Source organism: Tenrec ecaudatus, unplaced genomic scaffold (genome assembly GCF_050624435.1).
Source record: "Tenrec ecaudatus isolate mTenEca1 unplaced genomic scaffold, mTenEca1.hap1 Scaffold_534, whole genome shotgun sequence".
Taxonomy (NCBI): domain Eukaryota; kingdom Metazoa; phylum Chordata; class Mammalia; order Afrosoricida; family Tenrecidae; genus Tenrec; species Tenrec ecaudatus.
The window spans coordinates 464,393-536,481 of record NW_027459449.1 but is presented as its reverse complement, the minus strand read 5'-3'; positions in this window follow the sequence as shown (position 1 = coordinate 536,481).

Sequence of the window (72,089 nt, the reverse complement as noted above, 5' to 3'; positions counted from 1 at the left end):
ATGCTATGTGCCTTGCAGTTCTTTCCTCTATTTCCTTTTACTTTGCTCTTGTTCATGTTCAGCCTTCATTAGGGTTTAAGTAATTCCTCTCGGTTACATTACCCATGATCAAGCCCTACCAGGCCTCTTACACGCTCCTCACCACTGATTTTGGATCACTTGTTGTTCTCTTGTCCCTTGGTTTGTTAACCACTTCTTTTCCCCAACCTTCCCCTCTCTCATGTCCCCCCGGAACTGTCAGTCCCATTGTTTCCTCCTCCAGATTGTTTATCCCACCTATTTTATCTAGATAGACCTGCAGAGATAATAATATACACAAAAACAAGACAGAACAAAACAAAGCAACAAAAGAAAACAAAACAACACCACCAAAAAACAAATGACACAAAAAAGAAAAGCCTGTCAATAGTTCAAGGTCTGTTTGTTGACATTTGCGAGTGTTTGCTGATTGAGCCTGATGGGGTGCCATGCTCTGAACCCAAAGTCTATTTTTGATAATGCCTCGGGACTTCCTTGCTCTGCTCCCCTTGCTGTTCTGTTGCATGCCCTTCATGTTTTGCCTCAGTGTGGTGGGGTCAGATCGGTCTAATTCCCACACTGTGTCTCCAGTGTTGTCCCCTATAGGGCTATGGGTCAGTGGGGGATGTCCTGTCTCATAGTGGGACCAGCCATATGGTCCTCTCTGTGCATTGGCTGTTCTTAGTGGGGATATTGTCCTTAAGGCTTGGTGGGCCAGGATGTGCTCCAGTCTCTCTTCCTCCCCCTTCATTTGCTTCGATTTGCTCTGATCAGACATGTCCCTCTCTCGGAGCTGTAGCTTCAATGCTATCCTCTGAAGTACTTTCTTCTGGGGGCAAGGGCTGCTGTCCATGTAGTTGGGATTGGGGCCAACCCCTCAGACCTCTCTACTGGTTCCTTGCTTCATGCCAGTATGTTGCATTCACATCTTGGAGCATGGGGTAGAAGTCTGGTCCTTCTTTCCCGGCGACGATATGAACAAGACCCTCACCTTGGATGGGTTAGTTCCCTGTTCCCCAGCTACCCATTTATTTCATTTTCATCCCCCACCCCCCAACCTTTTTAATTGTCTACCATATGTATCCCTGGATTTGGTCTGGCCCCTGCCATACTACCTGGACCTCACCCCAGGAATGTTTGTATACAGTAGCTTTTTCCTTATGTCTCATTTGCATTTTTTTTTAAGTTTACCTCAGCGGACTCATGTTGTATTTGTGTTTTGTGCTTGGCTTACTTTGTTTAGCATCATTTTCTCCAGTTTTTCCCATGTGGCAAGGTGCTTCATGCATTCATCACTGCTTTTTAGTGATGTGTAGTACTCCAGTGTATGTATGTACCATAGTTTTTATTTAAATCATTTTATTAGAGGCTCATACAACTCTTAGCACAATCCATACATACATCAATTATGTAAAGCACATCTGTACCATAGGTTTTTAATCCATTCATCTGTTGATGGAAATTTGGGTTGTTTCCAACTCCTTGCAATTGTAAACTGTGCTGCGATGAACACCGGTATTGCTCAGTTCTCATACAATGTTTTTTAATTCTGTTATCTCATTGTTTTGTTTCTCGGTTTCTTTGGGGTGTGAGGTTTTTAGTATCACACTTTCTTCCTTTTTTCAGAATTGATCCCCAAATCTCTTGTATGGTCACAAACATCATTCACCTGTATTCTCTTTCTGGTAATTTAAGGTCTTCACTTTCTGTGTATTCCAATGAAGTTGCGTAATCTTCAGTTGTTGACTTTTGTTTATCTTGATTTTTTTGTGGTTACTACTGCTGACTGTTGTTTGCATGGCATAGTGATCCAACTGTAGATGGTATGTAAGGTTCTGGATTGTGTGTGAGTAGGTGGAGGAGGGAGGGACAGGACTTGCTCTTTGGGTTAGTGGAGAAAGTTCAGATAGGGGCTGGAAATTGTATTCTGTTGAGATGAGGAAGAAATGATAGAGCTGACTGGGTAGAAGGAATAGGAGATAGGAATACATGAGTAGGATTTAGGTGACAGAAATAATCATAAGTGGTGTTCTGGTTATAGTGGTTTTCTGATAAATTAAAAAAGGGGATTTTAAGGGGTCTGCTAGTACTTGTTAGTTTATGTGAAAGTGTGTCTCACTGTTAAGATTCTGGCTGAGACTGGCTGAATTCCCAAGGAGGTTCTAACTGGTGGCAGTTTCTAACATTTTATATTTTCTTTTGGCTGAGGTTTTTCTCTGTTTTGCTTTGTCATTGTTTGTGCTTTGTGTGATTTTCTGTGTATGAAATCCAGGCTATGTAAATCTCTAGAGACAGTAACTGGAGTGATAGTTGGCTAGGGGCATGGCAGGGAGGATGCGGGAAGTGGGAAGCTAACAATGAGTGGAAGAAGGAAGAGTTCTGACATTGATGGTGCTGATGACTGCACAACTCTTACTCTTGTACTTCTGCCAAAGAAGCCTCATCTCAATCTAATTATTATCAATGACTAGACAAACCCAAACTTCAAGACACGGAACAAAACAATTGCATGTAATATTCAAAAGTGCCATGGTCTCCAAAATAAAGAATAGACCGAGAGAAAGAGACAAGAAGACATGATATAAATGCCACATGTGATTCTAAGAATTATCAGGATGGCTGGCAGCACCAAAATGGGGTGTCCCTGACGGCAGTAATGTATCCACACGAACTTTCTGATTTTTGACAAGGGAGGTAGTTAATGCATTCTGAAATCGTTGAGGAACAAAGTCCTCTATAATATTCGAAAATAGTTTTTAAAGAAAGAAAGAAAGAGAGAAAGAAAAGTTCATTAGCTTCACATCAGGTGGTAATACTAAACCTGACTGTTGATCATTTCCATTTCAAGGCAGGCCTGATATTTCTCTTTCTTTAAAATATCAATTTCTTTCCTGTTGAAAAAGCAAAATTAACAATATCATTGCCAATTAATGAGTTTTCTTCTTCTAGTAACAGTCCACCATGGCTTGGACAAAAAGGCCCACCCCTACCTCCCCTCATATTCTACGGCCCAGATCCCTCTACACTACTGCTACTGCTATGATTGATAATAGTGGTGATGGTTCAATCTTGATCCCAAGCTCCTAAAGCCAGAAGAATTTAGGAAAGTTTACCCTTAGGACTTCAAACCGATTCATTCCAGTTCCAACCCCTGTTGATAATTTGAATTTTTGACCTAAATATACTGAATCACAATCAATATTTTAGCAAAGTTCTCAGGCGATTCTTTAATTTTTAAAAAAGTTCTATTGATACATAATTCACATATATACAATTCAATAGTTCAATCATATCAAGATTGTATAATCATCACCACAATCAGTTTTGGAACATTTTCTTCATTCTTGTACTCGTCGTTATTAGCTTCCCATTTCCTTCTAACCAACTGTGTGAAACTCCCAAAGAACCATTAATCCAGTTAGGGTCTGTATAGATGCACCTATTCTGGACTTCATCTATAGGAAAACATACTTTAAAAACAACAGAAACAACTAACAATAACAAAGTAAAACAGACAAGAACCTTTAGAAAAGAAAGCAGAAAGTATTAAAAACTGGAACAAATTAAAAATGGAACTTAAGAGAGATCAAAAGACAAGGTGCCAAATTTTAAACTAACTGCATCTCCAATAATCCCCTTTCCAATGCATTTTACATGAGAACAAGGCTGGTCCCATCCTTGGTCTAGGGTCAGATGGGATTCGTCAGGTGACTCTTTTTGAGGCGAAAATGAAAATTTTCAGCAGGGAGGGTGAAACCAAAGCCAGGTGTCACCTTGGTTTGTGCTGGTAACTGCCAAGGTCAATGGTATAGCCTCCCACACCCCTTAACGATTCAGTCTTAGAAACCCTCTACAGACTCAATGAGAGTGGGTTTAGTTTTCGCTTGCAAGATTTTGCCAGATTGTACAAAAGGAGCATTCTCCGTGGCAATCCTTAGTCAAGCAAATTACCACGGATTTAGCAAAGTATGGAACTAGCCACCCAGCAACACAAACACAAACCATCTTACCCTCACTGCGATCTGCTGGGAATGGAGTCTGGTAGTAAACTTAGGAGAAAATGGTTTCAAGGGAAGACCTCCTGGATTTCAGAACTGTAATGATGCAAATCCCCGCTGGTCCCTTCCCCTGCCATCCATATTCTGACCGTCATGGCTACTCCATCAACTATGCTCCATGCTCGCAGCAGGTCAGAGTTGACTTTATCTTGAACTTCTTATTTGGAAGAAAAATCAAAAGGCAGACTGCCCTTGGATATGGCTACAGCAGTGAAAACTCACTGACCAGTGTTAGCACTCCACTCCCTGTCCCTTGTTCCTGCCTCAGTGTCCTAGGGCCCAGACCTACCCCTAATGCCGATATCTACATACAAATATAAACCGTGGTGAAAAGTCCACCTGAAATTATTACTGAGTCATGAACATAGATATTGTATTTGTCTAGGAAGGCCCTAGGATCATTTCACTGTACTAAACTATGTCCACCTGTCCTCACCATCAGGTGTGATGCGGAGTACTTTCATACAGGGAATAAGGTGGTATGCCACGATGGCAGAGGTAAGAAGGATGGGTGTAGCAGCTGCTCACTGTGGGGTGGGCAATGCTGCCACATACATACGTGTTCTACCTTTTACGTCTGAGACCAGGCATTCAGGTATGAGAGGGGCTGCCTGCATGTGGAGGTAGGCCAGGGCCCTTTACATATGTGTCATGTCATGGTCAGAGACCAATTAGGTTCATCCACTCTTGGCTTTCTGGAAAGTGAGGTTGATTTGAGAATACGCCCCACTTTCTATCTCAGTAACTTCTACACTCACTTTACTGAGAGGAAACCACTCATTCTGCTATGTGAAAACTGGGTCACAAGCTCAAAGGTCCTAAGTTGAACCTGGACAAGCCTTTACCTCTGTACATCATTTGTTCTTTCTGCAACTTTAAGTTCTTGCTGAATCCTTCCCAATTCATTTGTCAACGATGTGTTTTCTTCAGAAAGCCTCTGTAGCTCGGCTCTGCAAGCACAATTGACAATCAGAAGTAAGTTGGGAACCATGTGCCCATGGTTGGTATCAATGCGTAATACTGAATGTGAGACCTTGGGGCATTCCAAAAGCTATTCCCTGCTAGTGAATCCCGGCAGGGATCTAAGAAACAAGAATGACCAGAGCTTAAAATATATGCACACATTTTCCTCTTTAGTGAGACTGTCACCTGCTATACTCCAAGGTCATCACTGGAAGGAAAAACTGAGGAAGAAACACATATTGATTTATGGAGCGGCCTGATGCACAGTGAATACCTCAGCAGAGAAAGGCAGGTGTCACTATCTACTCCATGACCAAGGCTACCCTGGGCCACATTATTTCCTGACAAACAATTCTTAAAGAATCTCTGCCAAGACAACACAAGTGATTTATGACAGGCAAGTATTTTTACCAACAAAAAAATCCCTAATGAGCTTTGAACCCATACTTTCTGTCCTGAACACATGTCGATATTTATCCCCCCAACTACGTCTTTGTCTGGCATCTTGTTAGATTCTAATTTTCCCTATCTAAGTAATCAAGGTACTATATAACCTTGCCATGCTTATCTTATGCATTATGTTCTAGTATCAAGCACAAGTATGTCTCATCTGACTTCATTTGATCTCATGGGGCACTAAGGGAAAAATAGAGAAAAAGAAGTCATGGGAACTTTAAAAGCAGCAAAGGGTTTAGAGTAGGGCTGTCAAATAAATGGGACATGAAATTTGAAATGGTCACTCTGGCTCTAGTATGGGAAACAGACTGATTCTAGGTGTGTACACTGTGTTAGGTGGAGGTGGAATTCTACTTTTGGCTGCTTGGAGCGCAGATACACTGAAGATTGCTCATCCTATCTGCTGAACAATTAAGAGACTATGTGAAGCCAAGTATGTAACTGCCCTCACAGAAGTAATGGAGAACACACTCAGAGCAGAAGACAATGGATGACTAGGGGCTCCGAAAACGTAGACAATTGTGTGTGTCAAGAGATTCCACCAAGAGTCAAAAGAGCAGCCAAAGGCTGTGGAATTTCATATTGGACAATGACATACTGGACAAGAGACTCATCTCTAAAATTTACAGAAAATTGAGTATCTCAACAGAAAGAGATAGGCAATCTAATTTAAAAAATGGTCAAAGGATGTGAACAGATCCTTCACCAAAGAAGACATTCAGGGGGGCAAAAATATATGAAGAAATGCTCTTAATCATTAGCCATTAGAGAAATACACATCAAAATGAGATACGACCTCACCCCCCCAAATTAACTGGAAGGTTAAAAAAACAACAACAGATAACAACAAATGATGGTGAGGGTGTGGAAAGACTGGCACTTTCATACACTGCCGGAGGAACTGGGAAATGGTGCAGCCACTGTGGCAGGCAGTATGGTGCACCCTGAGAAAGTTGGGAAGAGAAATACCATGACACATCAATCCCTCTACTTGGTATGTGTCTTCGAGAAATAAAAACTATGACACAAATAAATAGATACAGACCCATGTTCATCATAGCATTATTCACAATAGCAAAAAACAGGAACAATCTAAATGCCCTGCAGTGGAAGAATGGATGAACAAACTTGGGTGCAATAAACACACAATGAAATGCTATGCAACGTCGAAGAATAACGATGCACCTGCAAAGCCCTCACAGAGGGATGGACACGGAGGACAGTACGCCGAGTGGAATTAGTCAAAAACAAAAAGGACAGATATCGTATGAGACCACCACTATAAAAATCAACAGTAAGTTTTCTTATGGAAATAAAAACATTCTTTGATGGTTGCAGAGGATGGAAAGGAGGGGGGGGAGGTGCGGCTAGAACACAGGCAAGTGATAGCCTGGGCGGAGGGGAATGCAACACACAGGAGAAACGATGGAGGCAGGCAGGCGAGTACACCGGTAATTTGCAAGAGTGAGAAACTACAGACGCAAACACTGTTAGATTCAAAGTCCTACAACAGTGGGGGATTGGGGAATCTACAAGTGAGTACTTGGACATACACACAGGCTGAACAGATAGGAGACTTTTACAAACACATATATATATATGTGTGTGTGTGTGTGTGTGTGTGTGTGTGTGTGTGTGTGTGTGTTTAAAAGAGAGTATTTGTATATTTACTTTTACTGCAAATATATCCATGAATGTGGTGGGGCGAACAGAGGACAAAATTATGACAACTTCTTAAATATAAGCAGATACTCTGAAGGAATAAGGTACTGGGCTTTGGGGGAGTGGTATCACAATAGTTGCAGGGGACAAAATGATCCATTAGCATATCATAGTTCACAAAGACAGTGCTCTACATTCTAATCTGGTAAGTAGCAGCGGTCTTAAAGGTCTCTGAGCAGCCGTCTAGGGTGCAAGGACTGATCTCTCCCTGTCCAGAGCAGTGCAGCGGGGTGGCAGTTAAACAGACACAGGGAAAACACTTAGTCGAAGGGACAGTGAGAACACCGGTCTCCACAATCCTGGGCCCAGAAGAACGGGGTGATACCTGGCACCACCACCACCAGCTCTGCATAAAATCACACTAGAGAGTCCTGGAAAGAGAAGAAGAACCTGTCAATCAAAATCCTAAAAGAAACCAGGCTTACTGGTCAGACAGCGTCTGGTAGGGCCCCTAAGACCGTGCTCCCTTGGGTCTGGACTTCAACTCACTACTGTGTTAGAAAAGTCAACCGTTAAAATGAGATGGGGAGCATTCACCCAAAGACAGAAGGCTAGGAAAGGAGGAGAAAAGGACATAGAAAACAGGGAAGTCGTGGACTAAGGGAGGGCACATTAAGGGGACTGGAATGAATGAATGGCATCAAAATATGTATGAATTGCAGAGTGTTAAAGTATGATCTGCTCTGTAAACCTTAATTCACAATAAAAACTTCATTAAAAAAAGAGTTGTAGTTGAGTTTTGCACAAGACACATTGTTTCTTATGTCAATAAAAAGGTAAACATTATTATATCTTAAAATCTAAAAAATTCCATTCCATACAAACATATTGCATTGACCCAGAACTTTCATAGCAGTAGAAAAATGCAGGCAAGAGAATGAAAAATAAAGTGCAAATGAAATAACTATAGCTCTAAGCAACAATATGGAAGAATCTCACAAACAACATATGGTAAGAAAGGACGGATGGTATGCTTCTTTTATATAAAGTGCAAAAACAGGCAAAATTAAGGAGTTAGAAGTCAGGATACTGGCTATGTGTGGGGAATCCAGGAGGGTTCTATTTCTTGTTTTGGGTGCTGGTAAAACGATCTGATCAATTTCTTATAAAATCATAGCAGTACACTTTTTTATTGCATATAACATTAGAATATTTTTAAAAATACACACCTAAATACACCAAAGATATGTGATCATGAATGTATCAGAGATAAAAAACATCCAGATCACTGCTGTGGTTGGCAGATTAATGACCTCCTAAAGACTGTTCTGGGAAGCCATGGTGGTGCAGTTGGTATTGTATTCATCTGCATTTCACTCTAGGTTGCTAACTGGAAAGCCAGCAGCTAAAAGACCCACCCACTCACTGCTCTAAAGGAGAACGATGGGGCTTTCTGCTTCTATCAAGATTTATAGCCTCACAAACCCTAGGGATCAGTTTTACTCTGCCCTTTGGGGTGGATATGAGTCAGAATTAACTCGATGGCAGTTGGTAAAACATTATTCATGTTCTAATTCCCGATTGTGAATATTATGTTACATGGCTAAGGGGAATTACAGTTGAAGATGAAATTAAGTCTGCTGATCAGCTGACTGTGAGATAATGAGATTATTCTGGACTATTCTAGTGGGCCTATTGTACAGACTAGGGTCCTTTTAAATGAAAGAGGCAGAAGAGGCACAGCCTTAGATTCAGCCAGCCATTGGACGCTTTGAAAAGTGGAAGAGGCCACGAGTCAAGAAATGTGAGTGGCTTCTAGAAGGTGGAAAAAGTAAGTACATGGGTTCTCCTTAGAACCCCTTGGAAGGGGCACAACCCTGATGACTCCTCGATTAGAGTACAATTTAGCACTCAGTTCTAGCTAACATGCAACTAAGCTGTCAAGAAATTAGCTAAATTTTAACCTATTTCTGACCTGTAGCGTCTAGAACTGTAAGATATTAAATCTGTGTTGTTTTAAGCCACTCAGGGACAGGGGTCCATCTATGGAAAATATTGGGAAAGGCCTTCCTATATCCCAGGCTTTTGAGATAGAGCATTTGCCAGCCAAAGTCCTCAAGCGAGAAGGCCAGTTCCACCTGTGGCCTTTCAAGCAGCCTGCCCAGCTGGTGGAATTAAGAACTCCCTCTCAGCTCAGCTTTCTCTAGAAGGCATTGGCTTCTGCGGCCAACATCCGAGTGTCCCAGTCAGTTCTTGGGGCTCTCACAGAATTCACGAAGCAGTAGATCTGCGCCAAGGACACTTTCAATAAATACACACAGTGGGACTAAAGGAAGGTGCTTGGAGCTGGCAGGCAGAGACCTTCAGAGACCCCAAAGGAATGAAATGGGGTTCAGGGCAGTCTTTCGTGGGCCCCGTGAGACAAGCACAGATTTCCTGCCGACAGAGATAGTGAAAACCTGAGTCTAAGCCACAGCAGTCCTCTTGGTGAAGTTCTGGGGGTTTCTGTATGGAAAATTTCTCTTTTCGCATTCACACAGCACCTAGCAACACCACGGCCCGAGTACAGGCCAGACTGGGCTTGTAAGCTTGGGCACACCTGGGCTACGTGGTATTCTCCTGGTGCCGAGTCTACCAGCCTGCTAGGAGGAAAGGGGGTTATGCAATCAAGTCATCAGGGACTGAGATGACTCAGTTCCACTTGTTTAAGAATGGATAGAGGGCAAACCTGTTATTCTCTCTCGAGTCTGCTTCTTTCTCCCTAGCCAGAAGCTTATCTTCCAGCTGTAGGAGCCTGGTTTTCATGTCATTCTTTTCTCTCTCCAGCACAGTTTCTACCTTCTGTTATCGGTACAGCAGCTTCTAATTTCTGCTGTCCTGTCCTAGTGGTCCCTACCCCATGCTCACCTTCCAAGACACAGAGGCTCCTAGAGGGGCAGCTTGTGTCCAGCCATGTCCAGTAAGGGCTGCTCTGTGGCTTTGGACTCCTGCTGCTCAGATGATCTTTGCTTCTGACCAGCAAGGCTGCTAGCCAAAGGTACGGGTTTCTCCAGGAACATGGGCCTTGCCCCTCTAGGGGATAGCATAGATCACCCATGTCTCTAAAGGAGCAGGAGCCACCTCTATATCATTCACCAAGATGGGATGGCCCTGATAGTGAGCTATGCAGAGGGTCCTCTGGGCTGTGGGGCTGCTCTCGGGACCGGGCTCTGGACAGGATCTGCAGTGAGATGCCTCCCTGGCATACGCAGGAACTCAGCCTCTCCACGTTCTGACCCTGCTGGTCCCGTCTCCTTTCTGACTTCTGTGGACCTCAGCAGGCCTGGAGGCAGTTGCCTTTCCCTCCTTCAAGAAGGCTTTCAGCCCCTCTGCCTCCAGGGAAAGCCCTTTTAATTGCTTCCTATATGTGGTTTCTAACTTGTCAAGTGCAAACACTTTGCAAATTTTAGCTTGCTCTTTACTCATCAGCCCTCCCTGCCACCCTCCACCCTCCACCCCCCACCCAACTTGCGTTGCTGCTTCTTGCACTGGGCTAGCATCTCCTTCTGCCTCTCTTCTCTATCCCTTGTCCAAGTCCAGCTGGGCTCCCATGTCTGTCACTAGCTGCAGTTGCCTCTGAAGCATCTTTTTCTTTTTACAGTCCCATTGCTGTAACAAGTGCACTGCTTCCATCCACAGGAGTTTCTGGCTCAGTTCAGCCTTTGCCCCCTTTCTACAGAAACTTTCACATGGACCTGGCTCAGAAACACGAATGTCACATGTATCACAGGGTTAGAAAGGCCTGCCCAAGCGCACGTTCTAAGTGCACAACTCCTCGCTACTCGTGCCAGCTGCGCTCAGAGAGTGCATGCACAGGACCTAGTTGATAATGCAGCAGACACGACTTGTCAAATGGGACTAAATTTACATTTAGACGGATTAAAATGGAATAAAATCAAAGCTCAGATTCTTGGTCACATCAGTCACTTTCAGTGACCCCATGTGGCCAGTGGCTCCTGTAATGGGCAGGCAAACACAAGATATGTCTATCACTACAGAAAGCTGTATTGGGCAGTACTGGCCTAAAGTTTAGTGAAAAAAAAAAAAGTACCTTTAGTCGAAATTACTCTAAAAAGTATTTGAAACATCTAGGAAAGAGGCCTTTAAAAGCCCCAGGAAAATAACACTGAGGTGGAGTGAGGCCCAGCTGAGAGCAGTCAGCCTGGGAGAACAAGAGTAACTCAGCTCATCAGAGTCATGCAATATGGCTCGACTCACAATCATGACATGGGGTGGGAATGGGGGTGGGAGCAGCCTTCCAGCCAGTGAAGGAAACTCCTGGGACCAGACATGTCCCTTTGCTGCTTCTTAGAGCCTGAGAGGGCTTGGGAATAGTGGCAATGGTCTATAAGGTGTTCTGGACAGTAGCCCGCCCTTTACCAGACAGTTCACAGGTTCAGATACTATGAAGCAAAATTCTCAGGAGGAAGCTCTGGATCATCCTAGCGGGCAGTATGTGTTATTGCAACGCCCAGGTCTGAGGCCACTGTGTGGTCATCTTTTGGGGAACAGAAAGGCAGGGTACAGAAGAGGGTACAATTCAGTAGTCCAGGATTTTCTTTACCGCCCATACTCAAGCTGCCTCAATTTCCTTGCACCATGACAGAAAGGTAGACTGGCTCTGGGATCATCAACCTCCCCAGGTCACAGGACACGGGAGATGGCTTGGTCCACTGTGGTCATCGTAGTGCCACTTCTAACCCGAGCCATGTTCCCAGCTAAGAATGCTTCCCAAGGAGGCTTTGCAGGTCTGGTCAGCAGGGCTCTAGCCCGCTTGGTGTCCAAGTTGGCGAGGGCCAAGATTCTCTGTGGGAGAGTGAGGTCATGATAAATAGGCATGGGCTGGCAGCAACCAGTTATCATTCCACTAAGTGAAACCTACTTGATACGCTCAGTTTTCCAAAGAAATCTTTCATTGCTTTTCTTTGTGATGATACAGCAACTCGCTGCCACGAAACCGATTCTAACTCCTATGCTCTGCAGGATGGAGCAAACTGCTGCCGAGGCTCTCAGATGGTCCCTCTTCTTGGAGGAGCAAGTCTGTTTTTCTCTCAAAGCAGTTGGGAGGTTGGAATCACCAATCTTGTAGTTAGCAGCCTGATGCTAACCCAAAGCCCCAGCAGGGCTCCTTTCGCTTAGATAACTGGCAGATAACTGGCCTCCCTATTGCAAAGGAGCTTTTAGCCTTTTTCTCCATTTGCCCACATGCTACCGCGTGCACTGGAAAATTAGAACATGACATTAAATAAGGAAGATGCTTTGCTACTTTGTTCCTTTGCTACAGAGAAGTCTGAGGCAGAAAATAAATATGAATGTGTTAAAAGTAGTCTACAAACTAAATTACTTCATAACTTAAGTTTTAATATATATATTTCTAATTTAAGTTAAAACAACTCATACAAAGCCCTATTTTTTCCTACCTTCCTCTCTGTGGCCAGAGAAAAACTACCCACTTAGCATGCACTGCAGTTGAGTCATTTCCTGAATTAAATATCTAATGTGGGTTTTTGGGAAGAACTTCAGACTGAAGGAGGACCCAGAAGAAAACAGGGCAGCAGACCTGATTTGTGGTAGTCCGTGCTGGTGTCTCAGGCGTAGCTTCTCGTCTGGCCACTGAGCTAAGGTGGCCAACTCCTTGGGGCAATGTGGGCCCCCACTCCTTATCTCCCACAGCTGCCCCTGCAGGCTGCAAAGGGCATCCTGAGACTGTGCATGGAGCGCCTCCAGGTCTGCTCTCTGGCTCTCTAGCATGCTGACTTCACTTTTGAACATAAGCTCCATTTCCCTTTTCTCCTTCTCAAAGTTTTTCTTCATTAGTTCAATTTCCTGCTTGTAGTTTACCTGGAAAGAGAAACATTAGCCCCTGACAATATGACATGGAAACAGCAAGGTTGTCGGGCATGCCAAGGAGCTGAGGCCTGCAGAAGTCAGGGATGAAAAGGCAGCGGTGACATCCCCAAGACTCAGTGCTCAAGATGTAGGCACAGCCTTGTCTGGACCAGTTGGATAACCTCCCGTGGGAGAAGATATTGTCTGGCCGTTGGCTGGCAAGCTCCGTTTAGGTAAGTAACTTGCACCCAGGAGCTCAGAGGTCCCGGTGGAAACAGGGTGGCTGGCTCTCTGAGTCCTGAAAGTAGAATGAACGCGGCACATGGCAACTGTGTGCGGACATTCTCTTAGTCACCATCTAAGGAGAGGCAGGAGCTAACTTCATCTGAGAAGACCTTGTGAGCCAGGGTAATCCTGGCTGAGAAACTATGCAGCATCCCAAGAGAGGCAAAGCCAAGGATAAGTTATGCTAAGAATGAGGTAGGTGGTGTGAATTCCCGCACAGCAGTTGGCAGGGCTGCACTCAGCATGCCAGCCCCCAGCGACTTTGGGCCAGGCACTGACAGTCATTTCTGCTTGTATTTCCCTCAAACTGTCTTCTTAGTGCCCGCTCACCAACCAGAGAAATCCAAGGCAGCTGCCTGGAGAAGGGTCAGCACTAAGCACGGCTCTCTGTGCACAAAAGGAAGCCCCAGGCTCCCCCTCGGGCACCCCTCACACCTACCTTCGTCTCCAGCTGGCTCTTGACGTCTTGGTAACGTTCTTTCACCTGCTCCATCATGAGTTCCGTTTCGAGGCTCACTGGAGTAGGAGCTGTAACGCATGTGAAAAAGCCTGCGAAGAAGAGGAAATCTCAGCTTAGCTCAGTGAGGACATTACAGGTTTCTTACAGCTTTCCTATTCCCAAGGGACAACAAAGCACAGATTCTACATGTGCTTTTTCAAGGGAAAGGCAGTGATGGTGGAGTCCTGCCGCACTGGCGTACAACAGCACGCATCACTGGTGATCTGCTATGTTGTATCCATGTAGAATAAAGGATCTCAAACTTATTTGGTCAGCTGTCCAATTTTCAGAAAAATAGTTACCCAGCAACCCTCTGGCAATTAACTTTTATACAATAGCCCATCCCTAATCCAGGATAGGGTGTAGGTTATTTGCTTTGGCAGCTCCCACGGATTATTCCAGTGCCCCCCAGGGGGCAGCATTGCCCACGTTAGGAAACACTCATTTAGAATCATTTCACACTTTCACCAGAACAGATTGCTCAGGAGGCTCCTGCAGCCCATCACACCCTTCAAGTTCCTACAAAGTGGCAGTGATATCGTGTGAAGGGACTTCAAAAAACCTCCAGAACACGGAAGAAAAAGATAATGGAATTGTCCATGAATGTAAGGCCCCCTTGTACTTCACTTCAAGTTTATTCCCTGGTGATGCCAGGATCATAGAGGAGGTGGGGAGATGGAAGAAGTGGGGTGACCTGGTGACACATGCCTCTGGGCAGTGTGATGCCTGGGAATGAGCCTCACTGTGTGTGAAGGTGGCCAGACACACCTCATGGCCTGTTTATTAGCTAAAGACTTCAAATTGGCCTCCTCCTCCTCCACATTATTATATCACACAAATAATGCTGGGTTTCAGGATATGTAGGAGCTCTGGTGGCATGGTGTTTATGCATTGGACTGTGATCTGAAATGTCAGCAGTTTGAAACCACCATCAAGAGTTACAGTCTCAGAAACCCACAGGGGCAGGTCTCCCATGTCCTATAGGGTCATTATGAGTTGGCATCAACTTGATGGCAGTAAGTCTGTGTGTTGCTCGATAAACTGGTCAGATGATTGCTGAAGCCAAAATGGGTGCATAAGCAAATGTGGTTGAAAAAAGCTGATGGTGCCTGGTTATTAATAGCATATGGGGTCTTAGATGCTTTGCAGTTAAATAAGTGCCCAACTAGCAGGTAAGAAACAGCCCACAAGGAAGCACACCAGCCTGTGTGATCATGAGGTGTTGAGGAGAAATGGTATCAGAAGTTCAAAAGATAAGCAACCAAATTGATGTGAAGGGGCATGGATGTAGTAGAGACCCAGAAATCACAGCCCCTCTGGTAATTGGACAGTCACGCTCAGAAGGGACACAGGAAGGGATGATAAATCCAGGGTGTGGTATAGCACTGATGAACTACATAATTATCCTCTAGTTCCTTAATATTCCCTCCCCTTATGATTATGGTTTTTATTTGTTTTGCCTCTTTAATCATATCAGATTTGATGTAGGTTCATCGTATATTTAATATCATTTGATACATGAAAGCTAAGATAGATAACCCTTCAGAAACAATAAATGGAGTAACGGTTCCCTGAGGGTACGGGAAGGGGGGAGGAGATAACAGGGAACTGAGAGCACTGATGACTGAATAACCCCACTCAATGGGATCGAACAACAGAATTGTATGTGAGTGGATATATTGGATGTGCAAGATATGGAAAAAAATAAAGTAAGGTTTCCTGGGGCGGGGTATGGTGGGCAAAGGAGGGAATAAATGGGGAGCAGATATCAAGGAGTTCAAGAAAAAGAAAATGTTTTGAAACGGATTGTGGTAGCAACTGTACAACACTGTTTGATGTGATTTAACTATGGAATGTTATACTTGTAAGATCTCCCAACAAAATGATTTTAAAATACAATAATAATAATAATAATAAATAAAGCAGTCAGGCACATTCCATACGTGTGGAATGAGGAATGGTGCTTGAGAGCACTGCAAGGACTCGCTTTCCGACCTGAATCACCACTCCGCACACCAGGCACACAAGGCACATCTTTGAACTACGTGTGTTGCTAGGGCTTGGAAGAGAGCTGGTCTGAGACTCAGAATTGCATTTATGCCATGACTCAGTCTTCATTTTGCAGTGTCAAGGATGGGATGTGGCAGTCATCCTCTACTCTCATTGTCACCCTGAAAATGGTGACAAACTTTGACATAAGGGACAAGACAAAAACCTGAATGAGAACCTCTGGAAAGAATTACTTTGCCTTGGAAACTGAGAACTGTCAACTTGCGCAGTCACCTGGGCTGACAGGAGGTCCGTGAGGCTGGACAGTCCACATCACTAGGCTTACTGCAACCCAGCTTCTTACTATTCTCTCAGCAGCAGACAAACATCGGAAGGGTCAACTGAGCCTTGGTGCTGCTTCTAAAATGGTTTCCATCAGAGGGATGGGAGGACAGTACATAAAAAGGCCACATTGTGAAACTGCTAGGTTTCAATAGCGATGGCATGAAGCCTAGGTCTGTGATCTGGTGCCGCAGTCCCCAGTCTCGAGCAGACCCAAGACTTCAGGGCCTTGTCTCCCAGGTTTTGGGTCAGTGGTTCGTGCTGAGGGCCATAAATTCTGTGTAGTTGAGGGGACACAGTGTCCATTTCCCTGGGGATGGCTGACCTGTCTGTTGTGTGGAAGAATACGTAGGATGCCTTAAATGGATGTCACAGCACCCTTGGCATCTCTGGATGTGGTGCAACTGGCTGTGTCAGGCTCCATCCCACATTTCCCAAATGAGTCTAATGGCCTTTGGCTGTTGACTCACAGGATTTCAAGACACCAATCTGCCATTTGCAGGTGAGCAGGTTATGTTGGGGTCCAAAGACGCTGTACCCACATTCAGAGAAAACTTAAGGTTCCCAGGTTGGCTCTTTTAGCTATAATTCATTTACATTTTATTAAACAAATAGCTTTAGAGCACTACAAAACTGGGAGGGAGGAGGATGCAAAATGCTCGACTGCCAAAGATCCACAGGTCAGTGTCCACAGATCTCCCTGGGGTGAGGGAGTGGCCTGTCAGTGTCCACAGATCTCCCTGGGGTGAGGGAGTGGCCAAAACTTAGCACACAAAACCACTGTGTATCAGAGCTTTGGCAGCAGGGCTGAGAGACTTGCCACGGTGTCTGCTGATGCACAGTTGGGGGCACTGATCCAAGAACCAACCCCTGGCTATACAGGACTATGACAAAACTCTAGGGCAGCTGTGTTACCTCCTTGTTCTTGTCTTTTGAAGGAGCTGAGATTAATCAAACACAGTCTACACTGTAGGTGGAATTTGTCATAAACCTCAGCACTAAGAGGATCCTGAAGCCAGAGATATCTACTTTTAAGCAGATATGCACGCCTATGCACACAGGTCCCAACTGCTTCCATTGCTTGACCTGTGTCCTGCGCAGGCGCCGCTGGCACAGGTCTATTCTGACGAATTCTGACACTCAAGGGGACAAATCTCAAGCTCTCTCTGAACATCAGGGAGTCATTAATATGTTTTAGATATAATTTATCTCTTTTATTAAAAGAGTTTTCACATCAACCAGCTTACAGCTCAGAGGACAATCTGTATAGAGACTGGTCTGTGACCTGGGCAAAGGAAATATAGCTCCTTTATTTACTGTCACATACCCTCACTCTCTCTGTCTCTAACCTATGCTGAAACCTCACCACCAAGTCCCTTCATCTTAATCACAACTCTGGAGGTGGCTTTGGAACATCTACGAGTGATGGACATGCCTCTCATGAGGTCATTGTGAGATCACATAACTGCTGCCATTTCATTACAGTTGATAAAGCCCCCATCCCCTTCCATAAATTCCCAGCTACAAGGAACTCAGCCGGGTGGTGCCAGTGTGTCTGGGGCAGGTGTTTGTGCCTCAATATACCCTATGATGCTTGGAAGTGGCCCATGACACAAACTACGGGTAGGTCTGAGAGATAGCCCAGTTTGCTGGAACAAGGACTCCACCCTTTCCCCAAGAAGATCCTCTACCTTCGGAGCAATCTGCTGGGGGCAGGCATCCATCTGGCCGGAAACTAGATGGGCTACTCTGTGTCTTGTGCATCCATGTCTGTAGGCCTTCCAGCGCAGCCTGCAACTCATCATTGCGGTCCTGCAGGTCCTATAAGCAGAGTAGAGATGGCCCTGCAATCCCCATGCTACACAGCAAGGCCCAAGGAGCAATGCAGCACCGCAGGGTCTGCAGGATGCCCAGTGGAAAGGAAATTCAATTCCTGACAGCAAACATGTAACATTCAAACTATAAGTTTCCAACTATGCAGTGAGTTAAACATGACAGGGATAATTCAGCTTTCTTAAATCCTACATCGCCTTCTATCACTAGAATCATAGCAGGGGCTAAATTTTTTTTTAAAGTGAAGTGAATGTGGAGGAGAAATGCAGATCACCAACATCTGACTCAACAGGAATGTGTGCAAGTCCACCACAGTGATGGGGTGTGGGCAAGAAAAGCAACTCACTGGTGTCCTTTCTCCAGAGGGTTCTGCAGCTTTGACTGTCAAGGCGTTGCCATCATCTTAAAACAAAATGCCACCCAGCAGAGCAGAAGGGCCACATGGATGGCTGAGGCCCAATGAGGCACATAGAGTGGGGGCTGCAGGACAGACAGGCAATGCTGGGAGGCTGCCCTGAATCTGCACCTGGCTGCAGTGGTCTGTCTGCACAGGAGTTGAGGAAATGCACTGTAAAAAGCACACTTGGTTGCCAGGGTTTAGAGGCGAATCTCCCAAGACACAGCTCTCACTTGTAGATTTAAGGGTAAGAAGGCAAGAAGCGCCTGTCTGTGGGACTATCGTGGTGTGAAGTCTCTTGGCATGGCTCTTCTGTCTAGGTCTTTGTGATTCCCATTGATGATTAGGTGGGACTTTGCAAAAAGGCATGTCTAACACAAAACAGAGTGGACTGGTTCATTTTCGTTGCCACTTCCCTGGCCATAGGGATGTGTTATCTTAGAACAGGAACAGAGAGGAATCCCATGAACTTAAGGGATAAAGAACTACCAGTGGAGAACAAATGAGATCTCTGTCTAAAGACAAGAGGAACCAGAGGCTGTGAAACAGAAATTACTGGACAGACTGAAAGAACAAGACAAAGTCAGAGGCTGAGGCAAGGAGACACGAGACAGAATTGAAGAGCAACACAGAGACTAAGGACTAGAGAAAGACTTGATTGAGGCGAGATGATACTGTGGACCAATGACTGTATCCTTAGTGTTTTCTGATCTTGGCTTGTAGTAACCCATTAAGTTCTCTAAAAAGCTCCCTTAATTGTGAGTATTGCCTGTGAGCTCTGTGCGACCAGTGCAATGGATTATAGAACACAGCACAAAAGTAGAATGCTGTGGAAGAAACAGTTACTATCAGAAAAGGGTAAAGAATGATGGAGGGTGGAGCCATGCCTGATCTCTATTTTGTGGCAATCAGCCTTGATTGATGGAGCTACGTAGGATTCTTCTCCTTGATGTAGCCAGAGGTCAGCTATGCACTCCATGCGGTTTACTCAGGGACCCTAGATCCCTTCGTGAAGGAATGTGAGGTGTGTGGTCACTTTCCCTTTTGTGCACCTGGGGATGGGGGACTTGGGACTCTTCAGACCTAATGAATACGGCAGCAGTGCTCCCAGGGACTATAGGAGTATGATTCTACCTGGTTTCTCCTTTAGGAAACGTACTCTGGAGGGACACTAGACATTGAACTGTGAAGAAGCCCAAACTGGCCCATCAGGCAGCCACATGGTAAGCGAGCTTTCAGACATTTCTGGTCTAGCCAGTAAGGTGTGTAGCTGAGGCCCCGGCATCATAGGGCAGAGAAGAAACATGTTTGTTATGCTATGTCTGAGTTCCTTCCCACAAAATATAAAATCTATGAGCATATTTAATTGCTATTTTAGGCCATTAAGTGTTGGCGATAATTTCTTATGGAGCCATAGTAACTGGAATAACATGTATGAGTGAGCCACAAATAACTCATGGAAATAGGATTAAAAGGTAAAGGAATTTTCCATGAATTTTTGAAGCCCTTTTCCTGTAATTTACAAAGGTAAATTACAGTCTCTTGAGGGGAAAAGTATATTAATTTTAAGTGGGAGAGAAAAAAAAGTTCTCACAAAAATCTGTTAAGAAATGGATGGTAGAGACTTCCAGGAAGATGGCGACTGAGTAACACATAGCAGAGGAACTCCACAGAAATCTGTGCAGGAGAGTCACTAAGAGGGAAATTCCACACCGCCAGGTCGCAGAAGGAGCATCAGAAAGATAAGTAGGCAGAGATCCAATAGGTTTTAAGGAGCTGGGTCTTTTGGCTTACCACAATGGAGGCCAGCTAGGGTTTGACCTTAGCCTAAGGTGACCAGACGTACCGCTTTTTAAACATTTTTTCTCGTGTCTATGGTGTTTTTAAAAAGTCCCAATTTTTGGAAAGAATGGACAACAAGTGAGGGTATGTACGGTTTTCGGCTGCCATGTGGCAATTTCACCAGGATATGAGTTTTATCAATGGTGTCCCGCTATACCAATGTTAAAATCTGGTCACCTTACCTTGGCCCGGCCACTGTCTTGGCTGGAGCCAGGATCATTTGTAGCCAACACAGGGGCTTTATCTCAACACAGCCACAGTTTGACACCATCTCAGGGCAGGGATTAAACCCCTGCAGCCCCATGGTCAAGGATCAGGTTCATTTATATTGATGCTTCAGTTTCCCTCTCTTCTCTCTATTCCCCCCTATCCCCCTGTCTCAGTGGGCTGTTTTTTTCCTTCTCTTTTTCTCTTCCCCTTTCTCTCACACAGCACTGCCAACATCCTGACCACTACCCTTAGCCTAGGGCATTAATGCCTGCACTCAACCCTGCTGGGCGAGCTCCTCCCTCTGCAGCATAACCGGAAGCTGGGAAAGCCCACCCACACTCCAACAGGGGATATCCTGCCCAACTTCTTCCCTGGAAAAGCCCACCTGCCGGTCCTCTGTAGTGCTTAAGACATGGCTGGAGAAATTCGGCACCCCTTCTTTGGGGGAAATCCTGCCTGTGTGCCTTGGGGAGCTCCTATCCATCCTCTGTGGTCCCACGTTACTGAGGGAGCTTCCTCCCGCCTGCTGTAGTGCCTCACAGACTAAGAAAGCTTATCAAACACTCACCAGCTTTCCACGGAGCAGTGGGAACCTCTGCCTAACCTATGCAGTGATCTACCTGATCAGGGAAATTCCGCCCACCATTCACGGTGCTCTATACCAAAGCAGGCAACCAACCAGATTTCTGTGACACTCCTGTTGCAGCGGGCACCTTTGCATGCCACCTGTGGCAACCCAAGCCGTCATGGGCCACACCATCATGGATTCTTGTGAGATCACCCAGTAAAGCACCATCCTCGTGGATCCACAACAACCCAACCAGCATCTCCGGAGAGGCCCATCCAACTTGTTGACTAGGGAAAGAGTGAAGCCACAGGAGGATAAAGTGGTTGGCTAATTCCATAGTGAAATTAGCTGTAGCAGTTCGAAGAAGCTTTCCTACGAGTCTCCCAGAGAGAGCCAGTGCTCTTTGACTCCCTGAAAAATGGCACCTGGCTCCTCTAAAACAAACAGCAATCAGGCCCAATGACCTCAACAAAAAAACATGAGAAACAAACTTCAATGGCAGAGATGTCCTGAACCGAACGACATGCATAGAAGAAGCAGATATTTATCTGCCACATAAAGAATTTTTCAGAATACTTCTTGCTGTAATACAGGATATGAGAAAAACAATACAGAAAAAAGATGAAATGAAAGAGGAGATTAAGTCCATACACCAAAGGGAAATACAAGAGATCAGGGAAGAGATAACAAAACTAGTAGCAGACACGCAGACCTCGAGAATCGACTGGAGGAGGCAGATAATTGCACCAGTGACCTAGAGGACAGCCAAGGAGACTTTAAATGCGAACAAAAATCTAATAAGATCATTAGTGAAGCTGAAGAGAACCTAAAAGCTAGGTCTGATGCTATGAAATGGAACAACATTAGAATTATTGGATTACCAGAGGAAGACACCACAAAGAAGTCAACTGCAACAGAGAGGAAATTCTTGGAGGAAAACTTCCCGAGCTTAATGAATGAAAACCTGGCAACCATTCAGGAAGCTGAAAGAACACCAGTCAGATTGAAACCCAAGAAGAAATCAAGGCACATCATACTTACTATCCAACTTTGAGGAAAAGGAGAAAATCATGAGAAGAGCTAGGGAAAAACAAGCAATCACATAGTTTCCCAAATAAGAATATGCTCAGACCTATCATGTTTCCCCAAAAGTCAGACATCCCCCCAAAATAAGACCTACTTACAGTTTTGCCTCGGGCTGAAATATAAGGCATCTCCCAAAAATAAGACCTCCCCAAAAATCAGCACCCCCGAAGCTACCGTAACTCTGGACTCTGGATCATAGTGGTGGGCACCACCACGCAGCTCACTATTGGCTGCAGCGCAGTCAGAGCAGACAGGTAGTACGAGGTCTCTTTTAATAAAACAATAAACAATAAACGTGTACCACATTCTTATCCATGGAAAAATAAGATATCCCCTGAAAATAAGACCTAGTGCATCTTTGGGAGCAAAAATTAATATAAGACACTGTCTTATTTTCGGGGAAACAGGGTATCAGAGAACACTATGAAGAAGAGGAGAGAGTTGTTGAGTAACATTGCAAAAATTGAAGGAAAATAATGCAAACCCAAGAATACTCTACACAGCCAAATTACTGATCAAGATAGATGAAGAAGTAATTGTCTTGTTAGAGAAGGAAAAACTCAAAGAATACATTAGAAGAAACCCAGCCTGGATCCTTGTCGATCCAGTATAGGCAGAAGAACAACACTCACCAAGCATAAGTAAGAGACTGCCACAGAGAACAACCTCACCCAGAGGGAAACAAAGAGAAAACAGCCCCCAAGATAGCATTGGATTAAGGGTGAAAAGAAGTCAAGAATGAAACACACACACACACACACACACACACACACACACACACTACATTAAAAAGAAAGGGAGGTGGGAAAACACCCAACACAAAAGGTGTAAGATGACATCACAGAGTCCACGGATGGAAATAATACCCCTGAATATCTATGAACTAAACTCAGGCATTAAAAGACTGAGGCTAGCAGACTAGTTTAGACTAGTTTAGAAATACAACTAATCAATCTGCTGCCAACAGGAGACACATGTCAAGACTACAAACAAAACTAGGCTGAGAATCAAATGCTGGAGAAAAACATACCAAAGAAACAGCAATTAAAAAAAAACCAAGGGTTGCAATCGTAATCTTGGATAAAACTGACCTCAAAGTGCAAACCATAAAAAGAGATGAGGAACACTATATAATGCTCAAGGGAGCAGTAGGCAAAGAACCACTAAGCATTGTAAACATATTCCCCAAATGACAGACCTGCTGAATACGTCAAACAAATGCTTCAAAATATGAAAAAGGAAATCACAGCCTCAACAATTATAGTAGGTGACTTCAATACACCACTCTCTGAGAAAGAAATATCACAGGGAAAGAAACTCAACAAGGAGGCCAGAGATCTAAACACTACAATTAGTCAATTTGACCTGATATATATTTACAGAGCTTTTCATGAAAATACAAAATATTTCACATTCTTTTCAAGCCCACATAGCACATATTCGAAGATAGACCACATGCTGGGGCATAAGTCAAATCTGCATAAATTTAAGCACATTGATATCATATAGACTTCTCTCACTGACCACTGTGCCATAAGGCTGGAAATCAGCAAAAGGAAGATGAATAAAACAAGGCAAACAATTGGAGGATGAATAACTCTCTACTGAAAAAGGAGTGTGTACTGGCTCAGATCATAGATGAAATTAGGAAATTTCTAGAAACCAATGAGAATGAGAATAAGACGTACCAAAACTTATGGGACACAGCAAAGGCAGTTATCAGAGGAAGTTTCATAGCAATACATGCACACCTGAGAAAGGAAGAAAGCCATATGATTGATATGCTGGCACAAAATTTACAGCAACTAGGGCTGAGTCAACAGCACAATCGTGCTAATAGCAAAAGAAAAGAAATAATAAAAATCAGGGCTGAGATTTAGGAGAGGGAAAATAAGAAAACTATGGAAAAAATTAATGCTGCTAAAAGTTGGTTCTTTGAAAAGATAAACAGAATCAACATATCGTGGGTAAACCTAACCAAAGAAAGACGGGAACAAATTTCAATAGCAAGAATGAGGGATGAAAGAGGGGGCATTACAACAGACTCTAATGAATTCAAAATGATAATTAAAGAGTATTACGAAGGACTGTACTCCAATGAATTCAACAACTTGGAAGACATGGTCAAATTTTGAAAAACAATCCCTCCCTCGAATTTCCCAGAGGAACATCAAGAATGTCAATAGACCCATAGCAATAGAAGAAATAGACAAGGATATCAAGGGATTACCAACCCCAAATTCCCTGGACCAGATGGCTTCACAGGACAATTCTACCAAGCATTTAGGGAAGAAATGACACCAATCCTACACAAAATCTTCCAGAACATAGAAAAGACGGCAACCTCTTGAAGCAAGTATAAATATGATACCCAAACAGGGCAGGAATCCTACAAGAATTGAGAACTACAGACCAATATTCTTAATGAACACAGATGCAAAAATTGTTAACAAAATACTTGCCAATAGAATACAAATGTATATAAAACGAATACCATATATACTTGAATATAAGCCGACCTGAGTATAAGCCTAGGTACCTAGTTATTACCTGGGAAACTAGAAAAACTGATGACTTGAGTATAAGCCTAGGGTGGGAAATGCAGGATGTGAATTAACACAGAGACCAGAGGGGAGAGACGGAGCGCAGCCACGGACACATCCTGACCAGTTCAGCTGCCAGCGTAAGTGAATCACTATGGGTGCTTCTGCAAATTGGAGCCTTCCACGTCATAGGATGGCTCTGATTGGTTAGATGTGAGTAACAAACATTCAAAGCCCTGCAGTATCAGTGGGGCTTTGAATGAACAGCGGAGGAACGACAATCACCTGTGAGATATTACACCTCGTATAAGTTAAACCCCAGTTTTTCAGCACATTTTTTGTGCTGAAAAATTCAGCTTATACACGAGTATATATGGTAATTCACCATGACCAAGCAAGATTCATACCAGGGATAGTTCAACATACGAAAGACCATTAGTATCATGTGCCACATTGACATGAAAAACTCTAAGAACCACATGATAATATTGATAGATGTGGAAAAAGCATTCGACAACATCCAACACCAATTCCTTTTTAAGACACGTCAGGAGATAGGAATGGAAGGACAATTCCTCAAGACAATACAAGCTATATATGAAGAACCAACAGCCAACATGGTAGTCAATGCAGAAAAGAGGAACACAATTCCACAGAAAAAGGGTCCAGACAAGGATGCCCCTCGTCCCCACTCTTATTTAACATCGTACTGGAGGTTTTAGCTCGCAGCATAAGGCAAAGGAGAGACATCAAAGGTATTCGTCTGGGGAAGGAAGAGGTAAAACTATCGTTATATGTAGATGACATGATTTTATAAATGGAAAATCCCAAAAGATCCAAAAGGGGCAGAGTGGCAGGATACAAGATCAACAAACAGAAGTCCACTGGACTGCTATACATATCAGCTAAAATAACAGAAGAGGAGGTCAAAAAGGTGGTACCCATCACAATAGCCAAGCACAAATTAAAATATCTAGGGAAATAGCAGACTAAAAGAACAAAAGATTTATATGAGGAAAACTATGGAACACTATTGCAAGAAACCAAGAGTGATTCAACAAATGGGAGAATATCCCATTTTTGTCGATCAGAAGACTCAATATAGTAAAGATGTCAGTTCTCTCCTAGGCACTATATAACTTTAATGCAATCCTGAGAGAATTACCCTCATCTTTCTTGAAAGAAATGGAAAAACTGATTACCAAATTCATATGGAGAGGGAAGAAGCCCAGAATTAGCAGAGACTCCCTAAGAAGGACACAGTGGGAGGGCTTGCTTTACCTGACTTTAGCACATATTATAATGCCATCATGGTCAAAACTGGGAGGTATTGGTATAATGACAGATACTTAGACTACTGGAAAAGAACTGAAAACCCAGAAATAAAATCATCAGCATACAGACAACTCACTTTTGATAAAGCCCCCAAAATATCAAAAGCAGGTACCCTCTTTAACAAGCGGTGTTGGAAAAAATGGATATCTACCTGCAGAAAAATGAAGCATGACCCTTATCTGACTCCATGCACAAGAATAAACTCAAGGTAAATCACAGACCTTGAGGTAAAACTCCAAACTATTAGGTCCATCAATAAGGGAACTGGGACCAATCTGAGAATTTTGGCACTGGGAATACATGGGATAGCAGAAACAGGGAAGGACACAAATGCACATGAGTCACAAATTGACATGTGGGATACACTGAAGATAAAACATCTGTGTACATCAAAATAATTCACCAAGAGAGTAATAAGAGAGCCCACGGACTGGGAAAACATCTTTAGCCTGACACATCAGACAAAGGCCTTATTACTAAAATCTACAATACTCTGCTAGTTTCCAAAGAGAAAAAAAAACTAATTGCCCACCGAGGAGGTGGGCAAAGGACCTGAACAGCAGTTCCACAAGGGTACAAATCCGAATGCAAGGAGTTGGAAACAACCCAAATTTCCACCAACAAATGATTGGATTAAAAAACAGTGGTATATACATACAATGGAGTACTACACATCACTAAAAAGCAGTGATGACAAATACTAAGAGGACGCCTGGCCCTCCCACCAGAAGAACTTATTTCAAAAGACGGCATTGAATCTGCAGCTCCAGGAGAGGGACATATCTGATGGGAGCACATGGGTGATGATGAAGGGGGAGGAGGAGAAAGTGGAGCACATCCTGGCCCATCAGGTCTTGAGGACGATTATCCCGATTAGAGCAGCCAGTCCACAGAGAGGACCACATGGCCAGCCCCACTATGAGACATGACGCCCCTCACTGACCCATAGCTCTACCGGGGACAACACTGGAGACACAGTGTGGGAACTACGCCTGATCTGATCCCGCCACACCGAGGCAAAACACTAAGGGGGTGCAACAGAATAGCAAGGGAATGGAACGGTGAGGTCCTCAGGGAATGATGAAGGTGGACTTTGGGGCTAGGGTGTGGTACCCCAATTGATTGAACTGGAAAACACTCCTAAAGGCCAACACACAATCCTTGAACTAACTACAAACTTTTCTTTCTTGTGTTTTTTTTTGTCATTGATTTATTGTTGTTGGTTGGTTGTATATTGTTCCTTGGTATTTTTATGTCTTGTTTTTGTGCATGTTATTATCTCCGCTGGTCTTTCTAAATAAGATAGGCTGGATGAACAATCTGGAGGATAAAACAACAGGACCGACAGTTCAGGAGGGACATAGGAGAGGTGGGGGAAAAGGTAGTGGTGTTAACAAACCCAGGGACAAGGGAACAAGTGATCTAAATCAGTGGTGAGGAGGGGCTGGGAGGCCTGGTAGGGCATGATGAAGGGTAATGTAACAAAGAGGATTTGCTGAAACCCTGGTCGGGACTGAGCATGATAGTGGGACAGAAGGAAAGTCAAGGGAAATAGAGGAAAGAGCTAGGAGACAAAGGGCATTTATAGAGGTTTAGATAAAGACATGTATATATGCAAATATATTTATATATGAGGATGGGTAAATAGATCTATGTGCATATATTTATACGTTTAGTATTAAGGTAGCAGAAGGACATTGGGCCTCCACTCAAGTACTCCCTTAATGCAAGAATACTTTCTTCTATTAAATTGACATTCTGTGATGCTGACCTTTTCAACGCAACTGCTGAAGACAAAGCGGGTGCATAAGCAAATGTGGTGAATAAAGCTGATGGTGCCCGGCTATCAAAAGATATAACGTCTGGGGTCTTAAAGGATTGAAGATAAACAAGTGGTCATCTAGCTCTGAAGCAACAAAGCCCACATGGAAGACGCACACCAGCTTGTGTGATCACAAGGTGCCAAAGGGATCAGTTATCAGGCATCAAAGAACAAAAAATCATAACATTTTGTGCTTGCCTCCATGATATGATCGCTGAAGACAAATGGGTGCATAAGCAAATGTGGCAAAGAAAGCTGATGGTGCCCGGATATCAAAAGGTATAGCGTCTGGTGTCTTAAAGGCAAACAAGCAGCCACTTAGCTCAGAAGCAACAAAGCCTACATGGAAGAACCACACCATCCTGTGCAATCACAAGGTGTTGAAGGGATCAGGTATCAGGCATCATCAGAACAAAAAATCTTACCATAGTGAATGAGGTAGGGGGGCGGGGTGCAGATTGGAGATCCAAAGCCCATTTGTCAGTCACCGGAATCCCCTTGCAGAGGGGTGTAGGGGAGGAGGCGAGCCAGTCAAGGTGTGATGTAGCAACAATGAAAAATACAACTTTCCTCTAGTTCCTAAATGCTTCATCCTCCTGCACTATCATGATCTGATTTCTACCTTGCAAGTCTGGCTAGACCAGAGGATGTACACTGGTGCAGATAGGAACCAGAAACATAGGGAATCCAGGGTGGATGATCTCTTCAGGTCCAGTGGTGAGAGTGGCACTACTAGAAGCGTAGAGGGAGAGTAGGTTGGAAAGGAGGAATCGATTTCAAGGATCTGCATTTGACCTTGTTACTAGGGGGTGGACAACAGAAAAGTGGGTGAAGGCAGATGTCGGACAAGGCAAGATATGACAAAATAATAATTTATAAATTATCCAGGGTTCATGAGGGAGGGGGAAGCGGGGATGGAGGGGACAAAATGAGGACCTGATGCCAAGGGCTTAAGTGGAGAGGAAATGTTTTGAGAATGATGAGGGCAATGAATGTATAAATGTGCTCTACACAACTGATGTATGTATGAATTGTGATAAGAGTTGTGTGAACTCCTAATAAAACAATTAGGCCTCCACTTACTCAATGCAAGAACACTTTGTTCTATTAAATTGGCATTCCAGGATGCATACATTCCCGACATGATTGCTGAAGAAAAATGTGTGCATAAGCAAATGTGGTGAAGAAGGCTGATGGTACGTGGCTATCAAAGCGTCTGGGATCTTAAAGCGTTGAAGATAAACAAGCGGCCATCTAGCTGAGAAGCATCAAAGCCAACATGGAAGAAGCACACAGCCTGTCTGACCACAAGGTGCAGAAGGGACTGGTTATCAGACATGAAAGAACTAAAAATCATATCAATGGGTGCCCACCTCCCTGATACGATCAATGAAGACAAACGTGTGTGTAAGCAAATGTAGTGAAGAAAAGTGATGGTGCCCAGCTATCAAAAGATATAGCGTCTGTGTTCTTAAAGGTTCTAAGATAAACAAGTGGTCATCTAGCTCAAAGGCAATAAAGCCCACATGGAAGAAACACACCAGCCTGTGTGACCACGAGCTGTCGAAGGGATCAGGTTTCAAGCATCAAGGAACAAAAGATCATATCATTGAAAATGTGGGTGAGTGCAGAGTGGAGACTCAAAGCCCATTGGTAGCCAATCGGACACCCCTTAGTGAAGGGTTGTGGGGAAGAGATGAACCAGTCAGAGTGCAGGGTAGCAGCGATGAAACATATAACTTTCCTCTAGTTCTTAAATACTTCCTCTCCTCCACTATCATGATCCCAATTCTACCTTACAAATCTGGCTAGACCAGAGGATGTACATTGGTACAGATAGCAACTGGAAACACAGGGAATCCAGGACAGATGACTCATTCAGGACCAGTGGTGAGAGTGGCGATGCCTGGAGGGTGGAGAGAATGTGGGGTGGATAGGGGGAACTGATTACAAGAATCTACATATAGTCTCCTCCCTGGGGGAGGGACAGTTGAGAAGAAGGCGGTGGGAGACATCGGACAGTGTAGGATATGACAAAATAATCATAATTTATTAATGATGAAGGGTTCATGAGGTAGGGGACAGTGGGGAGGGAGGGGGAAAATAAGCAGCAGATATTAAGGGCTCAAATAGAAGGCAAATGTTTTGAGGATGATGATGGCAACAAATGTACATATGTTCTTGACACAATGGATCAAGAACATATTGTGATAAGAATTCTATGAGCCCCCAATAAAATGATTAAAAAAATAAGAAAAAAAGTAGTGATGAATGCATGAAGCACATTGGAAAGAATTGGAGGAAATTATACTAAGCGAAGTAAGCCAAGCAGAAAATGAGAAGTACTATATGAGTCTGATGAGGAAAGCTTAAAAAAAAAAAGTGCAAAACGGGCTTAGGGAAAAAACTATTGTATATAAACATTCCTGGGTTCAGGTTCAGGGAGTATGGCAGGGACCAGACCAAATCCAGGAATACATATGGTAGACAACTAAAAAGGAAGGGGAAAGAGAGAAAAAACAAAAACAAATGAGTAGTTGGGGAACAGGGCACTAACTCCCCCAAGGGGAGTGTATTATTCATATCTTCTCAGGGAAAGAGGGACCAGACTACAAAGCGGTGCTCTAAGATGTGAATGCAACATACTGGCATGAAGCAGGGAACCAGTAGAGGGGTCTGAGAGACAGGCCCCAATCCCAACTATGTGGACAACCACCCCTGCCCCCTGAAGAATTTACCTTAGGGGCAGCACTGAAGCTACAGCTCAGGGAGAGGGACATGTCTGATCAGAGCACACAGGAGCAAATGAGGGGGGAGGAAGAGAGAGTGGAGCACATCCTGGCCCACCAAGACTTGAAGATGATATCCCTGCTCAGAGCAGCCAATAGCTAGAGAGGGCCATATGGTCAACCCCACTATGAGACATGACATCCCTCACTGGCCCATAGCCCTATAGGGGACAACACTGGATACACAGTGAGGGAATTATGCCTGATCAGACCCCACCACACCGAGGCAAAACACTAAAGGCGTGCAACAGAACAGCAAGGGGAGCAGAGCAAGGACGTCTCGAGGGAATACCAAAAATAGACTTTGGGGCCATGGTGTGGCACTCCATCAGACTCCACCAGAAAACACTCCTAAATGTCAATAGACCTTGAACTATTTTCTTTTTTGTTGCTTTGTTTTGCTCTGTCTTGGTTTGTGCATAGTATTATCTCTGCAGGTCTGTCTGGATAAACAATCTGGAGGAGAAAACAACAGGACCGAAGGTTCCAGGGGACATAGTAGAGGGAGAGGTGGGGGAAAGGAAGTGGTGTTAATAAATCCCAGGGACAATGGAATAACAAGTGATCCAAAATCAGTGATGAGGAGGGTGTAAAAGGCCTGGTAGGGCTTGTTCAAGGGTAATGTAACTGAGAGGAATTACTGAAACCCAAATGAAGGCTGAGCATGATAGTGGGACAAGATAAAAGTAAAAGGAAATAGAGGAAAGAACTAGAAGGCAAAGGACATTTATAGAGGTCTAAATATAGGCATGTACATATGCAAACATATTTATATATGACAATGGGGAAATAATCGATCTATGTGCATATATTTATAGTATTAACGTAGCAGATGGACATTGGGCCTCTACTCAAGTACTCCCTCAATGCAAGAACACTTGTTCTATTAAACTGGCATTCCATAAGGCTCACCTTCCCAACACGATCGCTGAAGACAACACAGGTGCGTAAGCAAATGTGGTGAAGAAAGCTGGTAGTGCCTGGCTATCAAAAGATATAGCACCTAGGGTCTTAATGGCTTAAAAATAAAGAGGCCATTTAGCTGAGAAGCAATAAATCCCACATGGAAGAAGCACACTACCCTGTGTGATCATGAGATGTTGATGGGTTCAGGTATCAGGCATCAAAGAACAAAAATATTATTATCACTGTGAATGAGGGGCAGTGCAGAGTGGGGATCCAAAGCCCATCTGTAGGCAAGTGGAGATCCCCTCACAGAAGGGTCGCAGGGAGGAGATGAGCAAGTCAAGGTGCTGTGTAGCAATGATGAAACATACAACTTTACTCTAGTTTCAATGCTTCCTCCTCCCCACTATCATCATCCCAATTCTACCTTACAAATCCAGCTAGACCAAAGGATGTATACTGGTACACACAGGAACTGGAAACAGAGGCAATCCAGGACAGATGACCCTCTCAGGACCAGTGGTGAGAGCGGCGAAACAGGGAGGGTGGAGGGACGGAGGGGTAGAAAGCAGGAACTGATCACAAGGATCTACATATAACCACCCCCTGGGGGACAGACAACAGAAATGTGGGTGAAGGAAGATGCTGGACAGTGTAAGACATGGCAAAATAATAATAATTTATAAATTTATCAAGGATTCATGAGGGAGAAGGGTTAGGAGGGAGGGGAAAAATGAGGAGCTGATACCAAGGGCTCAAGCAGAAAGAAATATTTTGAGAATGATGATGGCAAGAAATGTACAAATGTGCTTGACACAATGGATGTACGTATGGATTGTGATAAATGTTGTACGAGCCCTCAGTAAAATGATTAAAAAAATAAAAAGCAATGGATGGTAATTAAAATAGGAAAAATCCCACAAAGAATGGTGTCTTGCTAGGCACCCGGTTGAGTAGTACTGCCAATCCCATGGGTGTCAGGGTAGAACTGTGCTTCACAGGGTTTTCGATGGTGATTTTTCAGAAGTAGATCACCAGGTCTTTCTTTCAATATCCCTTTCAATGTGGGTGGACTCAAACTGCCAGCCTCGCAGTCGGCAGTGGGATGCGTCAACTGTGTGCACTTGCAGCTCATTTCCCTTTCCACTGGGCAGCACGGATCTTGGAAGCAGCATCCACAGTCATATTTATCTGGTGGCCTGCTTCTTGTGTGGTTCTTCTTATATTCCAAATAGGTATTCTGAAAATGTCCACTGCTGATAATAAGTTGATTCTGACTCACAACGACCATATAGGGCAGAGAACTACTTCTTTCGGTTTTTGAGGTGGAAAATCTTTACAGGAACAGACGGCTTCATCTCGCTCCCACAGACTGGCTGATGGGTTTGAACGACTGACCTAAATTTTAACAGCACCCAAACATAGCCACTAAGTACCACTAGGACTCCTTTAGACACATCCCTACCACTCAGCAGTGTGAGAAAGCTGATGCCTGATATACAACGAGTCGAAGTCTCTCTGTCTTGAGATTTAGTAACACAAAACCTAGGAGCATAGTCCATTACAACTGGTAGAGATGTGTGGAGCCTGAGCTGGAGCAGCAGGGCCTTAGCACGTCTACTTGGTGGCTCTCTGGAAGGATGGAAGTCAGACTACTGTTTTTAAGTTATCACTTGCTTAAGTGGGTGGCTGTGGATGTTGAAGGTGATAAGGAATCTGGGGAAAGTCTTGTGAAGTAGCAAGTCCACTAAGGTCTATCACAGCATTAAGAACAAAGGACTCTGGGTTTCTTACAGAGGCCACAGAAAGCCATTATGGTGTCCAGCAAAATACACAGCAGAAAAAAGTATCAAACCAAAGATAGCGGGTTACCATCTTATATTTCCTTTTATCAAAGGCAGCCTCACCAGGAAAATCAAGATGGACAGTTGGGAAAAAAAAGAAAAAGCTGAAATGATGCTTAAAGAGAAAGAACATTTGATAAATCCATTGTAGTGTCCACAGTAGCAGTAAAAACTGCCACTGAAAGCGATCTGACTAAAATCTTATATTTGCCAAGGGCAGCCTCATTGAGAAAACAAAGATTACCAGCTGAGAGAAAGAGAAAGAAAGTTAAAATGATAGCTAAATTGGAGGAAAATTCAGCGACAAAGGGAAGAAGCATGGTTGTTGTGCTTTGCAATATGCATTGTAAATTACAGTGAAACTTTACGCTAAAATTTGGAAAAGAATGGGCGCTACGCAGGGGGAAAGGTCATGCTATTTCTCCTTCTGTAGAATGAGTGTAAGACACTGAGTTCAGCCAACAAGCAAGGATATCCCTGTAGCAATGAGCCCATCTGGTAACCTAATCGACCTCAAGAATCATTCTCTTGTCAAATGAACCGGCAGTCATTGGAGAAATGGCTGATTCTGGGGTAAATGGCAGCAATGTACAAGGTAAATCTGGAGTATCTCAGGAACCACGTAATAAAACAACCAAAACAATGATGGTGCAGTGCAAAAACTTAGCAGATAGGTTGACCTGTCTGGCACAATTTGAACACCAGAAATCTAAGCACAGTAATGAATTATAAACCTTTGGTAATAAATCGGAAATTCTTTAATTCCATAACAACAGGTAAAAACCCACTGCCTTCAAGTTGATTCTGACTGTTCGTGTCCCTATGGGAAGAGTAAAACTGCTCCCCATGGTTTCTTGGTTTCTTTTTTTACCCTAGAGTTCTGAGAGCGTACATGTTTATGGGAGCAATAGCTTGATCTTTCCCCTACAGAGAAAGATGGATGTGAATTGCTGACTTGTGGTTAGCAGTATCACACCAATCTGCACCACCAGGGCTCCTTATACCAATATGTGACACACGCCAACCGATAGATGGCATCGCCCTACTTTAATTAAAAAGGAAACAACAGAAAAGCACTAAGTCAAGGCATTTCTTTGAAACAGGGAAGAAGAGTCCCAAATAACCAGAAGCCTTGGGAATTTGGCAATACCAGACCAGCCCTACATGTACTAAAGGAAGTTTTCTAAATGGAAAGGAAAGAACATTAATCAAACACTCAAATGTACACAAAGGGGGAGGAAGGAGTCAGACAGAGATCTCAGAAAATAAGTACATATTACGACTACTGGATGTAGGGTGTACATTACTGTCACTGGAGGTTCACCAACAGAAAAAGGAGAGGGAACAGTAAACCAGGAATACTTAATATTTCACATTCATTGTTGATTGCATGCTAAATGTTACTGTAATTGCATGTTGTATAGTATAATATTTGTAGTAACCACTAAGAGAATATGTAAAGAGGAATTAAAGCTCATAACAAAAGATGCTAAATACAAAAAATAACAGGAAAATTGATAAAAAGAGAAACCAGATAAAAGAAACTCAAAACCCAATTAGCTAAAAGAATGAAGAAAATGTAAATAGCCAAAATATTTACACAAAAGGCAGAGTGATAGACTGGATAAAAAACATGATTCATCTTTTGTTACCTACACAAAACACACATTCACATTAGGACACAAACTGACTGAAAATAAAGGATGGAAAAAATGTTCCGTGCAACCAGCACCCAAAAAAAGGAGTGTGGTCATACTGATAAAGGCTATTACATAATAAAAGGGCTAATACTTCAAGAAGATACAACAATTATTAGCATATATTCACCTAACCTGTCCAAAAACATGACACAAACACTAATATCAAAGAAAAAAATTACAGTGCCGCTATTAATATTTGTAGTTTTGAAACCTTCAATTTCAGTTCTCGACAGAACATTTAAAAAGTGAATCAATAAGGACATTAAGAACATAAAGAAAATCATAAGCCAATTTAACTTAGAACACTCCATCCATCATCAGCAGACATTTTCACAGGATAATTTTTCCAGAACCAACTACAGATTATGCCACAAATCTCAAGTTTTAAAACATTAAAATCATACAAAGCATACTTTCTGACCATAATGGTATGAAGTAAGAAATCAATCACAGGAAGAATAAAAATGAATAATTATTATTATACCAAAATTAAATATTGTACGACTAGAAAACAATTTCTCTATGTAAGAAATTAAAAGTGAAATAAAAATATACTTGGTATCAAATATAAAGGAAAGCACAACATACCAAATCCTTTGTGACACAGCGCAAACCATTCTCAGAGGGAAATTCATAGCAATACATGCCCATATTTAAAAAGATGGATGAAAATCAATTGTTTAAATGAAAACTTGAACAAAAAGGAAAGGAAGAGCAAGAGGCCAAAGATACTAGCTGAAATGAATAATAAATACCAGTGAGAAAGAAATGAAATAGAATACAGTTAAACAACAGAAAAAAATCAATCAAACCAGAAGTTGGTTCTTTGAAAAGAATCACTGAAACAAACTACTGGATATACTGGGGGGGGGGGGGAGGGCAAATAATCAAAAGAAATGAATCTGGAGACAACACAACATATTCATTGAATAAAGAATCATAACACTATGAAAAAGAACTGCAACAGATTTGAAAGTGCAGATGAATGGGACAAATTCCTGAAAATATACGACATACCTAAACTAATATGAATAGAAATAGGTTTAAGCAGAGTAATTATGAAATAAGCAATTCAGAATGTGATTAACCCCCTGCTCCACCCCTTCAAAAAAGACCAAAAATATATATAAAAAGAAAAGTCAATGGCAAGATGGCTTCACTGGGATATTTCATAAAAAATTCAGAAGTGCTGACACCAGTTCTATAGAAACTTTTAAAAACATTAAAGAAAGGGGACTAGAACATGTCCAACTGAACACATACACACAGGTAGATCCTTATGTAACAACCAGGATAGACTAGGCCCTAAGAAAAGACAGGTGGCCTGTGATCTCAGACAATGGCTTGAAAGTGAAGTAAAAGGAGGCTTCCATATATCAGAGACTGTGGGAGCAAGCAGAGAAGGGAAGGAAAGAGCAGGTCCACTGAAGAGGCGCCCAGTGGTCTCCTGCTACCCATCTGTAGCTCCATTCTGCACTGCTGGCTACAGCAACCCAGCTCCACTCCTCAAAGACTATCATTGTGAGCAGGGTCCAAAGCTTCACGTGTAATAAGCACGCAGGTCCCATGTGGCTTCCAGCTCTCCAAGCAAGCTGGCCTGCACAGTTCCCGGAGCATAGGTCCCAAAGGACCAGCCTAGGCTATCCCAAGGACAAACTTGGCACCATGATGGTTTTCCTGAAGATTGCCTGTGCTTTGACGGACTATGTTAAGAAGCTCTAGGCCTTAGGGAAGAATACACTCAAGTACAGTGTTCCTCCCCCTCCCAACTTTTCTTAGTACAGCCTTTTACTGCCCAAAGCCTTTTTTCCCTCCCCCGTCCCTCTTCTATTATTCATTTCTGGCACTACTCAACAAAGTCATCGACTCCCACAAAATCTAGCAGCCCTCCCAACCGTAATACCTGGCCACGATGCTGCAGTGGCAGCAGTCACTCCTGATTCATCAGAAGAAGGATTAACAAATGAACAACACTCAGATCTCAAGGAATTTTCTTAAAAAGAACAGGCTCTGAAACTATCATAAATTGAATTCAGAAAAATGTTGTCATGTACTTTCAACAAAGAGTTTGCGAGAACAATGGTCAGAATAGAAAAGCTAGATATCTTCAACAAAAACCTCTAAAAAGAAATGCAGAAAATATTAAGATAAGAGAATTAGGCAACAATTTAGAAGAACAGAGTAAGAGAATTGAAGAAATGGAAAGCTGAATTGGTGAGTTTGAAGGCATATCTCTTAACTCCAATTTATGAGTGATACAATCAGCTAAAAGAACAAAAGAATCTGAAGAAAACATAAGAATGAAGTGGGATTCTATCCATATAAGAAATTCCGGAATAATACTTCCTTAACAGAACAGAGGAGGAGAAAATAATTCTCCAGGAAGCAGAGAGAACCCAAAACACCACAGATCCCAAAAGAAAACACTGGAACATATTGTCGTTGAAATTTCCAAGACAGAAACAATTAGCAGGCTGAGAACTGCTTGGAAAAATTGTTTTAATTCATTTACAAAAACACTTTTATTGGCATATGACTCACATGCCATACAATAGCTCAATTATATTAAGATAAATTGTAATAATCATTATCACCACAATCAATTTTAGAACATTTTTTCTTTATTGTATTCATGTTATTTCCCCCAACCTCCCCTGCCATAGCCCCCAAAACCATTGTCTATATAGATTTAGTTATCCTGGATTTCATATACAGAAAAATGTATTTTTAAAAGCCTAACAACAATAACAAAGAAAACAGATTAAAAAAAGCTCTAGAAAAGAAAGCAGAGGTTAAAAGAACTGGAATATATTTAAAATGAGTCAAAAGGGAGATGTATAAATTTTAACTTAAATACATCTGCAATAACCAATTTTACAATGCTATCTGTCTGATAACAGGGCTGTTCACATCCCATGGCTCTGGTCAGAGAGGATTCCCCAGAGCTTGCAAATGTTATCCACAACCTTAAAACCAGGTGTTCATAATTGAAGCTGATATCATTCCCTCCTTCAGATTTGAATTTCATGAGTAAAAATCCTAGGATCTTACAGGCTGGTGTGCTTCTTCCACATGGACTTAGTTGATCCCTCACTTAGATGGCTGTTTAAGACCAGCTTTTAAGACCCCAGAGGCTATTTTTTTCTGATAGGTGGGCACCATCTAGTTTCTTCATTACACTTTCCTATAGCATTCATGTCTTGAGTGATTTCTTCATGAGGACGAGCATCAAATAGGGCCATTTCATAAGAACTAATTGTACTTAGATTGAGGCTAGAATTAAGTGCAAGCTCAAAATCCATTCACATATTTATGGTTCATCTGGCTCTGGTTCACCTCAGAGATATAATTGTTATTTTCTGTTAGAGAACATTATCAATCATCCCCTTGGGCATAAGGCAATTTTATTGATAGTGTAATTAATTTAGCCAATGGTATAGAATTTAAAACAAAAATATGTCTTGTAAATTTAAATTTTATGTTTTCTTCCCATTGTCTCTCTTTTGTTGCCTTTAATAAATATTTTTATTAATTTATTTCTATTACCATCCTTTTTGTCTTTTTTCTCATATTTTTCTGTGTTACCAATGTTCTTAGGAACCAAGACACCGCTCCTCTATCTGTCTCTAGGTGGGTCCTCCCACATGCAGATACACCCACATGTGAGTACCGTGAGTGAACATTGTTACCCATGCTGCACCATGCTTTAAGACAAAATTTCATTTATTTGTCAACAGAAATAAATATTTCAAACAAAACAAAACTGTAAACCAATATCCCTTATGAATATAGGGGCAAAATCTCAAAATCCTGGCCAACAGAATCCAACAATCTATCAAAAAGCTAAGCAAAAGAACCACAGCAGGTGAGATTGGTTCCAGGGATGCAAAGATGGTTTGAAATGAGAAAAATAATGAATGTGATCTACCATATAAAAAAGAAAAACAACCACATGAGCATTTCAATTGATTCAGAAAAGGTATTTGATAATATCTAACAGCCATTCTAGATACAAATACTAAAAAATAGGAATCGAAGGGAAATTCTCAATGAAATCAGGGACATATATGAAAAACCAACTGCCAGCATCTTACTCAATAGGGAGAAACTGAAATTTTTTTAAATCTGGATGAGAAAGGCCAATCAGCTGCAGACAGACATGGACAATGGCCAAAGCCACCAAAGGAAATGGCCCGATGGAAAAATGTCCTAGACAACAAATGGTATGGCCCGGACCCCATATTAATCAGGTCCAGGGGAGCAATTTGTGTTTTTCCACAGAAAGAAGAAAACCCCATCTGGGTGCCAGAGAGACTGGTGAGATTAATTAAGGAGGATGAAGATCGTGCAAGCAGGAAGAATGAAGAAGACGATGATCAACCTAATAATGTTGCTGATACTGATGGTAATATGGACCCCAATAGTTAAAGGAGTTTTTTTATGGGCCATAGCTAAAACTTGGCCTGTACCTATTCCCATACACTCGAATGCGTCAATATTACCCTTATTCTTATCAACGCAATGTGATTTGGGAATACCATGTATTACGCCTAGAGGGGAGCCTCCTAAAGTATATAATGCAAGCAACTTTACATTGGCATATAGTTTGTGTTTTACCACCATCAATACTAGTGCACCTTGTATATATGTAAGAAATGGGTCTTTAGTCAATTGGGTGGATCCTTCTGGAGACTCTACATTTAATAATATTATATCCACCCTTATGAAAGTTGCACAAGGTGCTACAGGTGGAAGTGGCACCTCTGAGAAAGGAAAACGTGTAAATACAACAACACTTATGGTGATTCGTGAAGGATCCAGGCCCCCTGGGCCCATTAATGGATCAGTAGTGCCACCTAATGTGACCAGACGTGTCATATTACCTAGTTGCTCACCTGAAAAAAGTTTTCCGCCTACTTTTACTCAATGTCAGTCTCCAAATTATCGGAGCAACCCTATTATACCAGGTTTTGATATGACTCCGACTTTAGGTAAAGCAAAATGGAATAGTAATACTAATACCACTGGTCCTGATAATACCTGGCCATGGTATGAATGGATGGTATATAATCAACGTGGAGCATCTATGATAGTAACTCCTTTTGCAAAAATGTTTGGAATTAATGATACTTTATACAATGTCACTGGTGTATACAATACCACTACAAAGAGGCTGAAAGTAAATACTATGGTTAATATATCAAGAGTGCAATTTCAGCCATCACCTGTTTGTGTCCAGCCCCCATTTTTCTTTCTGTTAACATTCAACTTTAGTCATGCAAATGATACATTTTGGGAAGCTTCATGTAATAGCTTTAGCAGTCAGTGTTGGCTTGCTGAATGTTGGAATGGCTCTGAGCCATTTGCCTTGATAGTAAAGAATCCCACTATGATACCTGTACCGGTTGAAGCAGATCCCAATACTTTTCCTATTGCTACACTTTATAGATATAAAATAGATTTTGGCATTACCGCAGCAATTATTACAGCTATTACTATCTCAGCTGCAGCAGCGGTTACAGCAGGATTGGCTATGTCTAATCAAGTAATGACAGCAAATGTCATTAGCAATATTACGCAATCTACATCAGAAGCTTTATCTACAGTCCATATGTTGGATGCTCGATTAATGTCTGGTTTACTGTTAGTGAACCAGAGAGTTGATTTATTACAACACCAAGTGGATACTCGTACGAGCATGGTGCAATTAAGTTGTGTTTCTTCAACACCTAATTTGTGCATAACACCTTTAAAATTCTTGAATGAGTCTTCTTTTAGCAGCAAGAATATATCCCAGTATCTTACAGGACAATGGACAGCTGAGCTGGAAGAACTTCAAGAACAACTCCGGATGCAGATTACGACTCTTAATGGCACAAGAATGAAACCCATAACTGTTGGAGATTTTACTTCTTGGCTTTCTACTGCCTTTTCCTACTTTAAAGAGTGGGTGGGGGTGTTTACATTTGCTGCAATAATGTGCTGTGGAGGAGTGTTGTTGCTATGGTTGCTCTGCAAGCTTAAAGCCCAGCAAAAACGTGACAAAGTCATCATCACGCAGGCGCTCTTAGCGATTGAGCGCGGTGGTTCCCATGATCTTTGGCTTTCTTTGTTAAGAGAAAATTAACCCCCATAAGTTGTCAGCTCCTGCACCCCAAGGGAATTGTCCCATTGCACTGGGAAGAGTGACAGAAATTGGATCTTGGTCAGCCCTTGCACCATGTGGAGCTTTGCTCATTGCACACATTAGGGTGACCAGATTTGGGTTTTTATATCCATCTTGATCTCCTGGGGCTGCTGGAGGCTCCGGGATGGATCGATGGACTTTATATCCATCTTGATCTTTTGGAGCTGCTGGAGGCTCTGGAATTGATCGATGGATTAGGCTTAAAATAAAAAAGAAAGGAGGAGATGTGGGAAGCCATAGCTCTCGCGAGATGTGGGAAGCCACAGCTCTCGTGATGTGGGTAGCCGCAGCTCTCGCCGCCATTACTAGATGGCGCCGGGCAGTCAGGGCGGTGGTCCAACTAAGTGATAAACAACCACTTAGCGCATGCGCGATGCTGAGATGACGTAGTCATAACTCCACCCTGGAGTATGCAAACAAAGGTTCTGGCGAACTCACCAATCAATGCATGAGGTTTTGGCAAATGCACCAATCAGGGCACAGCACGTCCCCATAGAGCATATATAAGCAGCAGTAGTTTGGGGTTTCGGGGTCTTTTACCGCATTATGAAAAATTAAATGCTTGTGGAAGAATCCTGTTGTGGTGCGTCTTTTCTTGCTGGTGAGACCTGGCACGCGACAATCATGATTTTGAGTTTTGCCCCACATTTCCCTTCTACTCTAATCAAGCCCTTCTAATGTGATCTCTTTCATAGCAGTCGATAGTGAGAGCTAGGCACCATCTAGTTCTTCTGGTCTCCAGTGGTGGAGGGTGATCGTTGCTTGAGTCACTAGTCATTGATTCATTGTGCCCAATCAGTTCTCCTCTTCTGCTGTCCTCTGGATGGGGAGAGACCAACTGTTGCCCCTTTCCTGATGGCTCAGGAACTTTGAAAATCCCAGAGACGATGGTCCTGATCCCCCAGCCTCAACAACTCATTCCCTCACAGTTTTTGCATGTCTCAGAGATTTTTTTCCACCCCCACCCCGTTTTATGACATTGGTCCCTGTATGCTCCACCATATACCTGGATCTATTTAACAACCTAGGTCAATACATTCTATAAACTTTTCAATGGCCGAGGATTCTGAAGAAGATTGCCAGGCTTCTCTTTCACAGCTCCTCTAAGTGGGTTGGGAATGACAACTTTTCCCTTAATAGCAGAGCTCATTAACTGTTTACACCCCTAGATACTTCTTACTCTTAGAAAACTCACTGCCATCGAATCCATGCTGACTCACAGCCAACTTATAGGGCAGCGTAGAACTGCCCCTGTGAGTGTCTGAGACTCGAACTCTTTATGGGAGCAGAATGCCTTATCTTTCTCCCACAAAGCAGCTGGTAGTTTCAAACTGCTGATATAGCAATTAGCAGCCCAACTTGTAGCCACTAGGCCACAAAGGCTCTTTTTCTTCTTAGCAAAGAGAGGGAAAATAAGCAAACGGAACATTCCCCTGGTGCTTCCCGTGGATGCTGCGATGGGAGCTGGATCCTGAAGGCCCTGATTGGCTAAAGCTCCATTTACACAGGAACACATGCCTCCCTTGTTAGTATTTGCATTGGGCAAGCCATTTCCTGCGCTGACATTTTGCATCTAGTTAAATGCCAGCAACTCCAGAGAGATGTAGCTTTACTCTGTGGGTCTGCCCTTCTGGACAAGCCTTTGGTGCTCGATGGGGCTACTTTCAGTCTATGATCTTACATGTCCTTTTGGATCCCTTCGTCTCTTGTTTTTGTTTTGATTAACACAAACTGGATGAACAGCTTCAGGCTTAATATAATCGCTGCTGAATATTTCATTGGGAAATGTTAAGAAGGCAGTTGGCATCCATGATCTAAGTGTATGCATAGAGATTTCTTTTCAGATGGTAAAGTGGCTTTGAATAATTATTGTTATTATTAGTGAATTAAAGACAAATGTGCCTCAAAATGTGAACATTAGGTGTGTGTGTGTGTGTGTGTGTGTGTGTGTGTGCATGTTTTAAAGAGCACATGGCGTGGTGATAGAGAGGGCGAAGCAATGGTGAGGAGCACATGACAGTGTTCAGAGAGATGACAAAGGGTAGTGATGAAACAAAACAGATTCCAACCTCAAATCCTCTGCTCCCTGCCTCAGAGGGAGGGCGCAACAAGGAGCAGAAAAGCCAAGGGCATTTCCTGCCCTCTCACAGCTGGCAAGCGCCACAGAAGGCACAGGGTTTTAATGCCGAGGCTTTGCTGCTGTGAGGCAGGGAGGGGGGCTTGCCATAGTTTCCACACGCTGACATCACAAACATACCGCAAGTGGGTGCCTTTAACACACCAAAGTCAATGTTCTCACAGCACCGGAGGCTGACAGCATCATGCCAGTGCACCAGCTTGATGGGCACGCTCTCTTTGTCCACCCCTGGGGGCTGAGGGCTGGTGGGCGGTATTCTTGTTTTGGCTTCAATGACCTCCATGGTTGGTGGTCCTTGGAGCTCTCTGCATGGCAGCTGCCTTCTTCCCTTGGAGTTGGTTTGCTTCAGTGTTGAATTGAATCCTTTTGTATCAGCCAAGTCATTGGTGTAAGGTACAGCCTCTTTAAGTCACAAAGAAAATCTCTGCCCAGGTGGGATTACATCCACAGTAAAAAATCCCACTCCTGTAGAGCTCACTCCAGCTCATCATGGCCCTCTCCAGGGGGGTTCCATGGCTGGGCATCTTTATGGAAGCACACAGCCACAGTTTTTCTCCAGAGAAACAGCTAGTGGGTTCTGAACTACTGACCTTGTTGTGAATAGCCCCCTTCTTAACGTGTGCGCCAGAAGCCCTGCTCTGCGGTTTGATGAGCAGCCCTTCTGGCCATTGCTAAGGGCTACATGGCAAAGCCATTTGGTACAAGCAACGTTGTCATCAGCAAAGAATGTGTTTAGCTGGCCTCAGTAGGATACTCAGCCGGGAAGTGATAAACTGCTTGGCTTGGGTTTTATGCAGGAGAACCATGGGAGTTGAGATGTGCAGTCTCTTGATTTGAACCCAGACACTCTATCTCCCAGCCTGAACTCTCACCATCATACTCAACTTTTGGGGGTCAAATGTTTGACTCACCTGAGAGATGTGCAGGTGAAAGCGTGCCCCAGGAACATCTCCCTCTCATCCCTGTCATCTCAGAGAGTTCTCCAGATAAGGATTGGTGGTTCATGTGAAGGGACATATTGTAGCATTTCCCTTGCACTCCTCAAAGGCAAGAAAATGACCCACAGCACCTCGAGTTGCCAGCAGTGTCAAAGGGGATGTGCTCCTTGTGACTCAAGCTGAGTCCCCAGGAGACGAGCTCTCAACTGTGGAATTAGCGCTTTTGAAAAGGGGCAAATCTTCCAGCAGTTCTCTCTTCAGAGGCCTGGCCGTACGCTCTGCAGACTTGTGGGCACGCTCACTCTGGTGAACCCAAATTCTTGGGAGAGGCTGATCTGTCCCTAGAAAACTGGCCACATGCAAAAGCATAGAGACCAATATCTGCCTCCTGCTGGAAGGATCTGGAAGGAGAAGGGTGGCTGGAGTCCTCTAGGAGGGAAGTTGAGAGCCAGGAGAGGCAGCAAAGCCACAGTTCCAGCAGGTGGTGTCCTAAGGCTAAGGGAGCTTGCCAAGGATCAAGTGAGTCCTGGAGGTGTCTGCAGCCCATCTTGCTGAGGGCCTCCATTTATTTCATATATCTATGGATAATGGGAAGGGCCCCCAAGGCCCGCTGGCTGACCTCATATGATACGCCGTGAACTATCCACCTTGGCATCCTCCAAAGTCTCTGAAAGCTGCAGCCCCTCCCACCCACTGGCAGCCTTCTTGGACAGGATCTCCTCCACACTGCTGCAACCATGGGCTCACACACAAGGACCATTGTGAGGACGGTGCAGGACCAGGTGGTGCTTCAATCTCTTGTGTGTACTTTTGCTATGAGTCAGGAGCTCACTCAATGGTATCTAACAAGTTATTGTGAGATGACATAAGAGGACTTCGTGGAGGCCCTTCCAAGAGAGGGTTGGAACATAGCATGGTAAGAGGCCTGGTCAGGAATGTGCTCATTGTGCTCATTGTTTCCATCCCCTTCTCCCGGAAGCCAATGCTCTAGGGAGGAAAGGCAGGCCCAGAGACAGGGAAGGGCTAGGGAAGAGGGAGCGATAGGAGAGCAATAGAAAAGACAGGTTACTCTCCCTCATTCCCAGTATAGCTCCTCAAACCTCAGGTAAAGCCTCTGATTCTGAGGCTGAGGCTTATAATAGGATCAGACTGAACATTTAATCCCTCAAGCTGCCTGGAAAGTGTGGGAGCTGATTAAGATGGCAAGAGATGAAGAAGGAAGGAATCTACTGGTTACAGATGTGAAAGCACCTGTTAGTGAAGCCTTCTCAGTTTCTTATTGCCTTATCAATGTCATCAGTCCACTTAATGTACTCACTTTCCAAACGCCTATTAACCAATTGTACATACCTTGAGTTCTTTCTAGGAGGCAATAATAATATTCTCATTTCCGAGTTGAGGCCACAGAAGTTTGGACAACTTCTGGTTGTTGTTGTTGCTGGCAGGTGCTCATCAAGTTGGTTCCAACTCATAGCAACCCCTGTGCATACCGGAAGGGAGCATGGCCCATCCTGTGGCCCCTCTCTGAAGGGCACTTGCCTCAAATCTTTAAATTCAAAGCTTCTTGTTTTGTCAAATGAAATCATTTCTTCAGTCAATCTCAGAAATCTTTATGTAAAAACGTTGGAAACGCCTTTCACTCAAGGTCTAGGGAGGCTGAGTAAGGTGGGAGGGGTTCCAGGACAGATGGTGGGAATCACTCCTGCAGGTGGGTGGTAGGTTGGCGAGGCCAGTCTCACTTGCCTCCCTGGTGACTGACTTCAACCAGCAATGTACAGCTGGACACATGGCATGAAGTGACCTCTGGTTTTCGTGGCGGTGGATGCCAGTAGACCGTCAGGTATGGGAGACCCATGAGAAAATAGGTTACTTTTCTCTTTCTCTCCAAGTTTCTCTGTGATCTCTTTATGCTGCCTGAGCCCGCATGCATACTGACAAAGGCAGACATGTGCACACACATGGCAAAGTAAATAGAGACGCCCACATTCACAGATGTATTCATCCACGTGCAAATAGGCACATATGTGCACATGCATGCCAAAGCAGACACAGACATCCATGAATGCACATGTATTCGTGAAAGTTGATTTTCATGGGGAAAAAGATCAGATCTATCACTGTCAAGTCCACTCCAACTCAAAGCAACTGTAGAACACAGAGGAGAACTGCCCCATTGGGTTTCCAAAGCTGTCATCTTGTCAGACACAGTCAGCCACCACTTTCTCCTGCAGAGCAGCTGGGGTTTTCCAACTGCCGACCTTTCACTTAGCAGCCGAGCACTTGCTGATTTTCATAGGAGTCTGGAAATCAGTTTCATTGCCTGCTAGTCACACCTCCTCTGTGAGTTAGCACAGCCTGGTAAGCTTGGAAGGAGAAAAATCTTCCTTCCCGAGGTAGTTGAGTGGTTTTCCCCTGAGGAAATGGTTCAGAAAAAGATTTCCTTCAAGAAATCAGAACACTCTTGAAGAGAAATTTCCTGCCAAAACATTTGTTTGCATGACACTGAGACAAGTGAAGCAGCCCCCTGACTTCCCCCTTGGGTCCTCTTTCTCATCATGACTGCTCTGCTCAGCTACAAGGCTCCAGGTCCTGGGAGCAAGGGTGCCCTTCTATTTGGAACCTCACAGGGCTACACTGTGAGTCAGGGAAAGACCTGGAAACTTGAGCATCCTGAAACGAGGCCTGCATAGCAATATCATCTGTCATCAGGCTCATCATTTCTCTCATTTTTTGTAAGATCATTGAGCCCTTGGAGCCCTGAGAAGTTCTCTCAGAGGAAGCCACCCTCCTCCCATGAATCCAAGAGGGACTGCTTAAAGATTGTTGTCTTCTACTTACAGGAATACCAGCAACCAATTGCCATTGAGTCAACTCGGACTCATGGAGAGCCCAAGTGTTTTAGAGAAGTCCGGTCCCTAGAATTTTCCATGGCTGGGGTGGGTTTTTTTCCAGAGGCATATCACCAGGCCCTTCTTGGAAGGCACCTCTGGGTGAACTCAAACCTTTAACCCGTAGTTCGCAGCCTAGCTCATGAACAATACCATCCAAGGACGGTACAGTTACTTGCTAATGGTCACCTGCAGTAGATGAACCGAGGTCAAGTAACTGCCTGAGAAACATCAACCAGAGGAAAGCAGAGTGAACCCCAGGGTTCTTGGGAAGAGGGCCAGAGAGAGAAAAAGGAGAAAACAGCTTTCTCGGGACATCAGAAAGGAAAGGACTCCACTTTGTGGATGCCATAGAACAATCCCAAGCCAAGCATGGGTGAGAAACAGACCCCACCCAAACTCAGCGGGCTGGATTCTGTCGCCAAGTGTTGAACACCAGACATGGATATGACAGAGCCGCTAGTCGTCCGTGGAAAGAAACTGTTTGCCCATTGTCTGGTAGTTTTGTAGCATTTGAACAACCAGGCCTCTGCTGCCTCTTCTGGCCTGAAATATAATTGCAGCCATAACCGCCCAGCGTTTCAATGGGTAGAACTCCCTGGGGAGGGCTAACTACCCAAATCATTTGGGAGATCCTTTTAGGATTGTCCAGGAGATCTTTCTTTGGCTGTGTCTATAATATGAACGATGGTGTCTTTGTTTTAAAAAAAGAAACTTTTTATTGTAAGGTGGGTTAAGGTTTACAGAGAAAATCAGCTTTGCACGTAACAATTTATACACGTTTTGTTATGTGACATTGATGACAATCTCCTGCAATGTAATATCACTCATGCCATTGAAACTCTGCTTCCTGTTTTCATTCACCCTTCTGCCCTAACCTTGCCTGCCTTTTGAATTTGGCCTTGGGCAAATACTGCCTATTTGCTTTTGAATGGTTGATGGTTCTGAGGAATGTGTGCTCCTCAGTGCTATGATTCATTTTGGTGTAGTTGTTCTTATCAAGTGCCATTGAGCCAGTTGCAACCCACATTGACCCTATGCCAAACAGACAGAAACACTACCTAGCCCTGAATAATTCTCCTAATTGTTCCCAAGCTTGAGCCCCTTGTTTCAGTCACTGTCAATCCATCTCCTTAAGGGGCTTCCTCTCTTTCACTGTCCCTCTACTTCACCTGGCATGATGTCCTTCTCCAGGGACTAGTCTCTCTTAATAACATGACCAAAGTATGTGAGAGGAAGTCTCACCATCCTTGCCTTTAAGGAGCCCTCTAACCATACTTCTTCTAAGACAGATCTGTTTGTTCCCTTGCCAGTCCATGTTACTTTCAATATTCTTCACCAGCACCACAATTCAGACATATCAATTCTTCTTCAGCCTTCCTTATTCAATGTCTGATTTTCACATACTTATGAGGCAATTTAAATTACTATGGCTTGGGTAAGGTGCACCTTAGTCCTCAAAGTAACATCCTTGCTTTTTAGCACTCTACAGACGTATTGTGCACCAAATGTATCCATATGGAATGCGTCATTTGATCTCATGATTGCAGCTTCCAAGAGCATTGATTATAGACCTCATCAAGACAAAAAATCCGTGCCAACTTCAACAAATAACACCAAGTAAAAAAAACAACAAACTTCTCCATTTATCATGGTACCTATTGATCAAGTTGTGAGGATGTGTGTCTTCTTGACATTGAGTTGTAATCCATACTGAGGGCTGCAATCTTTTCTCATAAGGTTCACTTTATAAACCTGTTATTTTTCAGGGGGTTGAATTCAGTTCCAGACCTGAAGGGTGATGAAGGACCATAGTAGTGGGGATCTCACTAGTCTATCTAACCAATAAACCTCATCTTTTATCATTATTATTATTATTACTATTGGTAGTAGTAGTATGACTTTCAGTTTTCTTACACATTACTCCCCACTCTATCTAGGATCATGTACCATGATCCCTTTCAGAGCAGCTGTTTGTGATAGGCAGGCACCATTTAGTTCTTCTGACCTTAGCATCATAGAGGCTGAGGTACGCATAGTCCATTACTGATTTGGACTAATTGTTGCCAGGCATCTTGAGCTTCTTCAATGTTATTCGCTCCAGACCGGGTGCAATAGTTTATTGTGCCAGCCTGGCCGTAAAACACAAGTAGGATTAATCAAAGGACAGAGGGATAAATGGCTTCGTGAGCCTCGCCTTGCTTGTTCTGTGCCTCAATTTAAAGGGGTACACTACCTGTGGGATGCCTAGCTTGTGGACTCTGTCGCTGTAAGTTGAGGTCCATTTAATCCCACAGGATTGGAATGTTCGTATCTGGAGCTGGGGACCGACAGTTGGTGACAGTTGGTGACTTGCCTTGCTGTTTGCTGCCTGGGTATATATAGCCCAGCTCTCTCTACAGAAAGGGACTGGCAACTGGCGGCTCTCAAGCCTTAAAGGACTGCTAGTGTCTCACTGTTTTATAATTTAACTGTTAGTTTCTTGTGTTATCTATCTGTATATAATTTAGTGGTTCATTTCTTGTGTTGCATATCTAGCTTTATAAATATATTTATATATAATTACTAGCAATATGGTTTTGTCTCTCTAGAGAACCCTGTCCAACACATAGGGTGAACCAAGAACCGACTTTTAGTTTGCTACTCACTAGCTTTTGAAGACCACAGTCACTTCCCTGATGGATATAGAACATTGTCTTTGTGAGCTAGTTTGTACCAATTGATCTTGAGGTCTCTCAGAGCTATGTTCCTGATCCCCGATATTTAGGACACGCTCCCTCAAGGGGTTTTGTTCTAGCTAAGACATTTCCTAACTATGCCTCCTGGATGCACTATTATATTCATGGTCATATTTGTAGTATATGCTAATATGTATATAGAACTATTCTCTGGCAAACCTATATTTATTCATGGGGCTATTCCCATTCCCCTTCCCACAACTGCTCAGATTTTGTGGTTTTTCTATCTATCTATTTATCTCTCTAGCTATCCTTGTATGTTATTGTTATTATTGGAGTATTTATCTCTGTTGCCTTTAATGCTTGTAGTCTACTGAGAAAGGATAGTGTTTTGATGTTCCAAATGTTTCCCCATTTTCTGGGTTACATGACACAAACCAATAGAAGAAGATAAAAGAAAAAAATTTAACCCAAGTAATAACACCAACAATAAAACCAATTTAGTCTTTTGGTTAAGAATTAGTCAGACTTTCCCACTCCTAGGCTAACCCGTGAAAGAAAATGAATGAGATAAAAGACCATAGGGAGGAAGAAAGGAGAGTGGGAGGCAAGGGAATAAAGAAAGAAGGTGGCAGGGTTGTGTGAACAATTAATGTGGACCTTCTTTGATGTGTATTAAAAATAATATTGACTGGTTTTTTCAATACTCACCAAAAATTATTTATATCAATCAAGAAAACCTCACTACCCTGGAATCAATTCTGACATATAGCAACCCTTTGGACAGAGTATAGAACTGCTCCTGTGGGTTTCCAAGGCTGTAAATCTTTACAGGAGTAGAAAATCTCATCTTTCTCTTGTGGAGTGGGGGTGGGGGGAGTTTCGAACTTCTGATGTTGCAGTTAGAAGTCCAACTCATAATCTACCACACCAACAGGGCTCCTCCTTTCATCATTAATCTAGACTGTTTGACCTTCTTGGCTTACTGGGTTTGGTTTTCTCGCTTTGGAAGACATGGTACCAAAATACACACCATTTCCTAGCCCCCCCAAAAATCAAAAGTAAGCAAAACAAAACAGGAAAAACTAGCAACCCAATCCAAACCAACTAACCTATTTAGCCATATAGATAAAGGATACTTGTAGCCAACCTCTGTGTTGGGGCAATAGGGATGGATGGGGACTGTGGTTAACAGGCACGTGTCAGCTCATCCACAGGGGACATTCAAATTCTAGCTCCAGACTGTTGTTGCCTTGGGGAAATGCAAGGATTTTAAGGCCTGATTTTCTGTTTGTAACTGAGATGCTGAGAATATAAAATTCGATGTGAAATCGTCAACTTTTCAAATATTGGATCACATTAGTTAAAACCACTTTTCAGGCTGCTCATCATCATACTAGCACATCATTAGGCTAAAATCATATCAAGGACGTCTGGTTTGTCCCCTGTGCCCTTTAAGGACAACTGAATCATAAGGACGGGAATGGGACATTCATTCTTCCTCTAGACCCTCACCCTTTGCCTCCATCGGCTGGCGTTCATAGAAGAGGCAGACGGTTTTGTTCAACTTCAGCATAATCAGAGTCCTGAGAGTTAAACACAATACATATATAATTTCATACTAATCGTTTTAATATTAGCCCAAACAAAACCAACAAAAACCCAACCCATTGCTGTTATGTTGGTTCTGGTTCCCGAGGACCCCCTGGGTGCCAGGGAGAAACTACACATCACAGGATTCTCAAGCCTGTGGGCTTCTAGAAGCAGGCCATTAGTTATTTCTTCTGAGGGGTGCAGCTGCCCACCTCTTGATACGTTGAGTCCTTAACCATTTGTGCCACCCAGGGTCTCCCAGTCTTCGTATGTGACCCCCAAATTCCTTGACAGGCTACCTATAGGAAGGTAGAGTCTATGCACTTTCCCCTTAAATTGGGATGTTTCATGACCTCTGTGACCAATAGATTATGGAGAAGATGACATTGTGACATCTAGTTTGGGCAACCCCCTTCCCTCCCACAAAGTGCTTCACAGCTTCTGAAAAATCCCTTCAAAGACTTCTTCTTGAGTGCTCACCCTTAGAATGTCCAGCCTCCACGTGCTACCTCTCAGGACACTTCTCAGAACCCGGACACTATGCTGAAAGAAGCCTGAGCTGCCTGGAAAGGCCACGTGGAGACACTCCAACCAACAACCCAGCTAAGCACCCAGCTAACGGCCAGCTTCAGCTGCCAGCCCTCTGAGTGCCCCAGCTCCCATGAGACTGCCAACTCATGGGAGACTCCAAGCACGACCCAGTGGCCTCCCAGCAACCACACGATGATGGTCCTTGTTTGAAGCCACTGCGTTTGGGGAGGGGGTGTTTCTTGCCCAGCCACAGGGATGAGAACCTGTATCTCAACATCATGCAGGTGGGTGAGGGGGCCGTCTCTCGAGCAAGGCAGCTTCCCTTCTTGTCAAGTCCTGGGGATTTTTGTTGTTCTTGCCACTGCTGCCCCAATTCCCCAGGAGCTAGAGGAAGGCAGGCAGCAGGCCTCAGGTGGCCAGGAGGCAGGAGCCTTTGTGGGATGCAGTTACAATGGGAGACATAACCTTAAAGGCAGGAGCCTGACTTTACCTTTGCCTCCTGGAGATTTGGGATGCAGAACACCTGTCAAATCCCATCTTCTGTCCAATCCTGATCATATGTCTGTCTTATGTTTGCACACAGGACACAGACTTGTGAACACCCAAAGAACAGGGTCTGGCGCCAAGAAACCAGCACCACAAGGAACTGATGTTTCTCCAGCAATGGGGAGGGGTGGGATGAGAGGAAGAAAGGAGTACAAATCACTGGATCAAAACAAGGTGGGGAAAGGAAGGAGCAAAGGAGAGAGTGAAGGAGGGAAACTGGGAGGCTGAAGGGAAAAGGCAGGGAAGGAAAGGAGAAAGGTGGCGGTGGGGAGAGAGGAGCGAAGAAGAAATGGAGGAGTTTGGGAGGGAAGATGGAACGTGAAGGCAGGCAGGAAGACGTGAGCAAAGGGAGGGAAGGAAGAAAAGAGAAAGAGAAGGTCAAGAAGAAAGGAAGGTAGGGAAGAAAGGAAGAAAACGAGAAACCTAATGTCAATGGCACCCTCTATGTTTTTATTTCCTGTTTTTCTGAGGTAGCCTCTTCAGCAGAAGCAAATGGGCTGAATCGCCTCAAACTCTACCTAGGTAGAAAGCACGGGTTTCATTTCGCCAGGGCCTGTGAAAATGTTTGAACTGAGCAGCATTAACACGGAGACAGCGATTACCCCACGTGGCTGTTGCGCTCTGATGATACCAAGGCAACGGGAATGGGGGCTCATTATTTCACCAGGTGACAAAAAAAATTGTATTTTGACGTTTCACCCTGAATGTGGGGAAGGGTGGCGTGGGGGAGGAAGCAGGGGCCCTTTGTGGAGTCTCCTCTTGCCATTGTGATGTCCCTTGGCCTGGCAACAACCTGAGGTCCTGCACGCTGCCAGTGAGGGGCTTGGATGCAGGCCCTAGCCCAGCATTTCTTATCAGATTTACTGTGACAAGTGATGGGAGAAAAGCAAGATGCTGTTAACAGCGCATCCGTTCAGACCCTGCTATTTAGAAATTTGGATTTATATTTTGTCAGAGAGAAGTAGCACTGATGTTAATCTTTGCACTACCCTTGGAAAAAATCATTCATAATCTTATAACAATAATCCATAGCATTTGTGGAGCTCTGAGAACCAAGGGATGGTCAGAAGCATTTTTAGACAGATGTCTCATTTCATCTTCAAAGCAACCCAGTGAGGAATAAGAAAAGTTGGCTTATGACTTCCCTTTTGGAAAGTGAGTCTTTGGAAGCACAGAGAGGTCCAGGTTTGCCCAAGGTCACATAGTCAATAAGTTAGAGAGCCTGGATTTGAACCTGAGCGGTCTGCTGCCAGAGGTACTTTTTTTGCACGTGTTTATTAAGGCAACTTGCAGCTCTGGCAAGGATTCAGATAGAATTGAGGATCATTTTTTTTTAACAATTTATTAGGGGCTCATACAACTCTTATCACAGTTCATACATATACATACATCAATTTTGTAAAGCACATCTGTACAGTCTTTGCCCTAATAATTTTTTTCTCCTCTTTTCCTTTTTTACATTTTATTAGGGACTCATACAACTCTTATCACAATCCATACATATTCATACATCAATTGTATAAAGCACATCCATACATTCCCTACCCCAATCATTCTCAAAGCATTTGCTCTCCACTTAAGCCCTTTGCATCAGGTCCTCTTTTTTTCCCCTCCCTCCCCTTCCCCCCCTCCCTCATGTGCCCTTGGTAATTTATACATCGTTATTTTGTCATATCTTGCCCTATCCGGTGTCTCCCTTCCCCGGTTCTCTGCTGTCCCTCTCCCAGGGAAGAGGTCACATGTGGATCCTGTAATCAGTTTCCCCTTTCCAACCTACTCACCCTCCACTCTCCCAGCATCGCCCCTCACACCCTTGGTCCTGAAGGTATCGTCCACCAAGGATTCCCTGTACCTCCAGCCCTCATTTGTATCAGTGTACAGCCTCTGCCCTATCCAGCCCTAACAGTGTTTCTCTCTATCCTTGTGGAGCCCTGGTGATGGGCTGGGCTGCTAAGTAGTAGGTTAAAGGGGCTTTCCCCTCCTGTGAAAAGTTACACTCTCGGGAAACTCACGGGTGCCAGTCCTACCCTGTCCTCCAGGGTTGCTCTGAATCAAGGTCAACTCAATGGCAGTGAGTTTGGCTTTTTAATGTCTCTCCCTGTTGTTGTTGTTGTTAGTTTGCCATCCAGTTGGTTCTGGTCCATGGCAAACCTATTCACAGCAGAATGTAACAATAACAGCTCCTCCTCCATCCACCCAAGTGTTCCTATGCTCAGTCCTCTTGTTGTCGTCACTGTGTCAATCCAGCTCTTCAAGGGCCTTCAACCTTTTTTCACAGCCCTTCCATTTTTCTAAGCATGATGCCTCTCCAGGGACTGGTCTCCACTGACAACATGTCCAAAGTCTCACCATCCTTACTTCTAATGGGAATTCTGGCCGTACTTCCAAGACAGATTTTGTTTGTTCTTTTGGCAGTCCATGGTACTGTCAATATTCTTTGCCAGTACCATGGTTCAAATTCATACAGTTTACCTGGGTCTTCTTCACTCAATGGCAAGCTTTTCACATGCAGATGAGGCAAATGAAAATACTATGGTTTGGATCAGGTGTACTTCCTGCTTAAAGTAACATCCTAACTTTTCAACATTCTAAAGAGCTCTTATGCAGCAGATCTACCCAGTGCAATGTATCTTTTCATCTCTTGACTGCTGCTTCCAGGAGCATTGCTTGTGGATCCAGACAAGACAAAATCCTTGACAACTTCAGGTTTTTCTCGATTTATCATCATGTTACCTATTGGTTCAGTTGTGAGGATTTTGGTTTTCTTTGTGTTGAGTTGTATCCCACATTGAAGGCTGCAATCCTTGATCTTCACCAGCAAGTGCTTCAAGTCCCCCATCCTTGTCAGCAAGCCAAACTGTGTCGTCTGCATATAGCAGGTAGTTAATAATATTTCCTCCAAATCTGATTCTGTGTTCTTCTTCATATAATTTGGCTTCTCTGATTATTTGCTCACCATACAATTGAAAAAGTATAATAAGTGGGTGCAACCAGGATGCACACCTTTCTTGGTTCTTAAACCATGCAATCTACCCTTGTTCTATAAGTGTTCTGGAATTCTCTTCTCAAAACTATCCATGTTTTCTTATGATCCACACAGTCAGATAGCTTGGGTGTTAATAAAACATAAGTAACCATCTTTAGGGTATTCACTGCTTTCAGGCAAGATCCATCTGATATCTGATATCCTTTGTTCCACATCCTCTTCTGAATCTGGCTTAAATCTCTGGGAAACCAAACTCACTGCCTTGTAGTTGATGACAACTCATCCTGACCCTATAGTATAGGGTAGAACTAACTGCCCCTGTGAGTTTCTGAGACTGTAACTCATTATGGGAGTAGAAAACCTTGCCTTTCTCCCACGGAGTGACTGGTGGTTTTGAACTGCTGACCTTGGGGTTTGCAATCCAACCTGTAACCACTGTGCCACGATGGCTCTTGAATGCTGAATATGGTAACTTTCTGTCAATGAATCAATGCAACTGTTGTTGTATTAGCTTCAGTACAATTTGACTCACATGTGATGCCAATGATAGTGTTACATAATTTGACCATTCTGTTGGTCTCCCTTCTTTGGTATGTATACACATATGGATCTTTTCCAGTCCGTTAGCCAAGTAGCTGTATTCCAAATTTCCTGACATAGATGAGTGAGTGCTGCCAGTGCTTTATCAGCTTGTGGAAACATTTCAATAGATATTCCAGCAATTCCTGGCATCTTGTTTTGGGCTAGTGCTTTCCATGCATCTTGAATTTCTTCTTTCCTGACCATTGGTTCTTGCTCATATGTTACCTCCTGAAATGGTTGAATGTTGGTCTATTCTTTTTGATACAGTGACTCCATATTGTTTCCATCTTCCTCAGATGTTTCCTTCATCATTCAATATTTTGCCCATAGAATTTTTTAATATTGCACCTCAAGACTTGACATTTTTCTTCAGTTCTTTCAGTTTAAGATATGCTGAATATGTTCTGTTTTGGTTTTCTAACTCTAGGCTTTTGCACATTTTGTGATAATATTTTACTTTGTATTCTCGAGTTGTCCTTTGAAATTTTCTATTTAGCTCTTTACTTCATCATTTCTTCCTTTTGCTTTAGCTACTCTCTGATTAAGAGTAAGTTTCAGAGTCTCTTTGGACATGCACTTGTATCTTTTCTTTATTTCCTTTTTTTTATAATGACACTGTGCTTTATTCAGAGATGTTCTCAAAATTTGGTTGGTTATTATCAAGGTTGTATATTGACTCTCGTGTACTTGTTTGCATTTTCTTGAACTTCAACTTGAGCTCACATATGAACAATTGCTGATCTGTTCCACAATCAGTCCCTGGACTGGTTTCAGTTGCTGATATTGAGCTTCTTTTATTGTCTCTTCCCACAGGTGTAGTCAATTTGATTTCCGTGTATTCCATCTGGAGAAGTCCACATTTATGGTCACCTTTTTTGTTGTTGATCAAATGTTTGAAGAAATCATTAATCATGCAAAATTCTAACATCCAATCAGGATAAATTGGTAATTATTGGTGATTGGAGTGCAAATGTTGGAACCAAAGAGGAAAGAACAGAAGTTGGAAAATATAGTATATGCTATCAGCAATTTATTGGTCTTGCAAACTCTGTCATGCGATCTCCAGCTTGGTTTCTATCACCAAGACCATATTTTTCAACTACTGATCCTTCCTCTTTGTTTTCAACTTTTGCATTCCAATAGCATTTTGATAGCAAGTCTGACAAATTTGGGACTGAATATGGTGGTAGAATTATTCAATTTCTGCATCACCAGCTTTGGGTGGTTGGTGCATAAATTTGAACAATAGTTGTATTGATTGGTTCTCCTTGAAGGGGCATAGATAGCATCCTATCAAAGATAGCATTGTACATTAAAATAGATCTTAAAATGTCCTTTTGATGATGAATGCAATGTTGTTTCTCTTGATTGTGTCATTTCCAGCAGAGTAAACCGTAAGATTTTCTGTTTCAAAATGGTCAATATCAGTCCATTTCAGCTAACTAATGCTTACAATATCAATCTTTATGTATTCCATTTCATTTTTAATGACTTCCAATGTCCCTAGATTCATATTTCATACATCCCAAGTTTCAATTATTAATGACGATTTGAACTGTTTCTCCTCATTTTGAGTTGTGCCCCAGCAGCAAATGAAGGTCCTGATGGCTATACTCGATTTGCATCATTATGGTCGACTTGCCTATGAAAAGTCAGCTCTTCCTCTTCCTCAGCCGTATTTTGAGTACTTTCCAAGTTGAAGAGCTCATCTTCTGGCACACGTTCTGACAATGTTCTTCTGTTGTTCATGGGGGGTCTAGTAACTGACAGTGTTGCTGCTATCCATAGGGTTTTCAATGGCTCATTCTTCCCATGCAGGCAGCCAATTCCTTCTTCATTGTCTGTTCTTTGTCTGGAAGCTCTTTGGGTGACCCTGCTGGTATATGAAATGCCAATCACATAGCTCCCAGTATCTCACAAAACAAAAGTCACCACAGTACCACAAAATGCCAGACAAGTGATGGACCTCTATTCTTAGTGAGGCGTGGCCTGGTGGGAGGAGTGTGCCCTTAGGTGGTTCTGATCCACTTACTGGAACAAATACTGTTAGTTCTTATTTCATAAATGTGAAATGCATAAAAGAGACCCCCCAAAAATATCCTCCAATTCAGACTTTCTGCCTTTTAAAAGAGGATAACCCACTCTGATTCAAAGTCATTGAGGTGTTTTGTTTTCCCCTCCCTCTGAGGCTACAGAGGCTAGACTAATCACAGCTGAGGTGGAGCGACTGAAATGACTTAAAGCACCAGCTAGACTGGCTGTCAGAAGCAGCTACAGTCAACAGCTACAGACTGACAGAGCTGCTCAGCCAAGAGCTGAGGGTTCTCAACTCCCACTTCTACTGATGGGCACAGCCAGTGGCCTCTGGGAGTTGACTGGAACCCAGCAGCCAGCTGTGAGGAGCAAGCTAATTCATCTCAGCCTGGCCCAGGTCATCAAGTCACTGAAGGAGTATCGGGAAAGAGGGAAGAAATTTGGGGTCCCACATTTGGCCACAGACAAAAGTTGTTCTGTGTTTAGACAGTAGTTCTGGGCCTGAGTTTGGGGCAGGTGTGATGGAGGAAAGTCGGCTCCCTCCCTGCATCTGGGAACAGATGGTGGGGCTGCCCTGGAAACAGCAGGTCAGTCAGCTGGAGCAAAAAAGGCTTGGCCTCTAAAGCCCTGGCAGGGCAGACTGAAGCTACCTGGACTGTTTTTTCTTAACCCAATAGCTCCTGCTACCCTCACCACCCCCAACTAGGTAAAAGGGAAGAAAGATGCATTTTCTTTACAGAGGCAACTTTCTAGAAAGGAGACCAGCCCACCAGCTGTGAAAGGTCCCCTTAAACCATTTTACTTTGAGCAGGAGGAAGAAATGTTGAGATTCCCAGAGCCACGTGGAATTGTGGATCCTCTAGTTTAGGTTCCAGTGATGCCAGATCGATTTTTCTAGAGAAAGTCAAAATTCCTGTTTTCTTAAAAACCTCCTGATTTTTTCAAAGGCGATTCAATAACATTGGATAGAAGCCAAGTAGGCCAAAGAGCCCTGATGGCACAGTGGGTTATGTGTTGGGCAGCTAACTAGAAGGTCAGTAGTTTGAAACCACCAGTCACACTGGGGGAGCGGGGGTTGGGGGATAGGGTGGGGGGCTGTGCAGAGATGAGACCTTCTAGTCCATATAGAATTTCAGCCTCGGAAACCCACAGGGGCAGTTCCGCTCGGTCTTACAGGGTCACTGTGAGTTGGAATCTTCTAGATGGCAGTGAATAAGCAGGCCAACCAGAGTCCACACAGGTCCTCATTTGGCCATGGGAGTCCCCAGTCTGTGACCCTCACAGAATCGACCTTTGTGTATCGATGTTAAAAGTGAGATCCAGAGAGGGGAGTGCCTGTCCCCTTGAGGAGCACCGAGTTGACTTTCCAGTCTCCAATCTGGATTTCTACCCCTGAGCTCCAAATATACATTAATCACATTCATTTTTACCAGTTAGTACAGGAATCACCAAAGACAGCAATCAAAGGAAATCATAAAAAGTTTAACTTCCTGTATTTTTTCCATAAAACAACCCAGCAAACTGAATGGCCAGATCTAACCTCTGGCTAGCCAAAAAAGTACTACCATGAGCAGACGTCAAACAAGCATCCACTCTCCATCTTTGTGATTTGTTTCTCTAGTACACCACTCCAGGTAGCATAATGTGTTAGTCCAGGTAGACCAGAGAAACAAATTCACAGACACTCATGTGTATAAGAAAGAGCTTTGTATAAAAGAGCAATTGTATATTGAGAAACATCCCAGCCCAGTCCAGATCAAGTCCGTAAGTCCAATATTATCCCCTATGTCCAATACTGGTCAATAAATTCCTCTTTAGACTCATGTAGCCATGCAATAATGCCAAATGCAAGAATATCACAGACCAGTGGGTGGAAAGTCATGTAGATCCAGTAGCGGTGAAGGATCTTGGTGCTGGCAGGGGTCACTATGTGGCTCCTCCAGCTCCAGGGCTCTGGCTCTCTCAGTGTGTCTCCATGTGGTTTGTCAACAGGATTGTGTAGAAAAGAGACAGTGTGTTCCACCACAAGATAGCAATACAGGAATACCCAAAATCCTCTGGAGAAAGCCAGGCCCCACAGAGGCCTCATTCGCTGTGACCCTATTGACAGGCTAGACTTTACCCTTTCTCAAGTTATTAGATTATGTAACTGCCTACAGTGGGTTTTCCAACAATTCCTGGAGCCTTGTTTTTGACTAATGCTTTCAGTGCAACTTGGACTTCTTCTTTCAGTACCTTTGGTTCTTATATGATACCTCTTAACATGATGCAATATTGACTAGTTCTTTTTAGTATAGCGACTCCATATATTCCTTTAATCTTTAAAATTTTTTCAGTTTTATTGACATATAATTCAGATGTCATATAATACAATAGTTTAAACTTGTTAAAAAGAGGTGTGTAATGATCTGATCACTGAAGACAAATGGCTATCAAAAGATATAGGGTCTTAGAGACTTCAAAGTAAATAAGCAGCTGTCTAGCTCAGAAACAAGAAAACCCACATGGAAGAAGCACACCAGCCTGTGTGATCATGAGGTGCCAAAGGGATCAGTTATCAGGCATCAAAGAACAAAAAAAGTCATATAATTGTGTGCTCACCTTCCCGATATGATTGCTGAAGACAAATGGGCGCATAAACAAATGTGGTGAAACAAATCCTGGCTGTCAAAAGAGATAGCGTCTGGGCTCTTAAAGACTTGAAGGTAAACAAGCAGCCATCTAGCTCAGAAGCAACAAAGGCAACATGGAAGAAGCACACCAGCCTGTGTGATCATGATGTTTCAAAGGGATCAGGTATCAGGCATCAAAGAACAAAAAATTTATATCATTGTGAATGAGGGCAGTGAAGATTGGGAACCCAAGAACCATGTGTAGGCAAGTTGTCATCCCCTTTCAGAAGGGTTGTCGGGAGATGATCCAGTCGGTGCAGTGTAGCAATGATGAAACATACAACTTTCCTCTAATTCCTAAATGCTTCCTCTCCCAACCCCCTCCTGTATCATGATCCCAATTCTGCCGCACAAATCTGGCTAGACCAGAGGATGTACACTGGTACAGACAGGAACTTGAAACACAGGGAATCCAGGTCAGACGCTCTCTTTAGGACCAGTGCTAAGAATGGCTATACCGTGAGGGTGGAGGGAAAGTGGGGTATTAAGGGGGGACCGATTACAAGGACCTACATAACCTCCACCCTGGGGGAAGGACAACAGAAAAGTGGGTGAAGGGAGATGTCGGACAGTGTAAGATATGACAAAATAATAATTTATAAATTATCAAGGGTTCATGAGGGAGGGGGTAGCGGGGAGGGTTGGAGAAAATGAGGAGTTGATACCAAGGGCTCAAGTAGAAAGCAAAGGTTTTGAGAATAATGATGGCAACAAATGTAGAAATGTGCTCGACACAATGTATGTATGGGTTGTGATAAGAGATGTGCAAGCTCCTGATAAAATGATACAAACAAATACATAAACAAATAGAAAATAACTAGAGCAAAGCTGTATGTTTCATTGTTGCTCCACTGCACCCTGAACACCTCTTCTCTTCCCACAACCGTTCTGTAAGGGGATGTCCACTTTCCTTCAGATGGGTTTTGGCCTCGTCCCTACTCCATACCCTTCCTCATTCACAATGATGTGATTTTTTTTGTTCTTTAATGCCTGATCCCTTCAACACCTCGTGATCACACATGCTGGTGTGCTTCTCCCACGTGGGCTTTGCTGTTTCTGAGCTAGATCGCGGATTGTTTCTTCAGTGTACTGTAATGGTACTATTTGTACTTAATTGGTGATTATATGTTGTTAGGTGCTAAGCACCTGTCTCCTTATGGGTGTGACACAGAACGGGAATGACTATAATTCTCTGTTCACTGCGGAGTGCAGTTGAGAACAGATTTAGAAGATGTTGGCCACTATCATTAGTCAAAAAGTGGCCCCCACCTGTAGGTAGAACTCCTATGGTAAATGGGTGGGGGGAGGGGGAGGGCTGGGCACCTGGGCTGCCAGCTATTGATATGGGGCAGTTGTCAGCTCATTGTTCTGATCAAACCCTGTTCACAAAACTTCATAATGTTCAACAGCAATGGGTACAAGAAGAAAATCTTCCAATGTTGATTATAGTGATGATTTCACATTAAACACAAATTTCATAATGGATGTGCTGTAATGTCAGTTGAGAATTTACTAGTCTCGTGTCTTCATATTTAGATTTTATTCAGCTTCTTGTAGTCAGCATTCAAATAATCTCTCTATCCTCTCCTCTAAAACTGAGGGTCCCTGGATTTTCATTCGTGTTTTATTTGGTCTTTCACATATTTCTTGTACAGGATCTTGGTAGTGTGTCTGTTTGGGCCAGGTCCGGACCAGGCAGCCCCTTGCACCAGCCTCTCAAGAAGACAAATGACCTGCTGAACTTCAAAGCAGCTGCCTCCAGCATGTCACAAAGCTTACCCCCGGGCAGAACACAGACTCCCCCCCAGCGTGCCAGGAAGCAAGTTTGCTGAGAACAAGATGATTTATGGACAGGTCATCTCCTGCTCCGAAACTTGCAGCCGCAATACAAAGAACCTCCCTTCCCCTTACCGGCCCATATGCCTTTAAGCTCATATAATATGTATATATCCTGCCACCCTAGCACCATGCGCGACTTCCTTAACCTATTCTTGTTGGGTTGCGGAATCCATCTGGGAGTTCTTTTCCCTCAATAAAATCTTTCTCTTTCACTCATTTTTGTCTGAACCCTGCCTCTGTTCTGTGACTCTGTCTCAATCTCTCGGTGTCTATTTAATCTTGGCAGAAGTCCTTCTTGATTATCTTTTAGTTCTATTTCCACATGACTTTTTGGAAAAGCTTTACTCACTTACTTAACATTTCATCATTTCATAATTTAAAATATAGTAGAGATGACCAAAACTACAGCCCCAACAAACACTTATGGGGTTGCTGAGTTGAAAATCTTAAACAGCACCCAACATGCACAGCAACAACAATCTAATACTAAGTTTTTATTTAATTAAAGAACACTTCATCATTGTACCTGTTTACAGAATTAGTTTCGCATTCAACAATTCTTAATTTGTTTCTTTTGTGACATTAGTTGTAATCCCTTAAACATCCTTTTTGGGTTCCCATTTCACCCTCTTCCTGCCTTCTGAACTTGGCTTTTAGCAACATTTCTTCTCATATGATTGTCAGTATACTTTGTTCTCATGAGTCCTCACAAGTGTTACTATTTTACAGGTCTGTCCAGTATGGCATAAAAATGATCTCTGGGAATAGGTTCATTTTCAGGTTTGACGGATGTTTAAGGGTTATAGTCTTAGGGGGAGAGGGGATTCTCTACCTGTCTTTATCAGACCAGTGAAGCTGGTCTTTTCTCTCCTACTCTGTTCAGGATCTTCGATTTTTACTAGAGTGGTAGCCAGGAACCTTCCAGTTCTCCTCGTCTTAAGGTTAGAGAGGTTGTGGGATACAGAAAGGTTTTCCCCAGGTTGCCACAACCTTATTATGACACATGGTAAATGACTGTACACTTGGAGGTCAGCTGCTTAGAGGGTATCTTGTCACAGGTGTATCCCCAGTGTTTCCCCCTTCCTATTGTGTGTGTATTCCTAGCTCGTCCCCTTCCTGTCACGCATAAACCTATTGTACAGCCCCTTCCTGTTACGCATATGGTTACCTGTCACTAGGGTGCTTGAATGTCCTCAAAATGTATATACAGCATGATTAGAAATATGATACATTTTCTCTCTGTGTGTGGACCTGGCTGTTGAGATCATGGCCGTCCTGAAGGTGAGCAATTGTATACTTTATTTTGTCTGTTGTCTCTTTAATTTTACCCCTCAATTACACAACTGGACCCGTTTGATTGTGGGAGTTGGTACCCCTCAGGAGGTAGGAGTTCATGTGGTCCAATAGTTCTTTAACCTAATTGTTTGGGTCTTTGATTTCAACTCTTTTCCAAATGGAAAGAGACTAACAGTTGGAACTTAACTGGTCACCACGCAAGCTTATAAGACTCCCTATAACTGCTACTCATCCAAATAAAATGCAAAACATTCGGTTTAAAGACTGTTACACCAATTGCCCTAGACAGTCTCCAAACTATGGTCTTTACCCTTCCAGTCCAGTGCCTCAGAACTTGAAGGTGTTTTTGGATATGAATAAGTTTTCATAACTTTGTACCCTGTATGCTCTATCACATACGTGGACATATTGACATATTTACAGTACAAATAAGTATATCAAAATAGTCCCTGCCACACAGGTATACTCCCACAGACCACCGGTTCAACTCATATCTACCTATATATATACATACACTTATAAATTATTATTTGCTTTCACTGTTATTTCAAAATGGTGATTGGTATCTTTAAAAGGCATTTGAATCCAAAAACACAAGTAAATAGATAATGAATGATTGACTACAAGCTAAGCAACTCTAAGAATTGCTGGCAGTTCCCAAAAGCTGAGAAAAACGATATACGGACCTCCCTTATTTCAGAGAGAGAACAAGGTGCTGTCAACACTTGCCTTCAGATTTCTGGCCTCCAGAACCGAGAATAAACTTCCCTTTGTTTTAAGCTACCTTGCTTATGGCATTTAGTTGTTGCTGATGCACAAGTTTATTGATAGTCATGTGCCAGGCTAGCCATTACTGTCTGCCTTCGCAAATCAGATGATAAACAATTGTGGTTACACATTAAATATAGCAAGAGGTCTTACACATCATCGTAACTTGCTTGTGTGAAACATTAATAAATATTCAAGAATCTTGGGCTTCTTGGCTTCACCAGGAATGCTACAGCATCCCTGCCGAATGTAAGACCCATGAGGGTCTGCCTTCTTCTTGTACAGCCAAATGCAACTGTGTTTGGGGGGAAAAGAGGAAAAAGACTCAAAGGTAATTAACAAACCACTAATATAAAATGTTATATATATGGATAGAGATTACTGCAAGGATGAGAATTCTTAGGATTCTAATAAATTCTTAGAAATGAGCACTAAAACTATGTAGTCAAGTAATTCTGGTTTTACATAAAGAATGCCTGTAATTTTAACAATTAAACAGTGGTGTCAGGTAGATGGAAAGATGTACAGATGTCTCCAAGAGCTGGACTCTGTCTAAATGTGAAGCTATGACAGCACATGTTCCAGAATTCCTTGTCTGATTAACTGTTCACACTTCCAACGAGGTAAAAAATGCTGAGGGAAAAAAGGGACACAGAAAAGAAATTATTGGAAAATAACCTCTTGGATTATATTTCACATCAATAAAAAACAAACTAATAGCTTATTTTAAAATTCCAACAGTGATAGATCATAATCAACTCAACAGCAACAAGTAGTTAATAAGGAATTAAGTTAACTTTACTATATTTATTGCTTTATTCAAATTTTGTTAAAGCTATTGGTAATTTAATCAGAATTACTTAAATGAATTGTATAGTTTAAATTAAATTCAATAAGAAACTTGTAAACACAGAAGTGGTTTTTTGCCCAACTTTAATAAACCCTGAATTTTCCAGGAGTGTAACTAGTATATATTTTTTTTAAAAAAAAGAAGAACTTATGAATTAAGGACATCAGGTATAATGAATAACTATACAGACAACTTACAACAAAGATACAAGAGATCTAGTAAAACTAGGTAATCTTGGAACCTTGAGCTTCAGAAGAAATTATAGAAAAGTGGACTGAAAACTATCTAGAAGATGAAGGGAAACAAAAGTGGTGCAAGAACAGACAGGTGAATTGTCAGCTAGCCTGACGCATTCCATCCAGACAGAAGCCTGGCACATTGGTAGCTGGCACTAAGAAAGGATTCTCACTTGTTTCCCACACCCTCCTGATATCACAATTGCCAGCCCCTACCTTCACCCATACACCAGACAGAGATATCCTTGTAAGTCCATTTCTGCTTGAAGACAAAGGTATGCCCTCATGGTTTAACATCCCCATGCCTAGAGATGGATTATCACCCCCATGCCCAGAAATGCTTGAGATTCTCCTCATAGCACTAGCAAAAAATACAATGCTGGATCCCTCACTGCTCTTGGACACGTGGAAAGTTCCCCCATGATTAGCCATTCTGACCCAGCTGCTTCTCTACCAGAAAGATTCCCCTCAGCTATCACCTAAGCTGTAAAAACACCCTACTGGATCAGGTACGTGGACCACAGAAAACAGATAGGCCTGCCAAGCTCCATCTGGAATCAATATTCAACCCCCTAGAGGCTGTGACCTATACAAAAAGGTCCTCACCCCAAGTTTTCTCTTTGTTTTTCCTTTTCCTTCACTTCCTTTTATTTATTTTAATCACTTCTGCACTCTGCTTTCTTCTTTATTTCTGCTTCTACTTCTATTCTTTCCATTTTAATTTACTTTTCCAGTTCCCTTCCTTTCCTTTTTTATGTTTTGATTAGCTTCTCTTTTATTTTTCTCTACCTTGGTTTTTGACACACACACACACACACACACACTTCTAGTTATTAAATTCCTTTCACTTGCTCTTGTTTGTCCGCTGTCTCTTGCTGGTTTCTTTTTCAAAAATTATTTCTTCGTTGGCAATTTTTTTTGTCCCTTCCTGTTCTACCTGACAGTGGACAGCAATCGCAGGCCTAGCCACCTCTATGACTGTAGTCATACCTATACAGTGACAGACACTACATACTCCTGTACCACCTGATCATCTTTACGTAAGTGAGACCACCAAACAAACCATTGCTAACTGTGCTATAATAACAACAAACAGTACCACACACATTCTCAAATTATCCTTTACAACAACCAGTAGATAGGTGGAGTGTCTGCAGTCTCAAGATACTAAGATCAATTAAACACAAAAACACTAATACTACAACATCTCAGTGGCAAAGACAATTTAAGTTTATATGAAGAAACAAGACAGAACAGCTGAAGCACATGACCAATATAGAGCTAGAAGACCTTTTTTCAGGAAGAAAAGGCATTGAAATTACCTGATAAACTATTAAAAATTATACTTTTATACTATCAATGAACCGGGAGAAAGGAAAGATTGCGAAGCTAAAGAAAAACTGAACACACACACACACACTAGAGTAATTCAGGAAAGCACTAAAATAACACATCAATTGAAACTAGAAACCGTACACCACAGCAAAGAGAAATTCAGAAGATTAATACTAAGATGAGAGAAACAGATAACGCATTAGAAGAGCAAAGGACTTTGCGAGTAGAAGGAGGCAGGGGAAGGGAGTGGTAAGCAAACAACGCCAAAGACAGGGGAACAACTAAGGAATTAAAATCAACAATGAGGAGGACATAGACATCCTGGTGGTGTTGGGGTAACAGCAATTTAGCTGAGAAGAACTACTAAGGTGGAAGAAGGGTGAGTGTGATGGTGAGGTAGAAGAAAGGTAAAAAGAAACAGGAAAGATCTAGGAAGCAAAGCTATAGATAGAGGTATAAGCATAAGTGTGTACCTATGTAAATACATTAATTCATAAAAATAGAGGTATTGGTCTATGTACATCATATATGGCAAGACATTGGTGTAGTAGATGGACGTTAGGTCTCTGCTCAGGGCCTGCCTTCAATACAAGAATACTTTGTTCTAAGAACCTGGCATGTTGTGATGCTCACCCTCCTGGCATGATCGGTGAAGACAAAATGGGTGCACAAGCAAATGTGGTAAAGAAAGCTGATGGATTGCCTGCAACAATGATGCAAAAATAGAGCGATACTGGGGATGGTTCAGGACTGGATGGGGTGTGCTCTCTTGTCTAGAGGGTCACTGTGAGGTGGAGCTGGTTCGACAGCACCCGACCACAACAACAACAGAAAACTAAGACTGGCTCTGACAAGTGTCAGATGCTGCTCACCCAGGCTTGGACATTAACTTTCCATCGCATTAAATGTAATCGCTTGGTGTCAGAGTTGGAGAAGCTGCTATTCATACTCTAGTGATCAAGTGTTATGTGAGAAAATTACTTGTACATTTACTAGTTTGCTATTCATACCTTATTTCAGTTTAGCTTAATAACCCATTCCCTTGTTTTCTTTATCTCTGGGGAAAATAAGTATCACTAATTGGAGCAGGATATGTGAAAGTACTGCAAAAATAAAACACACCATGCTAATATTAAAAAAAAAAAAAGAAAGCTGATGGTACCTCTTCTATCAAAAGATATAGCATCTGGGATCTAAAAGGCTTGAGGTTAAACAAGCAGCTGTCTAGCTGATAAACAAACCCACATGGAAGAAGCACACCAGCCTGTGTGATCATGAGATGGGATCAGGTAACAGGCATCAGAAGACCCAAAACACACACACACACACCCCACACCCCCCCCCAAATCCATCTGTAGATAATGGAACATCTCCTTGCAAAAGGGTCACAAGGGATGAGTCAACTAGGATGCAGTATAACACCAATGAAATATACAATATTCCTCTGGTTCCTTGAGGTTCCTCACCCCCCACTACCATGACTCCAGTCCTGCCTTTCACTGAGGGCTAGACCAGAACATGTACACAGATACAGATAAGAGCTCGAGACACACACTGAATCAAGGAATAACAATGGAAGTAGTGATACCAGGAGGGCAGGAGAAAGGTGACTCCAATGATTGACACATAACCACACCCCCACCCCAGGGGGACGATCAACAGAAACCAAGGGTGACGGGAGAGAGTGGTTGGTTAAGATATGAAAATAATAATAATTTATAATTTATCAAGGGGTCAAGGTGGGGTGGGGAGGGAGGGGAAAAAGAGGGACTGATATTTTGACCCTGGCCTCTAAACCCATGATAAGGCCTGACCGTGGCAGCCTGCTCTCTGCTGGCTCCTCTAAGCCCCATGTCCATCACATGGCTGGTTCATTTTCTGTCAGCGCCCACGTAACTGACATATCTCCCCCACTTGCCTGAAAAGACAGCCAGGAGATCACCTCGCTAGGGTTTGGGATCAACGGTGGCCCTCTCTCCTTTGGGGACTGCCTACACCAGCGGAGCTCTTAACACTGGTCTCACTTCATGCCCTGCCTTGCCCTAGGGGCTAACTGACCCTGGGGCACAGCAAGGCCAGTATCATCACAAGGGCATAAGGACTGCACCTCTTGGCCTCCTAGTACAATCCTGCCCCTTGAGAGTCCCTGGGGTCTAATAGTAAGGGCTCAAATAGAAAGTAAATGTTTAGAAAATAATCTTGGCAACATATGTACAAATATGCTTGATACAATTGATGTATTGATTGTTATAAGAGCTCTAAGAGCCCCTTTATTAGTCTAGGTACTTTGGAGAAGTAAATCTACAGCAACTTGTGTATAAGAGAGAGTTGTATGTAAAGGTTAAGTGCGCATCAAGAAAATATCCCAACCCAGTGCTGCCCAAGCCCACAAGTCCAACATTAACCCATTAGTCCAATAACAGTCCACAAAGTCCTGCTCCATCTCACAAAACAGAGACAATGATGTCGACTGCAGAGGAAAGCTGAGTCAATGAATATGTAAGCATCTCAGCGCTGGCAGGGGTCTCCACGTGGGTGCTCCAGCACCCAGGGCTGCATCGGGGTACGTTCATGTGGCTTCTCCCTGGGGATGTCTTGCAGGAAGTCTGTCTTGCAAGCTGAAGCAGGGAACTGCGAAAGCAGTTGCACCCTGGTGTGACCACAAAGCAAGAGACCCGAGAACTAGAAAGGTGAGGCTCACTGAGCCATTTATCCCTCTGCCCTTCAATTAACCCCACATGTGTTTATCGGCCAGGTTGGCACAATAAACTAACTGAGTCCCCAGTAGTATGATCTTTTAATTTTAAAAAAGAGCAAATGGACTAGAATTGAATCAGAGAGAGTTCATCAGTGAGATTAAAGAAAATCTCTCAACCTAATTTGGTAAAGGAATAATTTTTAAAATAGACAAGAAAATCTAGAGAAAATCACAGAATTCTGTGGGACAACATCAAGTACATTATGTGTGATTGGACAAAAAAACAGGAAGAAACAAACAAAACAATCAAAAGAGCAGAGAGAAGGAAACTTCCTTAATATATCATGACATGGTAAAAAATGTACTCATGAAGCTAAACAAACCAAAAGCAGGGCTGACTGAAATAAAATAATCATGACATGGTGCCCGGCTATCAAAAGAGATAGTGTCTGGGGTCTTAAAGGCTTGAAGGTGAACAAGGGGCCATCTAGCTCAGAAGCAAATAAGCCCACATGGAAGAAGCACACCAGCCAGTGCGATCACGAGGTGCCCAAGGGACCAGGTATAAGGCATCATGCAAAAAAAAAAAAAAGATAAAAGTGTGTGTATGTATGTGTATATATGTGTATATGTATATATGTATGTGTATATATATATCATATTAAATGAAGGGGGAAGTGCAGAGTGGAGACCCAAGGCCCAAGTGTCGGCCAATGGAGATCCCCTCATAGAGGGGTTTAGGAGAGGAGATGGGTTAATTAGGGTGTGAGGTAGTATCGATGAAGAACACAGCTTTCCCCCAGATCCTGGATGCTTCCTCCCCCCAACTACCATGATCCGAATTCTACCTTGCAGGGCTGGATAGGACAGAGGCTGTACACTGGTGCATATGAGGGTTGGAGGTACAGGGAATCCAGGGTGGATGATACCTTCAGGACCAAGGGTGTGAGGGACGATGCTGGGAGAGTGGAGGGTGAGTGGGTTGGAAAGGGGGAACTGATTACAAGGATCCACATGTGACCTCTTCCCTGGGAGAGGGACAGCAGAGAAGGGGGGAAGGGAGACTCCGGATAGGGCAAGATATGACAAAATAACGATGTATAAATTACCAAGGGCATATGAGGGAGGGGGGAATGGGGAGGGAGGGGGGAAAAAAAAGAGGACCTGATGCAAGGGGCTTAAGTGGAGAGCAAATGCCTTGAGAATGATTTGGGCAGGGAATGTATAGATGTGCTTTATACAATTGATGTATGTATATGTATGGATTGTGGTAAGAGTTGTTTGAGTCCCTAATAAAATGTAAAAGAAGAAAAGAGAAAAAAAATGATTAGGGCAAAGACTGTACAGATGTGCTTTATACAATTGATGTATGTATATGTATGAACTGTGAAAAGAATTGTATCAGCCCCAATAAATTGTTAAAAAAAAAATAAAACAAAACAAAACAAAACAAACAAAAAAACACAAACAAACAAACAAAAAATCATGACATATCATGATGAAAGTTACAAATGACAGGAATCCTGACAGCAATTGAGGAAAAATAAGTTACTTAAAAAGAGGAACTGAAAACAAAAATTGTCTTAGAAAAAGTGCATCCAGAAGGCTCTGTAGCAGAAAATGACGAGACTTGGTTTAATGTACTTTGGACATTTTGTCCAGGGAGACAGACCTTGGAGACGTGTCCCACGCATGATAAAAGTACCGGGTTTTAGAACCGAGGAAAACCTTCAACAAGATGGATTGACACAGTAGCTGCATCACTGGGCTCAAAGATAAGAACAATAGTGAGGACTGCACAGTATGGGGCAGGGTTTTGCTCTATTGTCCATAGGAACACTGAGTTGGAATAACTCCACAGCACCTTCCAATAACAGCAACAACACCACCATCTATCATACATGAACACACTGAAGCAGGAAAAGTAAACATACATATTGAAAAGAGAAACGAGTCATGCAATTAAAAACTCCCAATACATTCAAAGAAGAGTTGACACCAATTTTATTCAAACCATTGTAGGACATAATAAAAATGGAAAGTCCCCAAATTCATTTTATGAAACTTGTAAAATCATTATACCCAAATCAGACAGAAACATAGCCAGGAAAGAAAATAATACAGCAATATCCCTTATGAACATAAATGTAAAAATATCTCAACAAAACCCTACCTAATAAAGCCAACAATAAATATCTCAGTAAAGTAAATCATCATGACCAACATGAATTCATAACAAGGGTGCAATGATGGTTACATATTAGAAAAACAATCAATGTT